We start from the raw sequence: 72,089 nt of genomic DNA on the forward strand, positions 1-72,089 counted from the left end.
AGTCATTTTAATTAACATGAATATACTGTAAGGTCTTGGTACATGGGAGTGGATTTCATCCACAATTTAAAAAAGGGCAAATTATATTTACAGGCTTCAGACACTTTTTAATACAAAAGTGACCTAAAACTCTGTAACTTTCAGGTTTGTTTGAACCTGTAATGAAAAAGGGGCCTGAAACTTCCATTCTGTGATGTAACTGTCTCTAAAGTCGGATGTGATGTTTCACGGATGTGCAGTGTGCCTTTTCTCTTGTCGTGTTCAAAATGACTTGCTGTGTAATTTCCTGAATGCGTGTCCTGTACTGCTCTGTTATTTCATTTAGATTATCTATGTGGTGTACAGATAAAATCAAACTGCATGGTCTAATTTCCAGGTTCGGCACCAGCTGAACCTGAACATACATCAGCCGATCTCGACATGATTTGAGCACACAACCTTTTGATGTGGTATCAGATGCACTACTGTTGCACCACGAGGTCACTCCCCATAAGGGCTTTTAATTCCCGCAAGGAGAAAAATCAGCGTCCCTGAAAAAGATTTTTTTTTTTCATTCTCTCCTGTGAGAAGCGCCGCTCTTCCAACGAGGGTCTCTTCTTCCCAGACCACAGATTATTCTTCCTGTCCGGCTCTCACACAGAGAGCAGACACACTGTCTCCACTAATGTGTTTACTACATCTATAGATCTGACCCCCTTACAGCCCTGATATTCCTGGACAGGATCCCATATTGAGCAGTATTTCTCGCGTTCTGAACTTACAGTGTGTACACAATGTACTTTATACACAAAGTAAGTGTTTTCGTAACTCTTGGATGTTTTGTGAAAATGTTACTGGCATGCCAAAATCGCCCCCTCAACTGAACAGTCCCACCCACCTCAGTTTTGATAAAAGGTTTGGATAAAAAGTTTTTGAACACTTTCACTTACTTAACTTGAGCCGTAAAAAATAGTTGTACTTTGTCAATGGTCAGATAACTACACTAACCCCGAATTCACAGTTACTACATCAGACTGTTTGATGTGCAGGAGGGCTATCCATCCAGGAACAGCACGTTACATAGTGTCTATGTTTTTGGGTGTCAACATTATTATGACCTTATTTGCTCAGGTGGACCAATGCCTTGCAGTAGTTTATCCTCATACTTACAATCGTTATATAACTAGGACTGTAGTTATAGAAGTTTGTACTTTCTGTTGGTTTTACAATGATTTCTTAATGATTCAGAACCTCGTTACCGTTGATGTTGTTGCAAAAATGAACACATATGGTTGATGCTCCAGGAAAAAATAATCACGTGAGTTCTGATGAACGTGGAACTGTTCTTCATCACTAAATACCAGATTGCTTGTCGTTATCTTCTAACATGAAATACTAATCAGTGGCATGCTTGTGAGAATTCACTTGGATGGTTGTAATGGCTCCGTTTAAACCGAAATATCACTGCCCCCCTCAGGATTTCAGACCCCCCCCTCCCTACAGATCATTCCCCTGGCGCCAGTCCTGGGTATAATGATGAACATAGCTGCCTTGCAAGCAGTGAATCCAGGTGTGATTCCCACCTGACCCATCGACAAACCTTTTCCAATGAATCTTTGATCAATTTAAAAAAAGTCTTGAAGCTGGTAGGCTAGGGAAGAAGCACTGTTTGAGTGCACTGAGGAAAATGTGCTACTGTGCTGTGCTGCTCCAGTAGCGCAATTTGTCAGGTTGTGGTGCTTTTATAGTGGAGTTATGCTGAGGTTGTGAGTTCACTTATCACAGGGAATAGTTTCTGTTTTCAGCCGCAGAAACTTGCTGTTTAATTTAAGGCAGTTCTTGTGTTACTTTTTCCGCTCGATGGAGCTGTATTAATGCAGGCACACCTGCTTCCACGTACACGAGGGTAATTTTCCTCTTCCACCTACAATTTCAACATTTACCTTGGGAGATGTCAAACCACAGAGCCTGTGCTGCGTGTCAGTGCCGGCTTATTGGACACCCCGTTGAACATAAAAAGCATATTGAGCTCCTTGGACATAAGCCATTTCTCGTCACTTGCTCAGCGAGCAGGCTCAGCGCACACTGAATGCAGGTGTCTCAGAGCAATTGAGATGTGTCCAAGTGGCTGTAAAAGGGATATATATGATGCCAGTGCTGTGGCTTAGTTCTCCAACGGCAGGTGTAGCGGCACGCCGGTTGGAGTATTCTCGGTCGCATTTAATGGCAACGTCAGCTCAAAGATTTGGTTCAAACCACCAAATGGAGACGGGTGTGCAGACAAGCTGACCCTGCTGATGTGGGATTAACACTAGGATGAGTGAGTGCTGTGGCTTAGGTGGTTAAAGCGCCTGCCTTGTAAACAGATGATCCTGGGTTGAATCCTAGTGGTGCCATTCTTCCTGTCTTGCTGCACAGTTTATCATTATGGACGGCAACATGCTTCTACATTAAATGTAATGGAAGTGTTCATTTAATTTTTGGAACAACTTTTTAAAAAAAAATCCATACAAATTGCAAAAGATAAAATAGTCATCTTTCTTGTCGGTGCAGAGGAATTACTGCCAGCTGGCCAAGAAATGAAACGATTTTTTTGTCTTTAGCCAAAAACCTGTGAATGTAGAAAAAAGGTGACGTGCGTTAGTTTCTATGGCACAATCAGTCATCGTATCCTTCAGTAAAACATAACGTTGGTAAATCAAAAGTCCCCACAGACGCATTTCAAATTAATCTGACCTCAACACCGTCTCCCCTAAATGTGATGGGGTTTCTTTGGATGTCCTTAAGCATCCTGATAGTTGCAGAGATTTCAAACTTTTGGCACAAGTCAAACTCCAAGAAGTTAATAGTTGAGCGCCTAAGTCAATATCACCTGGAATGTGACTATGTAAACTTAAATAGTATTCAAAATATTGCAATTTTGTTGTAGTTTAAAAAGATATTTTAGCTGGGGATTCTCAAATGATGAGGGTAGAAAAGAGAACCATTCGACACCATCAGGAATGCTTAACGTGTGATAAAAGTGTTTTTTTAATCACAAAGTGAAAATAGTGAATTTGTCTTTCATTTAGACGTTCATCAAAAGCTCTTTAAACGATGAAGGAGAGGTTTGTGTTCCGAATTCTCTTCGTGTCTCATTGTCTTGCTTTGATTTTTAAAATGTACACTGTTGACTATTCACTCTTCCTAACACAATTAAAGAGCCGAGTTTAGTTCAGAGGTAAAGCATCTCATGCATCGTATGAAGCTCTGTTTTCTATCACCAGCGTCTCCACTCTGGATTTCTTTTTAAGTGCGATATCTTTTCTGTGATTTCTTTCGTTTGAATACCCTCATGTGTGATGTAAGAGAAAACCGGCTCAGGGACGCCAAATATGTAACGTTGTGGCTCTCTGAAGGCACCAGTTCTGTAGGGTTTGGGCATTTACTGTGACAATTATTAATTGTAGCAGTAAATCACAAAGTTGTTTCTTTTGATGGCTTTAGAACCCAACCATGCGACATAACTCAAACAATGCACACACACAGGTACTAATACACGAGGATACATTTATTAATACATAGAATATGCATATAAACCTAACAGATCTTATCGAGAGGGTTATCAGAATACAAAAGATATATATTCATTCCGTTACGAAGAGTTACACATCAAGAGGACATACGTGCAGTATATCATTCATTTAGACCGTTTCGTAAATGAACTTGGTTATAACTTCTACATTAGATACTCAAAACAAGTACATAACTCTTAGGAATTAAATTGATATCAACTGGTTTGGATAACAATTGAATTCTCGAGCTGTAATGCATTGAAGTTGAATACTCATCCAATTTCTTTGGGGATTCATATCTCCTGCAGGCTCAAAGAAACAGTTGCAGGCTGTTGCTGTCCAATCCGCGCTCTCTGGCTCGGTGCCAGGCTGTGCTGTGCGGCTTGCGACGGTGCGCTGCTGATGCTCACTGACCGGCTAGTTAGTGTTGGCTTTAACTAGCAAAGTTTTCGCACAGGAGAAAAGATGACTGTGGGTCCCAGCAAGTCAGGAAGAGGACCGGTTCGGTCCTGATGAAGAGCTAGTTCTGAATAGTGATTCAGCTGTCCACAGTTCCGACCTGTTCACGAGGCCTGCTGCTGGCGCTAACCTCGGGTGGATCCTCTGGTTATTCTCTGGCAACCTCCGCTCTAGACTCTTAGAACAAAGGAAAGTTCTGGCACTCGGACACACTGGCCGTTCCGTGGTTGTCCGGGCTGAGTCTCAGGATGGTCAGGAGGCGCGCTGCGAGAATGTCCTGCCCTTGGGAGCCTTCTGCTCCTGGGCCGTCCTGCCCTGGAATTCTCCTTTGAATTCCCTTTAGAATAGTCCACAGAATCCTCTCCAGAATCCCTCTGAATCTCGTTTTTACCTGGAGGAACTTCAGCTCGTTGATTGGCTGAAAGTTCCATGGGCATCAGAGTCCCACGTGGGTTATTCAGCCCTACCAGTCCCTGATTGGTTGATCAAGGTGAGATATGAGTCATTTACTCCTGACACCTAGAAATGCAGTCCAGATGTCCATCTGGCACTCCCTAGACAGATAGGCGCCAATGGATGACCATTGATCATGATAGCCAGGCTTAGCTAAGTGCATCCCCCTTTGGGAGCTGTCCTAGGACCTTAAATCACCCTGCACTAATGGTCTCTCTGTGGCTGCACCACAGAGATGAACAGAGAAATGGGGCCTCATTTGGGAAGCTCAGAAACACTTAATTCTGCCTTATTATTAAGCCTCGCCGCTACAGTGAATTTCAGCGTTTTAAAGAGATGTAATTTTTAAAACAGACAAAATGAAAGACTTATTAACTAAATACACATAGAAAACCTGCACCTAATTGAGAAAATTTGGACTGGGGCGATGTATTATTGTAGCGGCGCAAGCTCACAGTGGTGCACTTGAGGAATGCGGTACAAGGGCCAGTGGTGCATTGGATAACGCATCTGATTATGGATCAGGAGACTGTAGGATCGTAATGCTCTTAAACCCAGTACCATAACCGCAGTGTGTTCAGTCCTACACAACCTTTCTATCGACTGAATAAACCTCCTGTTCCATCTCCATCTTCTTCCCACACATTCCGGCTATTTCACCACCGTTACTGTTGGACCACAGTCACAGATACGTAAGGGACACTATTCTGAAGAACCATCTTAAATAAATAACGTTGCAAAAGGTAACAATAAGGGTTTCTTAACGTAACCTTACATCTGGCCATACAATACAATTTCTGTACCCTCAAATAAAAAAAAAATTGTACTGCTTTCTCCTGAGAAGTGTAGTGTCAAATACAAGTGTAGTGTCAAATCACAATAAATAATACATCAAATATACTAAATTAACACCCAGATATGACAGATGTGACAACACACAGCTATGACAGAACACATTGAAGACTTAAGCCCTTTAAATTTTTATTTCCTTAATTTCCATTCTCTTCCCTACCCAGGATAACTGAAAACTAACTGTAATAAAGACTGTATATGCATTACTTGTAATACAGCTATTAATAAAGATATACATGGAACCTAATTATTCATAAATAACACTTGTATTACTAAAAATGTGTTATGATAACATTCATTGTGAATATTTGTGGTGTCTGGAAAGCAATTTTGGTTAAATATAATAATAATTTTCAAGCAAGTGGTGCATAAGCTTGTTAATTAATGAGTACATTATTTCCATTACATTCAAGACAGTTCTAATGTGATCAATTGTTCTGCTTAGTCCGCTACCGAGTTGCTTAAAACCTATGAAGAGGTGGTTTAAGCTAGACTCCTAATGCAGTAACATCTAATGGGCAGCAGCTGTTATTTTAGGTTTGTTGCAATCGAGAACAGGTTTAGTACAGAGCTGCTGACAAATTTCAGCGGAGTTTATTGTATATAAGTTTATTGCAATTGACCCATTGTAGCTACCAATCAGCAGCAAGGAAAAACAAACTTCACTTGTGCCTTTTAAAAAAAGGGAAACAGAGTAGTAGTTTATGTGGTAATTTCAGGTACTGTACAATGTAAGAACTAAAGTTAACTACTCCCATAGTAATGCGTGGGGTCCTATCAATAGAAAAAAAAATGTTGTAACCCAAAAAAACAACAAACACAAAACGAGAATCTTCCAGGAACCTAGGTAAATCCCTGTAGTAGTCTAACAACTATGAAAAAAAAAACCAAACGCAACACCTTCAAAAGAAAAAGAACATTAAAAACAAATCTGGGGAACAACAAAAACACAGAATCTAATGTGAGAGCTTTTTCAAGTCTTCAGTGCTCCTCTCATCTCAGTAGACCTCTCTCATATATTTGTGTACAGGTCAGTTGGAGGTACACAGCTGATGGTAATTTTAGTAGGGAGCTGCGTCAAGGTTTATTCCATGCTGAAAAGAGAAGGAAACATAATGTTTCAGCTGTGGAGCCTTCTTTGATTGTGACTCAAAATAAACCTTTACTTGTTCATTTGATGTTAGTTTATCTCCATCAAATACCTAAGAGTATCTAAACTCGACAGTTGCTTTCAGTAGCTGAAAACACTGCTCTAGGTGAGGCTTGAACTCACAACCCCGGCATAACTCCGCTGTGCACTGTTGTATAAGTACCACGCGCTGATTGATTGCGCCACTGGAGCTGTGCAAGTTGTGATCCTTATACAGACTGACGCTGCAGAAACACAGGGTGAAAACAGTTTCGGTTGTGGATCCATCTCCACATGGGGAACACTAAAATAGCAAGGAAAATACAAGAAAAGAAACTGAAAGAATTGTGCTAACAGCAAATGGGGACGGAGGGAGGTGGTCGAACAAGTAAATAAGCCTGGCAGATTATTTGTAGCGACATTTTTTGAGTCAATCAGCACACTGATTTCTCTTCATGTACCTTAAACTGTGCAGTTTGTATTTTCGTTGTAGATAGGTTTCTTCAGAAGTCCAGTAAATTGACGATAATGGAGAACTAGCTGACACACCCCGTCGTGAAGACCCTCTGTAAGGTGATTACACGTTTCATTTTCAAGTCGCCTCCTTTACACGCAATTGCAGCTCCGACACTGAGAGAAAGCATGAGAAATGGCAGTACAGGCTCGATGGCTTCACATCTCCTATCAATCACATAAAATTGCAGTAAAGCGCTCTAAATATGACTCTGAAGTACTGGGAAAGATGATTATTTTGAGCGTGCCTCCCAGGGTCTGCTACAAGGCTGAAGTTGGCTTCTTATTCGCGTTTTTCGTTCCGCCTTAAATGCTGCTGCTGTGATGTTATGTCGCCTTTCGCCTGTAGATGGCTCTATTCGATCAGTACTAATTCGGCTGGAAAACTGTAGACATCCTCAGTGAAAGGGAATATCCAAATAAATAGCGACTGTCCAAATTATATTTTTGTATGGAATATATTTTAGAAAATCGCAAACCAATTTTAAAAACTCACCATAACATGGACTTGCACTGGGAAAAAGGTGATTGTGCTTTCTGCTTATTGCTACGGCCCTCCCCCCTGATTATAAAAACGTCTCACAATTCTGACACCGAGGTGTGAGAGACAATGTAATAGACTTTCAAAATCCTGAAGTACAAGACATTTTAATGCACCATTTTTCAAATATGACCCTCTGATCTTGGCTTGTCAGAATACATTGCGAAAAAGTATGGCACGAATTGCAATGGCACAAATTGTTGAGAATATCACTGACCATGCCGATATTTGCAGGGGATATGAGTGTTTTGCGCACGTTGAACTACAGCACGTAAGAATTGAGCTTCTTAGTCAATATCACCGGGGAATGTCCAATAATGACGAACATCTGTAGCTTCAAGGAAACTTCGACTCGCACATGGAGTTTTATCTTCGAATGGAGGGTGGGAGAATTCATTTATACTCTCGTTGCTCATTAGCTAAACTATTTTAAAAATATGACGCAGATTTGTTCGAGAAACTTGTAATCGTCTTAAAGAGAGTCTTCTTGAAGACGTGCACCAGGTAGCTCTCCGCTGTTAATTGACAGGACTTTAGAATAAACTGTTCTCATACAAATTACTGTTTGTTCAAACATACAAATTACACATCTTAAGGAACATGAAGAGAAATCTGTGTACTAAATAACATAAAACTGTCGCTGCAAATTATCGCCAAGCTGTTTTACGTGTCCTAACACCTCTTTCTTTCCTATTTTGCAGCGAGCACAATTCTTTCTGTTTCTTCGTCGCTATTTTACTGTCTCTTCCCCCATGTGCAGATGGATCCACAGCCGAAACTTGAGGTCGGTTCCTATTACTCTGTCTGATTGAAAGAGCTGTATTAAGGGCACTCCCATCTCTGCAGGAAAGTTATTGCTGCTCTCAACACAATATACTGCAGACAAATATAGCGATACTGTCACGTGTTCCTGCTGTCAGTCTATTATGTCATGTTCATCCACACCCAGAAACATTACTGCTGTAGCACCAGAGTTATATAGGCGCAGTCCAAAGAGCAAGAATCTCTTAATCTCAGAACTGTGGGTTCAGCCCCCACATTGGGTCCCTCTGTGTCAATTTGATCCCGCCAATCCTCCTAGCATGACCTGATGGCGTAACAGTGATACCCAGTACCCAGCGTAATTCAGCTTTCTTTCCACTTGATTCAGATTTTGATCTGAAATCATCGGCCGAACAAGAGTTTGTCTAAATCGAGGGAGATCTGCTCACAAGCAAGTATTAAACACTTCAGGATTATCTGTTCGAATACCACACTTTGTCAAAACACTGCCGCTTCTTAAGCTAATAAGTAACGGTTTTTGAGCACGCATTGTATTGTTAATGCTTATATTAAAAAAGCATAAATTCACATAATGGAATTTGGACTGAACAAAGTAGTCCAGCCCCTTTACAACATTACATACCCACTGATTAAAGCTTAAAACTACAGCAGCAGGAGTAACAATAATGGCAACAACATGTTTGGAGTTCGGCATTTCATTTATACTGCGGAAACATCGTATCGGAATGAACTGCCCGAGATAAAAGAGCAATTGCGGCTTCAGATCGTTTTTACAGAGCATTGCGTTGTTCTGTTCATGCTGACTACACGCTTTAAATTTGTCATTTACTGCAAGCGTTGCTTTTCCAGGTTTTTCTGAAATTCCTCGCATTTGAGCCAGCACTAAAATATTTCATTCCCGTCGCTGAATACATCGTGGAAACGGTATTTGCAACGGAATGCTGTCACACATGAAATCTTTTTGTTATTCGGTTCTGAAGTTTGAAAATGAAAATAAAACGGGGGTCACTTCATAGGCTTGAAAGAAATCCAAGCAGCATAAAAACCAGCGAACTCTCACAAATTGCATTGTGCTGCACCTTTCTTCTGCTGCTTTTATAAATCTGCCTTAAACATTTGAATGCATACCTTACTGCTGCTAATCACATTCACGTGCTTACGAAGCTTTTTTCTGTCCGTTATGTTTTTCCAAAGCGGTTTCTCCGTTTTCCTTGTACTGTGATTGTCAGCGAGCACAACAAGACTGAAATAGTGTAAAGGCAGGTAAAAAAGACAAGGTAAAACGCCTGACTGTCGGGAGTGGGATTTGAACCCGTGCTTCTATTTGGAGAGCGGAACACAAAGATTGAAAGACACAAAACTGTGAATTTGCTGTTTTAAACCGCTCCACTATCCTGAAGAAATGGGTGCTGACTGTACCAGTTGCATCCGATTTTCTGTAACTTTAGGACGATTGATACGACTGGACGAACACAATTTGTGGCGTTTAGCATGACATGGAAAACGGTACCGGAGCATTCGGGTCCGGAGTACCAGACTCAGAAACAGTTTTTACCCCCGCACTATCAAACTATTAAACTCCCAGCCTCTCTCACTCTCACCTCACCTCTCACCTATGATCTGAACCTCACAGTGCCTTCTTTCTTACCAAAAACCCAAACACATTGAAAATCTACCTCTACCATACATGTCAAAAGTTCACTCCCCATAATTTCTATCCCTTTATTTCATTCTTTTGATGCATGTTTTTGCACATAACCTGTTACCTTTTTGTTGTTTTGCACACTGCCTGTTGTTGTTTTTTGCACATCGGCTGTTGTCTCTGTCTCTGTGTTTTTTTCTTTGTACTACTTATGTCCGAGAGCTAGCTAAATAGCATTTCGTTATAATATATACCTGTATATGAGTATAATGACAATAAACTTGAATTTGAACTTGAACTTGACATAGTCTTGCAGGCAGTATATTATTTTATCGTTTACTCGTTAAAAAAACACGGTCTTCTCGTTCCAAAGTCAGATTTTTAGTGCTTTCGAACGTCACTTCCAACCTGGACTGACAGCTCACCCGATCTGTTTGTGATCAGACCATGGGGGGGGGGGGGGGTTTACCAAGCGCACGTTCCTTCCCAGTGCTGAGGCGATCATTCGGAAGATGGGTGTGAAGAGAGACAAGCTTTGTCGACTAAAAAACAAGGCAGGATATGCAAGAATAGTAATCACTGGCGACAGTTATGTTCTTTTACTATTGAGACTCCTACATTACGAGTTCTTTGAAGACATTGAAACTGAAGGAAAGCGGCGACAAATGAAACAGGCACGGGTGGGGATTGAACCGACGGTCTTCAGTTAACGAGACAGACACCTTACCACTTGGCCACCGCGCCTTCGAGCAAATATGGGAATAATGTTGTTCAAATTATTTTTTTCTGAATCTGGTTTACATCGCCTGGAGGCAGCAACAACAATAAAAGGGATACTTAACAAGGAGATATGCTGTAGCAGTGCGAATCCAACAGATGCTCCTGAAGAGACTGGAGGTTTAAGCCAACTCCTTAGAGCGCTCGGCCGCGTTACTCTCTTCAGCTCTTGTTGTTTGACCTAGTGGTTTTATAACGCGTGGAAACGACCGCAACTTCGTTTTCTGAGATGCTTTCTCTCACGTGGTGAAATCTCGACCTCTTTGGCATCTCTGGCTATAGTTCTTCTGTAGAGCAGGCTTTCACACCTCTGCTTATAGTGCCCTTGAAGTCATTTTATTTTTACAGGAAGACGCATTCCCTAACGATCTCTCCTGTTTTAGAAATGCTTCATAAGGCGTGTTTGATTCAACGGACAAACAGTATACTAATTGTACAATGCAGATTTATGCGGCATTCGTACTGGATTTGAGTGGGATTCTGAAATACTTCTTGCAAAGGTATTCAGACTTTCTTGAACCTATAATAAAAACACAGACCTGAAACTCCCTAGCTTCCAATCTCTGATGTTGCTGTCCTTAAACTCGGACGTGATGTTCTGCAGACGTGTGCATAATGTCCTGTTTTCTTACAGTGTACACATTTTGCTGTTCACGCTCCGCATTCATCTGCTTTGTGCATTGTTAGTCCGCACCTGTAACATGTAATGTCAGCCGTCCCCTGTTCTTCTACAGTATATCTCTAGCATGACTGCGTCCTGCTGCTCGGCTTTTGTTGAGTTTGAGCGAGCGCCCCGTTCAGTGTCACTTTGTCACTGTGGTCAGAAAGCATTCTTGATTCTGCTTGAGCTGCTTCATGAATTCTAGCGACTGTAAGAGCTCTTTCTAAAGTCAGCCCTTCCTCCTGCAGCAATTTATAGTCTCTTATGTGCACATTTTTCCACAAGTTGATCTCTTAACATGTCAGTTTCCAATACTCCAAAGTCACAAGATTTAGCCAGTCCTCTTAGTGCAGTCACAAAAGCATCAACTGAAGTTCTCTGCCTAAATTTATGCCGTTCCAAAACCACATTTCTCTGCGGTGTAAAGTAAGCGTCTAAGGCAGCTACAGTCTGTTCATATGTACCTTTTTCAACAGGGAGGTTGGCGAAAATCCGCTGCACGGGCACCCAGATACAGTGCAGTAATGTAGCACGTCTCACGGCATCCGGAGCTTCTGTAGATCCACTGGCTATTTAAAAAAATCTGTACGACTCCATCCATATCTTGTATTCCGCATACAAATCCGGAGCTCCGAGTTTCAGTAGAAGCGGTAGAAAAAGCTGGGCATAAGCAAAGCTTCTCGGCGCGGCTGCCATATCTTCCATGGCGCAAGCTAAACGAAAAGTCCGAAAATTCAAAAGTTCGTTTCTACCAGCAAGAGAACAAAAATCTGCAGTATTCTGCTCGCTTTGAGTCCGTCAAGCACTCATCTCTCGTCGCCATAAATGTTGTGTATCTTAATAAAGAGACGTTTTTATATTATTTTAACTATTTTGTTAACTACACAGATCACGCCCTTACACCATATATTCCCGCCTTCTACTCTCTCGTTCTGTTGTCTCGCGATTTCTACTCACTATACTACATTTAGTATGACTTCTTGTTGCAGTTGAGCTCAAAGCTGGAGATGATCTCCATATTCTACCGCACTAACTAGTCCGAAACGTAGTACACAGTACACACTTTTTAAGTGAAGTCAGGTTGTTAAAAAATTAAACCAGCGCCCTGTCACAGAAACGTACCCCGGTCTACCGCGCAACAAGCGGGGGTACTCAGCAGTATACTGTAACGCAACGGGGGCTCAGGCGGGCGCCCTTGCCGCATCAGGTCGGCCCCACACCGTCCGGGGCTCGAACCCGGGACTTCCGCGTCTCTCTGCAGCGACCCAGCCCCGTGAGCTAAAGAGAGATCTCTCCACAGCCCAGTAGCTGTAGTCCTGCTATCACAGGGAAGGGCGGTGACGTCACCTGCTCTGGTACGCCGGCTCTTACACAGTACCTGTCGGCCGTAAGCGTTACACTCTCCCCCGCTTAAATCGCCGTCCCCGGCGAAGGGCTATCCCACCCCGCTTCTGACACCAATGTAACGCAACGGGGGCTCAGGCGGGCGCCCTTGCCGCATCAGGTCGGCCCCACACCGTCCGGGGCTCGAACCCGGGACTTCCGCGTCTCTCTGCAGCGACCCAGCCCCGTGAGCTAAAGAGAGATCTCTCCACAGCCCACTAGCTGTAGTCCTGCTATCACAGGGAAGGGCGGTGACGTCACCTGCTCTGGTACGCCGGCTCTTACACAGTACCTGTCGGCCGTAAGCGTTACAATACTAACGAGGAGCGCTTGTCTGCAGCTGAGCGTCAGCTCTGTTTACTGTTAGCAGTCATTGCCTCATTTCCAAACACTTTTTCACCTGCTCTCAGCTTTTAAAGACAGTCATAAACGCTCAAGAAGTAATTCATGTCAGTTTGAAGTCTGTTTCTGTTGTCTCAGCTCTTGATAAAGAAAAGCCGTGCGTGGGAGACTCCCTCTCTGAAGAAGTTTGCCGTCACCCTGCGAGGGAAAAGAGCCATCAATCACCGAGGCAACCACTGAGACAGTTAACATTAAACACGTGAAATGCGAGATGTTGTGATTTTTTTCCTGCTTAAGGCTTCTATCGTTTCTATTCTAACGAGAAAGACCTCTTTATTAGAAGTGAGATTTTAACAAACGTCTCCAGGGGTAACTGCGACCTGAACGCAACGCCTTAGACCACCAGCCATCTTGCCTGTGGTACTTATAATGAAGTATATATTTTATTTCTACTCGTTGATAAGAAAAGTGAAATCATGTAATTAGGGATATGTCTTTTTTTCATGGGGAAAACTAGCCCGAGCAAATGTAAAGTTTAGAGCAGCGCTCAATAAAAATGATCAGAAACCGAAAGCGCTTCTTATACGGATCAATATATTCCGATACCACTGGTTCTGCAGAAGAAATAAGAAAAGCCGAACTCAAAGCACTGTGTTGCCATTACGGCTACTCCATCTGCAGCTGCTTTAAGATTACTCACACTGTGTTGCCATTAAGGCTACCTAGTTAAAAAAAAAAACTTATCGTCACCTTTTTGAACGTGATTGTTAGACACCCGTTAAATCTCAACCGAGGTTTCTTGAGAGATCGTTCAGCGAGCGAGTAATAAAAAACTACTTCGCTTCTAACCTCTGCTGTCGCTGTAAACTCGGACGTGATGTTCTGCAGATGTGCAGTGTGCCTTTCCTCTCGTCGTATTCAAGAGTACTCACTGTGTGAGCTCCTCACTGCGTGTTCTGTATTCTACTGTGATTTAATTTAGATGATTACGTGGAGTAGAGTGACAAGATCTATTGAACATTTTCGGTTTGTGAAATGAAACACTAAATACACTACAGTAAATACAAGTAATGGACATTTAAAATAACCACAGTACAGCTAGAAGAGTGAAAGATAAAAGACTATTTAGAATGAGATTCACAATAGACTTAAGAAAGGCACAACCGCCCGAACAGGGACTTGAACCCTGGGCCCTCAGATTAAAAGTCTGATGCTCTACCGACTGAGCTATCCGGGCTCTGAAAGAAAGGCTACACTGTCGGGATCCTCGCAAGTCACGTGTCTCTTGTGCCGAAGAGCAGTCATACCTGACCCGTCTGGGATGACCACTGACAGACTTTATCCAGAAGCGACGGCACCACTCCCAGTAGAATGAGTGAGAAATACAGCATGACATGGGTAGTTAAGGGGCTCCCACAATCCATCTTTCCTCACATTACTGATTTTTTTCAATAGCATTTTGACCTTTTTTCACATTCAGATTTTTTTCACATTTAATAAAATCTTTCAATCAACAACAGTTGGGGTTAAGGGCCTTGTTCTGGAGCCCCATGGAGTAGGATTCCTCTGCCGACCGTGGGATGTAAACCAGCAACCTTCCAGCCACAGGTGCAGATCCTTAGCCACAGAGCCACCAAATGTGCCAATTCTTTAGAAAGAAGTCCAAAGAATGCAAATTTACTTTTTTAAAATAGCTGTTGTAAATAACATCAGTGGCTATTGAAGAGTACATACAAGCACAGAGACAAGTTAATAAACTTGGAATGACTACTTACAGCTCTGGAAAGACCGAAGATATTGTTTCCGGTTGTTAAGGAACAAGTAATAGGTTTATTCCATGCTGAAAAAAAGAAAACAATGTTTCGGCCGTGGAGCATTCTTCAGGTGTGAGAGAGAAGGCAGTAGGCAAAGGTAATGTAGTGGGAGAACAAAAGCTGGGAGGGAGGAAGGGTGAGAGGCGGGAGCAGGGGACAGAAAGAGAGGCCAATCAAGAGGTGTGAAGTCAGAATAGGTGTTGAGAGGTGTGAAATGAAACTTCCAATGAATGGAGAAAATTTAGTAGAATAGTAGTCTGTCGTTTAGAGAAGGGGGAAGTTGTGATCCTAGCTGCAGGATAAGTTTGGTTTGGTATCGGTAGTCTTTCTAATGTATGAGTTCAGAAAACCATCTTTGAGAACAAAGACGGAGAGATTAGAGTGGTCATGGCCATCAGAGGTTAAATGAGAAACAATGGTTTTTGGAGAGATCTTTAATCTTCACAGCCCTGACATGTTCTCTGAAGCGGTCTCCAAGTCCCCTTCCTGTTTCTCCAATATAGAGAGAAACTGGGCATTTACTGCAAGAGATACAGTAAATAAGGTTGCTGGAGGTACAAGATGCCATCTGGGTGATCCAGAATTGTCCTGAGGGGCCTTGAATGAGTGTGGTGTTGGATGTGTACTTGCAGGCGATACAGCGAGCTCTGTTGCAGGGGAAAGTACCTGGTGTGGAGGGTTGCTGAGGGCGGTCAAGGGAGCTGTGAACAAGAAGGTTGCGCAGATTAGGTGATTGACGATATAAGATGATGGGGCAGTCAGAAAAGAGGGCCCCAATGGAGGGATCATCCTGTAGGATGGAAAAGTTGTCGTTAACAGTCCTGGGGATAGGAAGTGTGTTAGGGAAGCACCAAAGGAATGCGGTTGTTACGGTGGGAGTTCCTGATTGGGTTGATGGTCCAAGGGGTGTTTTTGGCTCGGGCAAGGGCCCTGTCAATAACACTGCTGGGGTATCCTCTGTTGTTGAAAAAGGAGTACATTTTGAGGGTTTGGTTCTGGAAGTCGATGTCGTCGCTGCATATTTGTTGTAGCCGAAGGAACTGTGAAAAAGGGAGAGAATTTTTAGTATGTTTGGGGTGAAATTAGCTATACAAGAGATAGCTGTATGAAACCGTGGGTTTGTAATAAACAGAAGTGGAGAGTCTGGGGTAGTTGATGGAGAAGTTGATGTCCAGAAACGGAAGAGTAGTGGAAGATATGTTAACCATATATTTGAGGGACAGGTGGAAGTTGGTGAAATGGTGCAGGAAGCACTTAAGCTGATCGTTGGAGCATGTGGCGGCACTGACGCAGTCATCAATATATCGCTTGAAGAGGTCAGGGACATAGCCAGTGTAGCAAGCTAAGAAACGTTCTTCTACCCAGCCAACAAAGATATTGGCATAGCTGGGTCCCATTCTGGTGCCCATGGCAACTCCACTCACCTGTTGGTAAAAAAGATTATTGAAGGAGAATGCATTCAGTGTGAGAACCAGTGTTTCTGGTTGTTGTCCTTTAATTGATCTGCCACCAAAACATTAATCCTAAACAGTCAAACAAGTCCATGTGATGAAAACCTTTATGCTCTTTAATGTTTTTTTATGGATTGTGCATCTGCACTAATTTCCCCCCCTCCTACTCATCAGCTTTTGGATGAGAGATTCTGACCACTGTATAAGATCAGAAGCAATAGAAGAAACGGGCTTCTTTTCTGCTTATTAAACACACTCCTAATGCAAACAACACATTACAAGTACAACGCAAAGGTTGCACCAAATGGGATCAAGCAATTTAAAACATATGTTCAGGGTACAGGAAAGTTGTTATAGAGATGAATGGTATTCATGAAACAAATAATGTTGCAAAAAACTTTGCCAAAAGTCACAACCCATTTAACATTCATCAGACAGGTTGAATCAGTTGGATATCTCTTAGGTTTAAAATGCACTCAACGGCTGTATAATGCAAGCTCAAGAGTCAAAAGAACAATAGTGAACTACAGTTCTTACAATAATAAACAGCCATTTGATCTTGTGAATGATCTATCATACACCCTTGAAATGATGTTACAGATTTGGAAGTTTGCACAGCTTGTAGTCTTTCTAACTCCATGAGACACACAGACAGGGAGAGAAGCTGGGGGTCAGAGCGCAGGGTCAGCCACTGTGCTCTTGTGCCAAACAGGTCATACAAAGACCGCCATTCCTTATATCTTTCCCTGAACCTGTGCGTCACTACCTCACCTTCCAGAAGCAAAATATCGAGCTTCCACACACCCTTCTCCACAGTAACAGCTGTTGGAATAGAAATTGTAAATGACAGTAGACAATGGTCAGAGAAAAAAAAAAACAGGGGTTAGGCCTGCGGTCATGCAAGTAAAATCAAGTACCAAAACAAAATGCGTGAGCCTTGGGTCCCATTAGACTTGTGGCATGTGAAACCTGCCCTCCCCTGACTATGAAGTTTGAAGCCATCTTTCAGTTTAAAATCTTTACATAATGTTTGCAATAATATTGATGATTTATCAAATTGGACCTGTCTCTCGCCCGTTATTCTGCCTTCTCTTTCTAAAAGAGAATTAAAATCCCATCCCAATAAATATACTCAGTTCCTGAATTAGGACATATCTGTCATGTGAGCAACTCAGACAATATATATTTAAGCGTTTAAATTAGACATTCATGAAACCCAGATATACCACCAGTGCTCTCCCTGGTTTCATTACAAGGTGCTGTCGTACCTCTACCATCTTATTTTTAATTAGAACAGCTATACCATCAGATTTATTTTCTTTGGACCCACACCAGGTTGATCGGCCCAATGTCCACAGTTCTTCCATATCCTTATAGCAGTTTTTAAAGGGTAACCCACACTCCTGTAACAACACAATATCAGCAGTTACCTTCCTCACAAATGATAATATAGTCCTTGCCCTTAACTTGGAGCGAATGCTTCTCACATTTATGGACACAATATTAAGAGCCATACTTAAAGTAGGACCAGGGGAGACTAAAAGATCTGGCTACAATCATTCAAGTGTATAGACACCTACTATACAGGCCTCCCCCCCCCACTTTTGCTTTAATTGTCTCCTCCTCCACCACCCCCACAATCCATAGGATATTTCTCCACCTGCCATCCTTGAGTCTCTGGTTCTGAAGCTTGGTCAGTAAGATCACATATATTGGAGACATCTAAACCCATGGGAGAACCTACCTGAGGACTTGGAAAATGATCTTCCCTCACTCTGCTCGGAGTTAAATCATTTTCTAAATCCAATGTCTCTTTTAGACTGCACCCACTGTTCTGTACATTTCATTTGAGCACTTTCAGTCTCCACAGGTGGCAGGCTATTGGAAGAGATGCTACCAATCAAATCAGATTCCACCTCACTTTTTGCAACATTATCATTCTCTTCTACCTCAGCCTCATCTCCTTCACTCCATTCTGAACCCTCGCTCTCTTTTTCACCACTTTCTTCAACGTCAACCACATCCAGTTCCTGATCCAGAACCACTGCTCCAGCCCTAAATACCTCTTCAAACTCTTCCTGTTTTTGCATCGGTCTTACCAGTTTTGTTCTATTTGCAAAGGAATTTGGACAGTCTTTAAACACATGACCTTCACACTCACAGAGATTACATTTCCTCACGCTTGTACATTCAGTATATGCATGTCCAGTTTCCTTGCACTTACCACACACCACCTTTGTACAGGCATCCACAAAGTGACCCAGCTCCCCACATCTCCTGCACGGTTTTGGCTGCCCTTGGTAGAACACAAGGCCTCTATTTTCACATAATCCAATCAAAGAAGGAATGTGTTTAAATCCACCATAACCATTTTTTGTCTTCATGCAATGAAACAGGTACTCTCCATGAACAGTTCCAGATGCCATCATCATCCAAGACTTTCTGAAGCTCACCTTTCACTAAACAATACTTAGACAACCATGTCACAACATCTTCCTTCATCACCATCTCATTAAACATGCGAACAATCACAGTCCTATTAATCAATAATAATTGCTTACACTTATATAGCGCTTTTCTGGACACTCCACTCAAAGCACTTTACAGGTAATAGGGACTCCCCTCCACCACCACCAATGTGCAGCATCCACCTGGATGATGCGACAGCAGCAATAGTGCGCCAGAACGCTCACCACACATCAGCTCTCAGTGGGGAGGAGAGCAGAGTAATGTAGCCAATTCATAGAGGGGGATTATTAGGAGGCCATCATTGGTAAGGGCCAATGGGAAATTTGGTCAGGATGCCGGGGTTACACCCCTACTCTTTTCGAGAAACGCCCTGGGATTTTTAATGACCCCAGAGAGTCAGGACCTCGGTTTTACGTCTCATCCGAAGGACGGCGCCTGTTTACAGTATAGTGTCCCCGTCACTATACTGGGGCATTAGGACCCACACAGACCACAGGGTGAGCGCCCCCTGCTGGCACCACTAACACCTCTTCCAGCAGCAACCTTGGTTTTTCCCAGGAGGTCTCCCCTCCAGGTACTGACCAGGCTCACACCACATTAGAAAGATCCATCAGCTTCTGCCATTCAAACATTCTAATCAGGCCCACATCTTTTTTTCTCCTCTATTTTCATCCAAAATTCTTCCAGTAACTTCGCCGATTGAAACTAATGTCAAAACCAATTCCCTTCAGAAAAGTGATTAAGCATTTGACATCTAATGCCTTAATCCTTTCTGTAACACCTTCCTTAAAAAGTCCAACCGTGAAATATCACCCGAGTGAGCCGAACCCTCACCACCCTTATTCACCAAACGTGCGCAAAAGTAACGGCGCATGCCGAATCTACAGGCCGCCATGGCCGTTACAAATGTGTCAAAAGCAAACTAAACCTAAACCGAAACCTCTTCTGTGCACCAAACTCCCCAAAACCCTATTCCCTTAATCTTACACTTATACAAAAACTCCACTCTCGACTTCTGGGTTTAACCCTTTACATCGCCAACGCTGGTTAGAGATTCAGTGTGTCCCAGGCTCAGCGGTTATATAGGACAGGACTCGGTGAGCTGCAGGGGAAACTCGTTGTTCTGCGCTCCCCGTGCGGAATGCGCGTCTCCACCCTCCAGACTCGTCACACCGCCTTCATACTCTACAGCGGGAAAAAAAACTCCCTTTACTGTCTTCATACAGTACATCCCTCTTAAATCCCAGAAACACAGAAACTCCGGGGCGTTTCTGTGAGTCAGTACCGGGTTTCTCTGTTCGAGGTTACAAGCAGAAACAATAAAAGCGCTGAAAGCAGGAAGTTATTTCTGCTCGTAGGCATAAACGTACAAATAAATTTTCTGATTCCTAAAACCTAATAAAATCCATGTACAGTGCCTTGCGAAAGTATTCGGCCCCCTTGAACTTTTCAACCTTTTGCCACATTTCAGGCTTCAAACATAAAGATATAAATTTTTTATTTTATGTGAAGAATCACCAACAAGTGGGACACAATTGTGAAGTGGAACGAAATCTATTGGATTTTTGAAACTTTTTTAACTAATAAAAAAATGAAAAGCGGGGCGTGCAAAATTATTCGGCCCCTTTACTTTCAGTGCAGCAAACTCACTCCAGAAGTTCAGCGAGGATCTCTGAATGATCCAATGTTGTCCTAAATGACTGATGGTGATAAATAGAATCCACCTGTGTGTAATCAAGTCTCTGTATAAATGCACCTGCTCTGTGATAGTCTCAAGGTTCTGTTGAAAGCGCAGAGAGCATCATGAAGACCAAGGAACACACCAGGCAGGTCCGTAATACTGTTGTGGAGAAGTTTAAAGCCGGATTTGGATACAAAAAGATTTCCCAAGCTTCAAACATCCCAAGGAGCACTGTGCAAGCGACCATCTTGAAATGGAAGGAGTATCAGACCACTGCAAATCTACCAAGACCTGGCCGTCCCTCTAAACTTTCAGCTCAGACAAGGAGAAGACTGATCAGAGATGCAGCCAAGAGGCCCATGATCACTCTGGATGAACTGCAGAGAACTACAGCTGAGGTGGGAGAGTCTGTCCATAGGACAACAATCAGTCTTACACTGCACAAATCTGGCCTTTATGGAAGAGTGGCAAGAAGAAAGCCATTTCTCAAAGATATACATAAAAAGTCTCGTCTAAAGTTTGCCACAAGCCACCTGGGAGACACCCCAAACATGTGGAAGAAGGTGCTCTGGTCAGATGAAATCAAAATCGAACTTTTTGGCCACAATGCAAAACGATATGTTTGGCGTAAAAGCAACACAGCTCATCACCCTCAACACACCATCCCCACTGTCAAACATGGTGGTGGCAGCATCATGGTTTGGGCCTGCTTTTCTTCAGCAGGGACAGGGAAGATGGTTACAATTGAGGGGAAGATGGATGCAGCCAAATACAGGACCATTCTGGATGAAAACCTGTTGGAGTCTGCAAAAGACCTGAGACTGGGACGGAGATTTATCTTCCAACAAGACAATGATCCCAAACATACAGCAAAATCTACAAAGGAATGGTTCACAAATAAACGTATCCAGGTGTTTGAATGGCCAAGTCAAAGTCCAGACCTGAATCCAATCGAGAATCTGTGGAAAGAGCTGAAAACTGCTGTTCACAAACGCTCTCCATCCAACCTCACTGAGCTCGAGCTGTTTTGCAAGGAAGAATGGGCAAGAATTTCAGTCTCTCGATGTGCAAAACTGATAGAGACATACCCCAAGCAACTTGCAGCTGTAATCGCAGCAAAAGGTGGCTCTACAAAGTATTAACGCAAGGGGGCCGAATAATTTTGCACGCCCCACTTTTCATTTTTTTATTAGTTAAAAAAGTTTCAAAAATCCAATAGATTTCGTTCCACTTCACAATTGTGTCCCACTTGTTGGTGATTCTTCACATAAAATAAAAAATTTATATCTTTATGTTTGAAGCCTGAAATGTGGCAAAAGGTTGAAAAGTTCAAGGGGGCCGAATACTTTCGCAAGGCACTGTAAGTCTCCTTTTCGTCCCCAATGCATATAACTGAATATAAATCAGTCAAGTTCAGCTACTTTTCTGATGTATATGAATACACTAGTTCTGGTGCAGCTGTTACAACAAAGATACTGAAGAACTTTTTTTTCATACGAGCTCTTGCCGTTTTTTAAATTGAATATTTTTTTCATTTCGGTAAATCACACGAAACACCAGCAACACTCATCGTAAGCATCTGACCAATCACATTCCTGAATTTTAAAACCATTTAGTATTTATTTTTAACTTGTTTTATTTATTTTTTAATTTTACACACCTGTTTTAAGTATTCTTGCCATTTTTAGCATATTGTAAGTGGATTTTTTTCAAACATTTTATTTTTTAAATCATATCAACCCATTGTAACTTCCCATTGATAATTCCTGAGCTTTATAACTGTGTATTATTTATTTTTACCTTGTTTTATTTTTTATTATTTTACAGAGCTTTTTAATATATTGTGAGCATTTTAGTGTCATTTTCAAATAGGACTATCAATGCTCTTGACTTTTAAACCTGTATTTATTCTGACATTATTCTCTCCACCTGCAGATGAGGGAGGTATTTGATTTTAAATTTGTTGATTTTGGGGGATAATGTACATTCATTTCCTTGTATGTATCACCAGTGGGAAACTTTTTTTGGATGAATTGCATTTTTGGATGAATTGCAATCTTTACTTCAAGGCCTTCAGACTGATATAGAAATGACGGGAGATTTAAATGACACATTTGATAAATCAGACAGGAACAGCATAACATCTAAAATGGCAGAACCCTCTAAAGTACTGAAAAATTTCCGGCACATTCATAATAAATAAAATGTATTGAATTTGAAGCATAAAATTTGCTTTTTTTCCCACCTCACCTCACCTAATGCTATTGCATTAACGAGGCTGAAGTTGGCTTCTTATTCGCCAGCTTCTTCGCGTTTTTCGTTCCATCTTAAATGCTGCTGTTGTGATGTCATGCCGCCTTTCGCCTGTAGATGGCTCTCTACAGTCATTTTTAAAAATACTTATCCGGATGTATTACTGTACATATCCTCAGTAAAGGGGAATATGTAAGTAGAGACTGTCCAAATTGCATTTTTGTATGAAACACATTTCAGAAACACAACTCACAATAATACAATCTGGCATGTTATACAACGAGTAAATAAGACAAAGGCAAAACATAAGTTCACTGGCACTTTCTGCATATTTTCCACGACCTTGCCTTCTGGTCATAAAAAGTCTCAAACTCTTGGATTTTGCAAGAAATTTTAATATAGCAGTTTTAAATGGGATATTTAGAACATGGCATATGAGAATATATGGTTAACTGAGGATGAGCAGAGGGTGATCACACTTTCTGCTTATTGCTGTGAACCTACCTCCTGGTTATAAAAATGTCTAAAAATTCTGACACAGATGAGTGAGAGACAATGGAAAAGACTATCAAAATCCTGAACTTCAGGACATTGTACTGTACCGTTTTTTAAATACGACCCTCTGAACATGGCATGAGAGAATACATTGTCAAATGGTAAATGCAATGTTTGTTATATTGCTAGGGCCCTCCCTCCTGATTTTAAAATTGTCTCATATTTCTGACATCAAGGTGTGAGACACAATATAACAGACTGTCACAATCCTGAACTTCAGGACATTTTACTGTACCATTTTAAAAATATGACCCTCTGAACATGGCATGGGAGAAAATGGCATGTGAGAATGCATTGGGAAAAGGTGAATGCAATTTCTGCTGATTACAAAATCGTCTCACAATTCTGACACTGAGGTGTGAGACACAATGTAACAGGCACTCATAATCGTGAAGTACAAGAGATTTTACTGTTACGTTTTTTTTAATAATGACCCTCTGAACACAGCATGTGGGGATTTATAGTCAACAAAATAGCACACATTCTGCCAAATTGCTTTGTCCCTCCTTCCTCGTTACCAAAACATCTTAGTATATCGACACTAAGGTAAATATCGGAGTCAACCGATACTGATCAGGGTCTGCTGCTGCTGAGCCCGCAGCCTTCACCATAAGGTCCAATTCCCCAAGCCTGCTGACCATATATGTCTATCCCTTCTCGTCAAAACTCGTATTTTCACAGGGTACCCTTCAGAAATCGCAGTATAGAATGAAAAAAAAAACCTCCAATAGATCTCGGCCGCTGTTGGTGATTTTCCTTTAAAAACAAATGAATGTCTTGAAATTTTACGGAGTGTATCACTTTCACCGAGACCGAGAAGTCTCCACGACCGGTCTTGTACCGCAATGAAATACAGAGCCCGTAGGGGGCAGTAGGCTTGCAAATATAGCTCACTGTGTATATAATGAAGAAGCAGAGATTAGTTCCTCGTCTGCATGTTGCAGAGCCTTACGCTACTCGTACCAGCAGCTGGGGTTTGATCCCTGCACGGGCGATTAGTTGAAAGACCATTTAGCCGGCTGGCTTTTATGTTTCACACTAAATTGAGATCTCGAAACCAAAATAGTTAGAAATATGGAACACAACCGTTGTTCCCCAAGAAGGAAAGCTGTTTTGTACTGACGTCACTCCTTTTGATTTAACCCAGATTGTGAAGACAACTCCGCCCTATCAAAGAAAAATGTTACTCAAAAGTTGGAAAGCACACTCTTAACCCATCTTATATCTGATTCCCGCGATCCGTTCAAAGCTGCTTAGTGTTTCGCAAGCAAATCATTTCAGGGAAGAAACTCAGTTTAGTGAACTACTTTTGTATTTTCACTCATTGAATTTGATATTTGTACTCTCTTTGCATTCTCAGCAATAATAATTCAAAATTACAGTTCGGATTTATTGGAAAACTTCACAAGCATTGTTAGGTTAGGACTTTAAAATTGTATTTTAATATCTTGGTATATTTACCTTCATTTTAATATAGATATAACCATAAATGTTGTTAAGCATATTGTACTTATGTCGTACTTTTTAAAACATTTTAGCTGAGGACGCACAGCGACTATTATACCTTGTGATACATGCAAGACATCTGTAAACAAAGATGTAATTACAATAAAATTGGCAATTAACAGAAAACCACAATTTGTGTAATATTATTCCTCGATATCGATGATCAGTTGAAGGATTTGAAGAAACTATCAAAGAAACAGCAGCAATAGCAGATGATTGGTTTTGAACCCATCTTTACACCTCAATAATCCATTTGTCCTCAAAAAAAGAAAAGACAGGCATGTTTCGAGTCTCATAATTATCCTCCTCTCGATCCAAAAGAAACGTATACCTTTGATTGCTTCTGTAGTATTTTGGATTTTCTTACAAAGATCTCACGAAGTATTGCCAGGATCTATATTTAGCGTTCGGTAGCGATAACACTGCTGATATTGATTGAGTAAAAATCTATGATGTATTGACAGCTTTATCCGAAGCGAGAAGTCCTTGAACGCCGCTTATGAAGTGTTGGGATCCATACCAAGAAATGCCTTTTGTTTTCTCACCCAAAATACTGCTATTGCATTACACATTACATGAACATTACCAGTTTTGGTAGCTTCTGGGTGCGATTTTCCAAAACTGAAACTAATTACAAAATTATTTAAGATGAACCATGTCCAAAAATTGTAAATCAGGATTAATATAATATCAAATGAAATTACTACAGAAGAAAATGTTTAACTGAAATATGAATAAGACTATGCAAGCCTACAAAATAGAACAATTCAATATTTATAACTTATTTTTTTTATATTTTGAGAAATGGGCTCACAAACTGGAAGACACTAACGTTTCTCTTTGTTAGAGTATGTGAATAACAGTTTAACCCCAAATGTCTGTAATTGTGATTTTGTTAAAATTCCAAAAAAGCATCTATCAATACTAAGAAATTATTAAGAAAGGAAGAAATTGTATTTCATAACCTGTAAGACATGAAGACATTTACAGGTTATATCCTTTGCTTTGTCTTTTAACGCAAGCGTTAAAAAACAGCAGTACTGATGATTTTCATGGACTGATGCACACTTGTTCTGTACAACTCCAGTGATAAAACCTTGTCTGTAAAAATTGTAGAATGTAAAAGGGCGAAACAACGCTCCAACCACAGGAATGGTATCATAAAGGATCATTTTCTTATTTAATACATCCTTTTGAGATGCCTTGTCAACGCACACAGACGTTAGAGCTGAACAAATATTTTGTACACAAGACGGCAGTGCGATATTAGTTTTCCTGTCTTCTTGATGGATTCAGAGGTCCTTGCTCACCACATAACTTTACAGCTAAGGAACAGTAGCTTGGAAAATACCCAACTCAACAAGTGAGCATGTTGGTTGCTCTTGCTCTGAATGCAAGGAGCTGTTTTTTTTTCGCATTAATCATTATTAACCAGAAACAGCTGCACAACTGGTCGCATTTGTGATTATGTCACTTCTCTGCTTCAGCAAGGTCAATAAAAAACTCTGAAAGTAGTAGAGAAAAACTGAATTAAAATCATATTAGCAATTCTGAGCGATATCTGCATACAGGCAATCCAATAAGAACATTGAAATCTTTGAATATCATCTCTCTATATATTGCGCTGCTTTTTACTTGGAGTAAAACTATTGGATTGGAGGAATGCTAACCGCTGGGTTAAAATGTATTGTTGTTATTTGGAGAAATCAATGAACTCGTGATTTTATATGTTTTAAAAGACGGTCATGCACACAGAAAAAAGACAGTGCTGATTATTTTTCTGGAGACGGAGCACTGATGACCTATCCGAGCCAATTGATAAAGCCCACCCAGTGGATACTCTAGCAGAACGTGGAAGAATGTTCACCATTGTAACCAAGGCAACCACAGGAACAACATCAAGAAGCACAATCAATTCCCCATTTAAATCTTTCGTGTAAGGTATGCTATGTGAAAGTATGAAGTAAATCCTCTGATCTCTTTTGAACATGGACAAGGTATTTCTGATGGAGCGCTATGAGCAAAGATTTAATAAACTACTCCTGCCGATAATTCAGCTTGAAGAAGTAAAAGCCTCACAAACAAAAGCAGCTCGCTACCACAGCCAATATTAAATGTACTTGGTGGCACATTACCATGTGCACTGGCTCAAAAGTGATCTCAGCAGATGTTATTCCCTACGTAAAGCTGAAAGCGCTGATGAGCATTTCCATTGAGAAAAAATAAATCTGCCTTGATGTTAAACATAGAGAGCCTGTCTTTTAGACGTTCTCCCTCTAAACACCTTGTGCAGCCTCCCGACAGACTAACAAAAAGCGCATTTTCACCAACTCAATTTATAATACGCCCCTCAAAACTCACAACCAAATAACAATCCATCCGTATATTTGAATTCCAAGATCCATTCAAGGCAACTTGGCTCTTCGCAAGCAAATAATTTCAGGGAAGAATCTCAGTTTAGTCAACTACTGGTGCATTCAGCACACACCTTGCTTTTGCTTGTCAGGGTGGCCGAGTGGTCTAAGGCGCCAGACTCAAGGATGTGTGTCTTTTCAGCTGGCTTGGGTGTTCTGGTCTCCAAATGGAGGCGTGGGTTCAAACCCCACTCCTGACTGCTTCTGTTTTTACCTCTCTTGAATTGTTCCAGTGCTAGCTGACAGTGAATGACTGAAATATAAAAGCAGCAGAAGAAAGCAAGCAACTCAGTGCAATTTGTGAGTATTCTGCACTGTTAAAATGCACAGGTTTTCATACTTTTTGGAATTTGTAGCTCAAGAAGTGACTCCTGTTTCATTTTCTATTCACCAACTCGATTTGCATTCCGCCCCTCACACCTCACAACAGAATAACAAACGGCTTCATGTGCCACACCATTCCCCTGTAGATTCGGTTTGCACTATGAATTAGGCGACCCCAAATGAAATATTTTAGTGTTGGCTCAAATGTGAGGAATTTCATGAACCCTCAAAAAGGAACGCTTTCAGAGAATGCCAGCAATTCAAAGCGTGTAGGCAGCAATTCTGCAATTTATTTTATCGGGGCTGGTGCTTTCCGAGTCGATGGCTCCGCATTAGAAATGAGAAGTGCTGAACTCTAAACATGTTCTTGCCATTACTGCTACTCCTGCTCCTACTCCTTCGTCCTCGAAAAAAGAAAAGACAGGCATGTTTTGAGTCTCAAAATGATCTTCTGGATCCACAAGAAACATGTAAATTTGATTGATTCCGCAGTATTTTGGATGTACTGTACTTATAACTTCCATCGAAGAGAGATTTCATCAGTTGCATGAAATTGAAACTTTCGACTTTTTGTCTGGTATTGAAAATATGTTAAAAAAAAACATAAACAATTTTCTAATGAACAACTCATGAAGTATTGCCAGGATCTATATTTAGCGTTTGGTAGTGATAACACTGCTGATATTGACTGAGTAGAAATCTATGTTGTATTGACAGCTTTATCTGAAGCAAGAAATCCTAGAACGCCATCTATGAAGTTTTAGGATTCATACCAAAAGATGCCTTTTGTTTCCCACCCCAACTGCTGCTATTGCATTACACATTATGTGAACATTACCAGTTTTGGTAGCTTTGGGGCATGATTTTCCTAAACTGAAACTTATTACAAAATTATTTAAGATGAACCATGTCCAAAAATTGTAAATCAGGACTAATTTTAATATCAAATGAAATTACTACAGAAGAAAAGGTTTGATTTATATAACTTATTTTTTTTATTTTTTTAAATGGGCTCACACATTCAGATTCGTTCTCAGTGGTTCTTGCTCACCAAATAACTTAAAAGCTGAAGAAGAATGCTACGAAAAATACTAATCAAAATACAAAATAATAATCATTATTAACCAGAAACAGCAAAAAAACTGGTCACATTTGTGATTATGTCGCTTCTCTGCTTCAGCAAGGTCAATAAAGGACTCTCTGAAAGTAGTAAAACACTAAAGAACTGCAAAACTGAATTCAGAATCATATTAGGAATTCTGAGTGATGCCTGCTTACATGCAATCCAATACGGATGTTGTCTTTAAATAAGAATTCTCTATGTTTCCCTGCCTTTTCCCTGGAGTGAAACTATTGGATTGAAGGAATTCTTATCACAGGTTTACAAGGTGTCGTTGATATTTGGAGAAATCTATGAACTCGTGATTTTTATATACTTTAAATAACGGCCATACGCACAGAATAAAATGACAGTACTGATGATTTTTTCCTGAGACGAAGCACAGATTATCTTTCCAACACAGCTGATAAAGGCAAGCCAATAGATACTCTAGCAGAACATAAAAAAACAGAATCAATTCCCCACTTAGATCTGACATCTGAGGTATGCAATCAGGACTCTGTATTAGCTACTATTGATCCATGCAGGACACAGCACAATTTGAGCCACCACTTAGACCTGGTGCCCTCTTGTCTTGGATGAGATTGGCACAGCGATTGATTACTGGGGATCATCTTCTTCATCCCTGAACTACCTCACTCACACCGAGATCCCTGGCTGTAGTCCCCTTTACCTAAAGTGGGGTCTCCCTCACTGTCATCCACACTGTATCCAGAAGGTGCCGCATCAGAGAGGAGTCTCCCTGTGAACAGAAGAGCAGGTCAGTAATCTCGCTGTCATTCTGACACATACTGGCTTGTCAGAGACTATTTCTCTTCCAGGTAGTGTTTATTTCTAATGACAAAGGCTAATGCAGGCTGGTACAGAGTGTACTACCAAGTCTTATTTATGATAACTCACCTGACACTGTGTCTGGGCTCTGGGGCACAGTTACAGCATCATCATAGTACTCTGGAGCCTCTTCTTTCACAGAAGTCATCAGCTCTCCTGAAGCACACAGAGACAGTTTTACTGTTACACATCAGATTTAAAATACAGGGGATCAGGCAACCTGATTATATAATACATTTCAAACCCATTCCATTTTTTTAAATTGAGATGGTGACTGACAACAGTGCAGCCTGTATCAGAACAGAGAAGGCAATGCTTTGTATCCTTGTGAAATATTTGAAGAGGAGCTGGACACTGGCAGCAGAATAAACAGACTCAGTGTGATGTGGTCTGCAGTACATAGAGGAGAGAGACTCAGAGTTTCTGGGATTGGTACAAGGTTTCTCTTTGGGACTGGACTGAAATAACCCACCTGACAAGGCATCTGGACTCTGAGGTATAGTTACAGCATCGTCATAGTACTCTGGGGCCTCTTCTTTCACAGAGGACATCAGCTCTCCTAAAGCACACAGAGCAGAGCTTCACTGTCACTGTCACACATCAGAACACTGATTCACTCGGCGTCAACATGACAGAACAGCAATCACTTGAAAACAATGTTCCACACTCCGTAAGCAAGAACTTCAGTGTTTGCAGTCACCCGATATGCCGATAGTCAAAGGAGCGCAAAACACGAAGCGTCAAAAGACAAGATGAGTTGATGGAAAGAGGGTTGAATTGATGAGCACAAAAGTTCAGCTCGTACAATAGGCAACGAAGGTCCCAGCGTCGTCATCGCACTTGAAAGGACTGCCTTGCAGACCAAGGGCAGTGGGCGGTGCCTGGCAAGAGGGGCAGAGGCGTTAAGACATGATGCCGAGAAGCATGAAGCGCGGGGGATTAGCTCAAATGGTAGAGCGCTCGCTTCGCATGCGAGAGATAGCGGGATCGATTCCCGCATCCTCCAGGTCTGAGTTTGGAGCTCTGGGAGCCCGGTGCTCTAATTTAGCCTCTGCGACTTCTGATAGGTGCTCCTCCGTTGTGGAGAGAATGTCCTTCAGTTGTCAAGCGTTGAAGGGCCACACCTCCTTCCCAACCTCAGTCTGCACTGAGTGCGTCTCCAGCATTTTCTCGTCCAGTTTGTCAGCTTAGCAAGTGAGAAGTATATCCGAGTGAAAACAGTGCTGATAATACTCTCACAAATTGTTAGAAGACGTGCTTTTGATCATCGATTGCTTAACAATCACATTTGTTCGACTTGAGCCATCAAGCTCGTAGTTTTCCTTCAAATCTTGAAAGCTCTCAGTGAGAACATCATAGGCTGCAGGACGCCCCGTAACTTGAGTACTTCAACAGAAAGAAGAGCAGACAGCTCCACAAATATGCGAGGCGCAGAGAGCGCAAGGCGAGCCGCACACGTTTCGGTGGCTGAGAGAGGGCAGTTTTTGCTTTTGCATTTCCCAAGTAAGGACGCATGACAACAAGCGATCGCGGTGCTCATCTACGACATAGTGGTGATGAGTTTTCAGTACGTGTTCTTTTGAACGAGCAATGAGGTTGCCGCCTTGGAGAGCTGACTGCACGCTCTCATTGTGCCACGTGATGAGAATTCGCCAGGCTCGTTCAGTCATTAGTCACATTCCATCGTTTGCCATAAGCAGACGCTGCGAAGTGATGTGGATATCAGTTCCCAGTCTTGTGGAAGAGGAGGAAAAGAGCACACGAGGGCTCGTCCGGGAGTTGAACCCGGGACCTCTCGCACCCTAAGCGAGAATCATACCACTAGACCAACGAGCCACGGCAACATTGGCTATTTCAATCTGTCAGTGAGCTTGAGGATGGGGGAGAGGCGTCATTCGCTCGTCCAGTCAGACCTTCATCAATAAGTCAAGAAAGCCGCAATTACACGGCTGCCTTGCAGACGAAGGGCAGTGAACTTTGCCTGGTAAGAGGGGAACAAGTGGCACTAGGTGACGCCGAGGCATAAGCCCCAGCAAGCGGGTTTGGCTTGTATGGTACAGCGCTTGCCTTGCATGTGGGAAGTAGCAGCATCAATTCCTGCGTTCTCTAGGTGTGTGCTTAGAGCTTGATGTGCTGAAAGGTGTCTTTTAGCCTGTGGTCATGCCTTTCATGGAGAGCATCGTGCAGCTGTCAAGCATTTCGCAGCCACGCCCCCTTTTCATCTTCTCTCTGGCTTAAGCGTCTCCGCCACTCTCTCTTGACATTTCATGTCAGCATGTCAGAAGTCCGAGTGACATTTTTAATGGCTGAGTGAGGGCACGATGCTGAAGCAGAGAGGCCACTTCAGCCAGAGAGACTTGTGCTAGGTGAGATCTGAAAGACGGACTCGCAACAGAAACAGACCAAAAAAGTATCGGTGAGATCAAAAGGCAAATGCAACATCCAGCAGAGGGCGTCGCAAGATTAGTGTATAGGTGACTGAAATTCACGTGAGGCAAACTTTCCGACACATGCACTGCAGCCGGCCTCATTGGCGTAGTAGGTAGTGTGTCAATCTCATAATCTGAAGGTCGTGAGTTTGTTCCTCACATGGGGCAGGGTTGCTTCCTCTCTTGCTCTTTTCAGACTCTTGTGCCAACTGTTCACTCATAACCACGTCTGGAATGCGTGACCTTTACACGGGCGAGAAGCAACGCCGCATCCCTTTCCTAAAGAACATTCACATTCAGAAATAAGTCAAGAAATTTGCCATTACTTTCGCTCGCGCTGCTGTCGGCCTGCCCATGTTGCCAAAGAAAGATTCACTCGGCGTCAGCATGACAGAACAGCGATCACTTGAAAACAATGTTCCACACTCCGTAAGCAAGAACTTCAGTGTTTGCAGTCACCCGATATGCCGATAGTCAAAGGAGCGCAAAACACGAAGCGTCAAAAGACAAGATGAGTTGATGGAAAGAGCGTTGAATTGATGAGCACAAAAGTTCAGCTCGTACAATAGGCAACGAAGGTCCCAGCGTCGTCATCACACTTGAAAGGACTGCCTTGCAGACTAAGTGCAGTGGGAGGTTGGTGTTTTGAGACGGAGGCATTGGGATGGTGGGCTGAGATCTATTCTTCTTAAGGAATTCTTCATCGTGAAAGATCGGTCCACAGGTCATCCAAAGAACTCAGGGAATCATGTGCTACTGAAGGGAGTGAAGTGCTGAAACACATGACATGCCCCCTTGATCTCACATGCACAATTCTGCTGCAACATGCACAGCTACCGTCCACACCAGGCAGTGGGGCTTCAGCAGAATTTGCTACACCACCTGCAATTACATATCCAGCTGCACACATATACATGGCCCCTCTGTCCTTTTCAGGATCTCAAAAAAAGCAAAAAGCATAGCGTGGTTTTCCTGCCACCTGATTGACCTCATCTCCCTCAGAATATGCCCCGCCACATTCATTGCTGAAGCAGGACGTAGGCTAACGGACATGTCAGAACAGTGAGGTTCAACGATCTCTCCAAAATATTGTGGTTGTAGTGGAAGAGATATGTTTTAAATTGTACCTTGGTATTTCAAACTCTCTCTAGAATGTTTTCCATTTCTATTTTATTTTGACAGGAACTGTTAAAAGGCTAATGACACTAGATGAAAAGAGAAGAAAGAAAACACAACGTTTCAGCCGTGGAGCCTTCTTCAGGTGTGAGGGCTCCACGGCTGAAATGTTGTGTTTTCTTTCTTTTCTTTTAAGCATGGAATAGACCTATTACTTGTTCCTTTGCAGCCTACACATGGTGACGCAGCTCCCCACCTGAACTGCTAATGATACTAGATGCCTGGTAGTTTGTGGTACTTGGTTATTGTCTTATGTTTGCTCAAACTGCATATGTGTTGTAGCGGCGAGGCTTATTAATAAGAAAGAATTAAGTGTTCTGAGCCTTCCCAAATGAGGCCCCATCTCTGTTCATCTCTGTGGTGCAGCCACAGAGAAACTATTCATGCAGGCTGATTTAAGGTTTCCTTTGATAAGGGACAGCTCCCAAAGGGGGATGCACTTAGCTAAGCCTGGCTATCATGATCAATGGTCATCCATTGGCGCCTATCTGTCTAGGGAGTGCCAGATGGACTGCATTCCTAGGTGTCAGGAGTAAATGACTCATATCTCACCTTGATCAACCAATCAGGGACTGGTAGGGCCAAGTAACCCACGTGGGACTCTGATGCCCATGGAACGTTCAGCCAATCAACGAGCTGGAGTTCCTCCAGGTAAAAACAGGCAACACAGAGAGCCTGTAGTAAGATTCAGGAGAATTCTGTGGACTTTTCTAAAGGGAATTCAAAGGAGAATTCCAGGGCAGGACGGCCCAGGAGCAGAAGGCTCCCAAGGGCAGGACATTCTCACAGCGCACCTCCTGACCATCTTGAGACTCAGCCCGGACAACCACGGAACGGCCAGTGTGTCCGAGTGCCAGAACTTTCCTTTGTTCTAAGAGTCTAGAGCGGAGGTTGCCAGAGAGTAACCAGAGGATCCACCCGAGGTTAGCACCAGCAGCAGGCCTCGTGAACAGGTCGGAACTGTGGACAGCTGAATCACTATTCAGAACTAGCGCTTCATCAGGAACGAACCGGTCTTTTTCCTGACTTGCTGGGACCCACAGTCATCTTTTCTCCTGTGCGCAAACTTTTCTAGTTAAAGCCAACACTAACCAGCCGGTCAGTGAGCATCAGCACCACACCGTCACAAGCCGCACAGCACAGCCTGGCACCGAGCCAGAGAGCGCGGATTGGACAGCAACAGCCTGCAACTGTTTCTTTGAGTCTGCAGGAGATCTGAATCCCCAGAGATTGGATGAGTATTCAACTTCACTGCATTACAGCTAGAGAATTCAATTGTTATCCCAACCAGTTGATATCACTTTAATTCCTAAGAGTTATGTACTTGTTTTGAGAATCTAATATAGAAGTTATAACCAAGTTCATTTACGAAACGGTCTAAATGAATGATATATTGAACGTATGTCCTTTTGATATGTGTAACACTTTGTATCTGACTGAATATATACCTTTTGTATTCTGATAACCCTCTCGATAAGATCTGTTAGGTTTATATGCATATTCTATGTATTAATAAATGTATCCTCGTGTATTAGTACCTGTGTGTGTGCGTTGTTCGAGTTATGTCGCATGGTTGGATTCTAAAGCCATCAAAAGAATCAATTTTGTGATTTACTGCTACAATTAATAATTGTCCCAGTAAATGCCCAAACCCTACAGAACTGGTGCCTTCAGAGAGCACACTACAGTGTGATTGCATATTTTTGTGTATTTTCATATGTCAATATTTAATTCACTCACATTCCTTTATGCTTGGAAGGAAGGCAGATTGGATTTGGCACAGGACGCCTGCTCATATATGTTGATCTTTGTTGGGCTGGAAAAACAATGATAAAAAGTGAATGAAAAAAGATCTCTCCAACATTTCCCTTCTCTTGGCCATGGTTACACTGCCCTTTCTTTCCATCTTTTGTCCTTCTACAAAGATTCCAGGGCTCTTTATCCACCATAATATCAGAAGCCAAAAATAACCATCTAATGTGTAAACAGCATTTGTAATGTTGGTAGCTGGAAGAGGTTAAGTATGTTTGCAAGACCTAGTTGATTACACCACAGACTTACCTTGTTTTTTTTCTCTTTTAAAGGCTGTGCTGGACTGTACCACTATCATAGAAGATTTTTTTCAAGACACATCGCAGTTCCATAGTAGAGTTTATCAACAGTAGAATTCCATAGGACATTATTTATCAACATCTAACATTACCCAGTGTGAGACTCTGCCAGTAAACCTCAGAGCATTGAGTTCTCCACTAGTGAAGATGGCTTTCTGAAGTCATGAAATCCACTGCTGGGATGCCTGAGAGACAGTGATTGAATCCTGGCTGGAATTAGGCTCTCTGTTAGTGTTGATCTGTGGGAATTATGTGGTAAAAAGGGAAAACTCCTTTACTTTAGTCACTTTGAAAGTTCAAATGTACAGATCTTCAGAAACCCCAGTCTGAAGGGTGAAGCAGGTTCTGCTCAAGGAGTTGCCTGCGTTTTGCTCCATTCAATCCAAGCAGATAGTCCAACATTTGCCTTTTCTTGGCCATGATTACACTGCCCTTTCTTTCATCTTTGTACTTCTACAAAGATTTCAGGACTCTTAATCCACCATAATATCAGAAGCCAAAATTAACCTTCTAACATGTACAAATCATTTGCAGTGAAAGGAGGTGGAAGGGTTTAAGAATGTTTGTAAGACCTGGTTGATTACCACACATAGACATACTTTGTTGTCAGTTTTTTTTTTTTCTCTTTGAAAGGCTATAGGAGGGGTTTGATGGACTGTACCACTATCATAGAAGATATTTTTCTTCTAAGGACACTTATGTAGCGGCAAGGCGTATTTAAAATACAGGAATTAAGTTTGCTGCTCCCTTGCCAGTCCCTCTCTCCCTCATCTCAGTGCAGCTGGATACAGAGAGGCCATTCCATCTGGTTCACATTTAAGGTGTTTTGCTAGCTGATAGAGTTTCCTGATAAGGAACAGCTCCCAAGGCTGAGATTCACCAGCCACCCTAATAAATGGTCATCTCTGGCGCCTTACTGTCTGGGAGATTCCATGGGAGAGGCTCATCCCAAGGTTTACAACCCTAAGGTCAGAGGTCACTGTTACTCATCCTCCACCTCAATCAGCCAATCAGGAACTGGTAGGGCAGGGTAACCCCACGTGGGTCTCGAATGCCCGCGGAACTTTAAGCCACTGAACTACCGTAGTTCCTCCAGATAAAACAGGCAGCACAATGCCCAGAAGGTGCCCCTAACAAAAAGATCTGCCCAAGGTTAGCCCAGCTGACAGCCTCGTGAACCACCGGTACTCCACCGCCAAAGCTCGCCTGATCAACGAGTGAACTACGGTCGGAACTGTCGACAGCTGAATCTCAGGATTCAGGGCTAGCGCTACATCGGGAACGAACTGGTCTTCTTCCCATCTAAAGAGTGTGACTGGCTTGGACCCGCAGTCACTTTCCATATGCACAAGCTCTGCTAGTTTCAGCCAACACTAACTAGCCGGTCTTCAAAGAGCATCAGCAGCGCATCGCAGCAGGAATCTCTCCCTCCTCTCCTTCTCGCCAGCCGCACCGGCCACTGCCTGGCACCGAGCCAGAGAGTGCCGATTGCACACAGCAACAGCCTGCCACTACTTCTTTGTGTCCGCGGGAGATCTGAATCCACACAGATCGGATGAGTATTCAACATTCTGCATTACAGTTCGAGAATTCAATTGTTACCTCAACCACAATTGATATCAATCTAATACCTATGAGTGATGTACTTGCTTTTGAGTATCTAGTGTAGAAGTTGTAATCCCAGTTCATTTACGAAACAGTCTAAATGAATGGTATACTGAATGTATGTCCCTCTTGGTTTGGAACTCTTCATGATTTAATATATACCTTTTGTATTCTGCTAACCCACACTCTTAAGATCTGTTATGTTTATATGCACATTTTATGTATTAATAAGTGTATTAGTATCTGTGTGTGTGCGTTAATGAGTTAACTCACAAGGTCGGTTTTCTAATAGCCATCAAAGAATCATTTTGTGACTTACTGCTACAATTAATAATTGTCCCAGTAAATACACAAAACCCCTACACATTCATGGAAACCAATATTTACCTGCTAATCCAGAATGCAGCAGAGAACAGTTGGACAGAAGGTTAGTATTTGTCGATACTGCATCACAGAAGTCAGTCTCTTCCCCCTCATTATGCAGGCTGACTTGTTGAACGATGAACTGTCCTCCAGTGACTGTCAGCTGCAATCACTGACTCAGACATGGTGTTGATCCATTGATGGCACTTTGGCTGATTTGGTTAACATGCTTTCCTCTTAAAACAGGAGATGCTGAGTTCAAATCCCAGCAGTGCTTGTCTTACAAAATGAATCACTATGGATGATTACGTACAGCTTGATTCTGTTTAACGCAAGTTTTCATTTTCTTTCTGGAACAACTTGCTTTTCATGAAATTCATACAGCTTGTGAAAGATGAAATACAAATCTTGCCTTGTATATCGCAGGCTGGTAAGAAAAAAGCATTATTTTCTTTTTTTAAGCTTGCAAATGGAGAAAAGGGACACATGTGAGTCTCTGTTAATTGAAAGGTTAGTGGTTTGAGCCCACCCAGAAATGCACTTCTCATTATTGCAATGTAAACCTCATCTCTACTTATTCGGATTTCTTAGCAAAACCTTAACCCACTTGATATTTGCAAGACATGTGAATGTTTTTGTTAAACAATTAAGTATGTAAGTCAATATCACTGGGAATGGCCAATAATGACCAACATTCAAGGACATCATATTCAGCCAAGGACTGAACGGCTGGCAGAAGAATTCATTTATGCTCTTGATGCATCCTTAGTTAGAATATTTAAAATTACGACACAGATTTGTTGGAGAACTTGACAAGCAAAAAAGACAGTTGGACAGCATGATTATGTTAGGACTGTACATTTGTATTTTAATACTTTTGTATATTTATCTTAATTTTAATATACATGTAACCATAAGTGCTGTTCTATGTAAATAAATTTTGTTGTATTTTATCATATTTTAGCTGAGGGCACAAGGGGGTATATTATACCTTTCGAAACTTCCAAGACAACTACAGTATAACAGAGGCTCATACTTTAATATAATTTGCTTTAAAAGAAAACCACAATTTGTACGATATCATCCCTCAATATCGACGTTCAAATGAAGGATTTAAAGAAGCAACAGCGATAGGAGAGTACATTGATTTTGGACCAATGTTTGCATCTGAACAATCCTTCCTCCTGGAAAGAAGAAAAAACAGGTATGTTTTGAGTCTCATGATGATGCTCTTCTGGATAAAAAAAACAGTGCAAATTTGTTTCGGATGTATTTTAGATAAAATTATAACTGTCATCGAAGAGAACTTTGATCAGTTGAATGCAGTTGAAACTTTTGACATTTTATATGATGACAGGACGTACATTTAGGACTCAGTACCGATAACGCTGCTGCTATTGATGGAGTAGAAATAAGTGTATTGGCAATTTTATCTGAGGCAAGAAGTACTAGAACACCTCCTATAAAAATGTTAGGATTCAGAGCAAGAAATATTTTTCCACTTCACCCAATGGTATTGCATTAACGAGGCTGAAGCTGGCTTCTTATTCGCCAGCTTCTTCTTCTGCCTTAAATGCTGCTGCTGTGATGTTATGCCGCCTTTCGCCTGTAGATGGCTCTTTACAGTAATTTTTAAAAGTACTAATCGGGATGGATTACTGTATTTATCCTCAGTAAATGGGAATATGTAAGTAGTGACTATCCAAATAACATTTTTGTGTGAAACACATTTCAGAAAATTGTAAACCAATTTTCAAAACTCACAGTAACACAAACACAATAAGTAAATAAGACAAAACAGAAGTTCACAGGCACTTTCTGCATATTTACCACGACCTTGCCTTCTGACCATAAAAAGTCTTAAAATCTTGCATTTTACAAGAACTTTTTAATATAAATGGGACGTCTAGAACATGGCATATGAGAATATATGGTTAACCGAGGATGAGCAACGGGTGATGGCACTTTCTGCTTCTTGCTATAAACCTACCCCCTGGTTATAAAAACATCTAAAAATTCTGACACTGAGGTGTGAGAGACAATGGAACAGACTATCAAAATCCTGAACTTTAGGAAATTTTACTGTGCCATTTTTTTAAATATGACCCTGTGAACATGGCATGTCCCTCCTTCCTCATTATCAAAACATCTCAATGTTCCGACACTATGTACATTGGTAATTACAACACTTCACTGTTGCATTTCTGAGTTGTGACATTGTGAACATGGCATGTTAAAGTATATAGACAATCTAGATCAGAACAGGCTTAATGCAATTCATAGTGATTTATCATTTTCTTACTTTCTAAATGAAAAAAAAAATTCAGTGATTATGACACTTCGGTATGACATAAAATATGCTTCAATGACAGAATAAATAATCATGGAAAAAATACCCACAGTAGACATTCATATTTGTGATTATAGGAAATTTAAATATCAGGTGAGTAGCTGCGTCAGCATGCGTAGGCTGCAAAGGAACAAGTAAAGGGTTATTCCATGCTGAAAAGAGAAGAAAGGAAACACAACGTGTTGGCCGTGGAGCCTTCTTCAGGTGTGAGAAAGACAAGGCAGTATGCAAAGATCATTTTCTTTTTATCTTTGCTGACTGCAGTTTATCTTTGATGACAACATCAAAGACATTAAGGAATTCTTACGGCTAACAGCTCCACATCAACTTCCTTCTATAACTAACCTCATCAGATCTCTCAACTCCCAACTCTTCCAGTTTCTCACTTCAGAGAAGGATAAAAAACTCAATCATCCTCTACAGAGAAAAACCATCAACACCCCTACCACCTCCACCAATCCTAACCTTGTTGTTACTATACCCTCTGACCTTTCCCTTTCACCCCTTTGCATCCTCAGCTAACATATTTTAATATTACAACACAATTACAACAGATTGTACAGTATTTACAGTTTAAAATTAGGGTAAATATGTCAAAATATCAAAATCCAGATGCACAGTGCTAACAAAACAATGCTTGTCAAGCTCTCAAACAAATCTGCGTTGTATTTTTAAAATATTTCAGCAGAGGATGTGAGGGGAGTATAAATGACGATTAGACGATCATTTTCCTTGGGTGAATATGGTTTTCTGGGGAGTTGCGATGTTGGGCATTATTGGACATTTTTGACACGTGTTGAACAGTCGCATCTCCTACAAATATTAAAATGGCTATGGTTTAGCTGAGAAATCCAATCGACCTATGCAAAAACAATGTTTACATCGCAAAAAAAAAACACGTCCCTGGGTGGACTTGAACCACCAACCTTACGGTTCATAGCCGAACGCGCTAACCGATTGCACCACAGAGACTGACTGGTGGAGTCTTTTCTCGAATCAAAAAAAAATCTCTTACCGTTCTTTTTGCCAGCCGGTAATATTTCTTCTGCACTGATAACCAAGAACTGAATTTCATGTTTCGCAAGCTGTGTGAATTTCATCAAAAAACAAGTTTTCCAGAAAGGAAATGAACACATGCATTTAACGAAATCAAGCCCTTTGTGAGTGCCCAAAATGGTAAGATCTATACTACAAGATAGGAAGAAATACACGGCTGGGATTTGAACATAGGTTCTTTTGTTTAATAGAAAGGTGCTTTAACCAACGAAGCTATGGTGACAAGATAGCCATCACCTTTAACAGCTACTTGGACACACCGCTCTGAGACATCTGCGTTCAGAAAGCGCTGAAACTGCTCTCAGAGAAAATTGCCTCTTTTACATACAGTAGCAGCCCCGACACTGAGAAACGAAAAGAAATGGCTTTTATTGGGCATTTTTCATGTCCAATGCGTTTGACATCTCCCAAGGGCGACAGAGTTCTTTTGCGACACTATTTCTTCTTCTTTTTTCTTGCTGTACGTTTTGATAAAAAACGAAAAATCGTGCAAGGGAAAAATGTATTTTTTTCATAGAGAAAATGTGCACCAGGAAATGTTGTGTTGAGAAGAAGTGATTTAACATGATACGTGACCTAATTTATCGGAGCAAATGCTCACCCAGCAAGGTCTGGAGAAGTTGGAGAGTCTGGGGGATGTGATAATTATACGGTGTTGTGGAAGAAAACAGTCTTTCTTTGAATTCTCAATCAATCGGAATTTCGGAATCGGAATCGAAATTTTAGACGTGGCGGTGGATTACTAGTAGCGACGCTGAGCACACTATGAGGGAATTCAGGTTATGTGAAATGCCAGCGGTTTAATAAATAACGCATCTGATTTCGGATCGTAAGATTGTAGGTTCGACTTCTACCTGGCTCGTTTAAATTTTATTCGAGCTCCTCAGTAATATCTTTTATGTAATGAACCGCACCTGAAAGCAAACATTGGGTCTGTTTCCTTTGTTTTCCAGCATGAAATAGCAAATCGTTACAAAAAGTACCTGCTATTGTCCAATAGCGGGTTTTTTTTCAAATTACATTTTCAGGCTTCAGACACTTTTTAATAAAACAAAAGTGTCCGGAAACTCCCTAACTTTCAGGTTTGCTTGAACCTGTATTAAAAGAAGTTATTTTAAACTTCCGGGATTCCATTCTCTGATGTAGCTGTCTCTAAAGACAGAGGTGACGTTTCGCAGATTTGAACTGTGCCTTCTCTCTTGTGTTCAAGGGTATTCGCTGTGTGAGACCCTAACTGCGTGTCCTGTAGGGTTCTATTGTGTTTAGATTATCTATGTGGTGTACAGATAGAACTCAACTACATGGTGTGAATTCCGTGTTCAGGACCAACAGAACCTGATAAACTAATAGCAGACCTCGACGCGATTTGAACACGCAGCCTTCTAATGGGGAGTCAGACATGCTACCTTTGCGCCACAGATATCAGCAATTTTGAAATCCCCAAAGGAGACAAATCAGCTTCACAAAAAATTCTCCTGTGAAGCGCGCCGCTCTTCCGAAGAGAGTCTCTTCTTCCCAGACCACATTTTATTCTTCCTGCGCAGCTCTTGTGCAGGTGTTGTTCTCGATAACAGATCCAGGAACACTGACTGTTTTTCTATTTTTTTTAAATCAAATACCCCATGGTGCAACGGTAGCACGTCTGACTCTAAATCCCGAAGTTATTTTTCAAAGTATATCGGAGTCAACTGACACTGATCAGGTTCTGCTGCTGCTGAACCCGCAGTCTTCACCTTAAAGTTCAATTCCCCAAGCCTTCTGACCTTATATGTCCATCCCTTCTCGTCAAATTTCGTATTTTCACAGGGTACCCTACAGAAATCGCAGTATAGAATGAAAAACTCCAGTAGATCTCGGCCGCTGTTGGTGATTTTCCTTTAAAAACAAATTAACCTCCGGAAATTTTACGGAGTGTATAACTTTCACCGAGACTGAGAAGTGTTAAGCTGTACATGGGTTTTTGTGGCTCGGTTGTTAACCAAAAGGGTGGTGGTTTGAGCCCTCTCAGGGACACTATGAGCCTTTTAATGTACACACCAGTCTCACTTCATCTCCACAGCCGGTCTTGTACCACAATTAAATACGGAGCCCGCAGCGGGTAGTAGGCTCGCAAATATAGCTCACTGTGTATAAAATGAAGAAGCACAGGTTAGTTTCTTACCTGCATGTTGCAGAGCCTTACGCAACTTGTACCATTAGCTGAGGTTTGAGCCCTGCACGGGCTATTAGTTGAAAGACCATTGTAAATGACGTGTAAGAGATTTATCCAGCTGGCTTTTATGTTTCACACTAAATTGAGATCTTGAAACCAAAAGAGTTAGAAATATGGAACACAACCGTTGTTCCCCAAGAAGGAAAGCTGTTTTGTACTGACGTCACTCCTTTTTATGTAACCCAGATTGTGAAGACAACTCTGCCCTATCAAAGGAAAATGTTACACAAAAGTTGGAAAGCACACTCTGAACCCATCTGTATATTTGATTCCCGCGATCTGTTCAAAGCTGCTTAGTGCTTCGCAAGCAAATCAAATCATTTCAGGGAAGAAACTCAGTTTAGTGAACTACTTTTGTATTTTCACTCATTGAATTTGATCTTTGTATTCTCTTTGCATTCTCAGCAATAATATTTCAAAATTACAGTTCAGATTTATTGGAAAACTTCACAAGCATTATTAGGTTAGGACTGTACAATTGTTTTTTAATATCTTGGTATATTTACCTTCATTTTAATATAGATATAACCATAAATGTTGTTAAGCATATTGTACTTTTGTCGTACTTTTTAAAACATTTTAGCTGAGGACACACGGCGACTATTATACCTTGTGATACATGGAAGACATCTGTAAACGAAGATGTAACAATAAAATTGGCAATTAACAGAAAACCACAATTTGTATAATATTATTCCTCGATATCAATGATCAATTGAAGGATTTGAAGAAACTATCAAAGAAACAGCAGCAATAGCAGATGACTTTGGTTTTGAACCCAACTTTACACCTCAATAATCCATTTGTCCTCGAAAAAAGAAAAGACAGGCATATTTTGAGTCTCATAATTATCCTCTTCTCGATCCAAAAGAAACGTTGATTGCTTCTGTCCTTTTTTGGATTTTCTTACGAAGATCTCACGAAGTATTGCCAGGATCTATATTTAGTGTTCGGTAGCGATAACACTGCTGATATTGATTGAGTAAAAATCTATGATGTATTGACAGCTTTATCTGAAGCGAGAAATCCTCGAACGCCGCTTATGAAGTGTTGGGATTCATACCAAGAAATGCCTTTTGTTTTCCCACCCAAAATGCTACTATTACATTACACATTATGCAAACATAACCAGTTTTAGTAGCTTCTGGGCGCGATTTTCCAAAACTGAAACTAATTACAAATTATTTAAGATGAACCATGTCCAAAAATTGTAAATCAGGATTAATATAATATCAAATGAAATTACTACAGAAGAAAATGTTTAACTGAAATATGAATGACTATGCAAGCCTACAAAATAGAACAATTCAATATTTATAACTTATTTTTTTATTTTTTGAGAAATGGGCTCACAAACCGGAAGACACTAACGTTTCTCTTCGTTAGAGTATGTGAATAACAGTTTAACCCCAAATGTCTGTAATTGTGATTCTGTTAAAATTCAAAAAACCATCTATCAATAGTAAGAAATTATTAAGAAAGGAAGCAATTGTGTTATTTCATAAACTGTAAGACATGAAGACATTTACAGGTTATATCCTTTGCTTTGTCTTTTAACGCAAGCATTCAGGATCCAAGCCCATGTTCGGACGGTTGTGTTTCTCTTGTAATCATCAAATGGCATTGTTTTGTCCGTCAGTTCCTTCTCGAGTTGTACCATGGATATTTTATGCCATCAATACTTTTCATGCTCTTTTGCATTTTCCTTCACATCCGGAAAAAAACACTCAAGGCGTTCTTGTCACTGTGCTACACAGTACAGGACACACAATGAGGAATTCGCGCAGCTTTCAGCTCAGTGCGGAATCCAGATGGAGGACTCGCTCGGTGAATGATCTCTCAGGAAAACCCGGGTGAGATTCAACATCCCGGGTGAGGTTTTTCTGCAACAGCCATGACAAGTGTGAAGACGTTCTCTGGATTTCCTGAATGTGACTTTAAATTAGTTCACATTCTTTGGTAGTTAACAGAACTAAATGCTTTGGAGGTACATTTAAAACTGCAGAGAACACTGTAGCACTTCGAGTTTAATTGTGTAAACCTGGCTCTCTATGAGCACGAGCAAAGAGTTCTCACTCAACAGAAGACAGCAATGTGAGCACAGTAACATAAAGCACTTGGAGATGCCCGGGATTGAACCCAGGACCTCATACATGCAAAGCATATGCTCTACCACTGAGCTACATCCCCCACATAAAAGGCTGTGGAAGTGACTTAGAGATGTGCAGGTGCTCACAGAACACAATCCATCTTTTGCATCTTTTAAGTGCTCTTGATTAAACTATGCATAGAAAAACAGCAGTACTGATGATTTTCATGGACTGATGCACACTTGTTCTGTACAACTCCAGTGATAAAACCTTGTCTGTAAATATTGTAGAACGTAAAAGGGTGAAACAATGCTCCAACTACAGGAATGGTAACAGAAAGGATCATTTTCTTATTTAATACATCCTTTTGAGATGCCTTGTCAACGCACACAGACGTTAGAGCTGAACAAATATTTTGTACACAAGACGGCAGTGCGATATTAGAATTCCTGTCTTCTTGATGGATTCAGACTCCTTCTCAGAGGTCCATGCTCGCCAAATAAGTTTACAGCTCTAGCGGCAATGCTTGTTAATAAGACAGAATTAAGCGTTGCTGTGCTTTCCTAAATGAGGCCCCATCTCACTCTCCCTCTCTGTGGTGCAGCCACAGAGAAAGTATTCATGCAGGCTGATTAAAGATGTTTTCTTTTGATAAGGGACAGTTCCCAAACGGAGATGCACTTAGCTAAGCCTGGCTATCATGATCAATGGTCATCCATTGGCACCTATCTGTCTAGGGAGTGCCGAATGGACATCTGGACTGCATTCCTAAGTGTCAGGAGTAAGTGACTCATATCTCACCTTCATCAACCAATCAGGGATTGCCAGGGCGTGGTAACACCACGTGGGTCTCCAATGCCCGCCAAACTCTCAACCAATCAGCACACATCTGTGTCTTGGTCAAAAAGGGAGCAAAAGAGTAGCTCGGAAAATACCCAACTCAACAAGCAAGCGCGTTGGTTGCTCTTGCTCTTAATGCAAGGAGCTGTTTTTTTTCCGCATTAATCATTATTAACCAGAAACAGCTGCACAACTGGTCGCATTTGTGGTTATGTCACTTCTCTGCTTCAGCAAGGTCAATAAAAGACTCTGAAAGTAGTAGAGAAAAACTGAATTAAAATCATATTAGCAATTCTGAGCGATATCTGCATACAGGCAATCCAATAAGAATGTTGAAATCTTTGAATATCATCTCTCTATATATTGCGCTGCTTTTTACTTGGAGTAAAACTATTGGATTGGAGGAATGCTAACCGCTGGGTTAAAATGTATTGTTGTTATTTGGAGAAATCAATGAACTCGTGATTTCATAATCACGTTTTAAAAGACGGTCATGTGCACAGAAAAAAGACAGTGCTGATTATTTTTCTGGAGACGGAGCACTGATGACCTATCCGAGCCAATTGATAAAGCTCACCCAGTGGATACTCTAGCAGAACATGGAAGAAAGTTCACCATTGTAACCAAGGCAACCACAGGAACAACATCAAGAAGCACAATCAATTCCCCATTTAAATCTTTCGTGTAAGGTATGCTATGTGAAAGCATGAAGTAAATCCCCTGATCTCTTTTGAACATGGACAAGGTATTTCTGATGGAGCGCTATGAGCAAAGATTTAATAAGCTAGTCCTGCCGATGATTCAGCTTAAAGAAGTAAAAGCTTCACAAACAAAAGCAGCTCGCTACCACAGCCAATATTAAATATAATTGGTGGCACTTTACCATGTGCACTGGCTCAAAAGTGATCTCGGCAGACGTTGTTCCCTACGTAAAGCTGAAAGCGCCAAAGAGCATTTCCATTGAGAAAAAAAAAATCTGCCTTGATGTTAAACATAGAGGGCCGGTCTTTTAGAAGTTCTCCCTCTAAACACCTTCTGCAGCCTCCCGACAGACTAACATAAAGCGCCTTTTCACCAACTCAATTTATAATACACCCCTCAAAACTCACAACCGAATAACAATCCATCCGTATATTTGATTTCCAAGATCCATTCAAGGCAACTTGGCTCTTCGCAAGCAAATAATTTCAGGGAAGAATCTCAGTTTAGTCAACTACTGGTGCATTCAGCACACCACTTGCTTTTGCTTGTCAGGGTGGCCGAGTGGTCTAAGGCGCCAGACTCAAAGATGTGTGTTTTTTCAGCTGGCTTGGGTGTTCTGGTCTCCAAATGGAGGCGTGGGTTCAAATCCTGACCGCTTCTGTTTTTACCTCTCTTGAATTGTTCCAGTGCTAGCTGACAGTGAATGACTGAAATATAAAAGCAGCAGAAGAAAGCAAGCAACTCAGTGCAATTTGTGAGTATTCTGCACTGTTAAAATGCACAGGTTTTCATACTTTTTGGAATTTGTAGCTCAAGAAGTGACTCCTGTTTCATTTTCTATTCACCAACTCGATTTGCATTCCGCCCCTCACACCTCACAACAGAATAACAAACGGCTTCATGTGCCACAGCATTCCCCTGTAGATTCGGTTTGCACTATGAATTAGGTGACCCCGAATGAAATATTTTAGTGTTGGCTCAAATGTGAGGAATTTCATGAACCCTCAAAAAGGAACGCTTTCAGAGAATGCCAGCAATTCAAAGCGTGTAAGCAGCAATTCTGCAATTTATTTTATCGGGGCTGGTGCTTTCCGAGTCGATGGCTCCGCATTAGAAATGAGAAGTGCTGAACTCTAAACATGTTCTTGCCATTACTGCTACTCCTGCTGCTACTCCTTCGTCCTCGAAAAAAGAAAAGACAGGCATGTTTTGAGTCTCAAAATGATCTTCTGGATCCACAAGAAACATGTAAATTTGATTGATTCCGCAGTATTTTGGATGTACTGTACTTATAACTTCCATCGAAGAGAGATTTCATCAGTTGCATGAAATTGAAACTTTCGACTTTTTGTCTGGTATTGAAAATATGTTAAAAAAAACATAAACAATTTTCTAATGAACAACTCATGAAGTATTGCCAGGATCTATATTTAGCGTTTGGTAGTGATAACACTGCTGATATTGACTGAGTAGAAATCTATGTTGTATTGACAGCTTTATCTGAAGCAAGAAATCCTAGAACGCCCTCTATGAAGTTTTAGGATTCATACCAAAAGATGCCTTTTGTTTCCCACCCCAACTGCTGCTATTGCATTACACATTATGTGAACATTACCAGTTTTGGTAGCTTCTGGGCATGATTTTCCTAAACTGAAACTTATTACAAAATTATTTAAGATGAACCATGTCCAAAAATTGTAAATCAGGACTAATTTTAATATCAAATGAAATTACTACAGAAGAAAAGGTTTGATTTATATAACTTATTTTTTTTATTTTTTGAAATGGGCTCACACATTCAGACTCGTTCTCAGTGGTTCTTGCTCACCAAATAACTTAAAAGCTGAGGAAGAATGCTACGAAAAATACTAATCAAAATACAAAATAATAATCATTATTAACCAGAAACAGCAAAAAAACTGGTCACATTTGTGATTATGTCGCTTCTCTGCTTCAGCAAGGTCAATAAAGGACTCTCTGAAAGTAGTAAAACACTAAAGAACTGCAAAACTGAATTCAGAATCATATTAGGAATTCTGAGTGATGCCTGCTTACATGCAATCCAATACGGATGTTGTCTTTAAATAAGAATTCTCTATGTTTCCCTGCCTTTTCCCTGGAGTGAAACTATTGGATTGAAGGAATTCTTATCACAGGTTTACAAGGTGTCGTTGATATTTGGAGAAATCTATGAACTCGTGATTTTTATATACTTTAAATAACAGCCATACGCACAGAATAAAATGACGGTACTGATGATTTTTTTCTGAGACGAAGCACAGATTATCTTTCCAACACAGCTGATAAAGGCAAGCCAATAGATACTCTAGCAGAACATAAAAAAAACAGAATCAATTCCCCACTTAGATCTGACATGTGAGGTATGCTTTGTGATCGCTTGAAGTAAAACCCACGATCTCTTTTGAACTTGGACAAGTTATTTCTGATAGAGCACTATGCAGAAAGACTTTATCAGCTCTACCTCTGAGGACGACTCGACTTGAAGACGCAGAACGATAAAAGGAACACAACCGACATCATAATTGAGGGCACACTGTGATTTTCACTGAATCAAAAGTGATCTTGGTAGACAAACTTCCCTGCTGAAGGTGGAAACGAGAATTTGTGTTGAAAAGACGAAACATTTTTTTTCCCTGCTTTGATGTTAAGCTGATAAAATAGCTTTTGCTCCATTTATCAAAAAAACACATGTCCCCCCATTGGATTCCTAAACAGTAGGAAGGTGGTTCTAACACAAAAACACCAGACAGCAATGGGATTGGATTCCACACCTCCGAAAAGACTGAAGCCTTAAGCCAGAGCCTTAAACCACTGAGCCACATTACCTGCCTGGATAAAACAGGGTGGCTTTTGCTCTTGTCGCCCGACTTAGTGGCGTTATGACCGTGGAACCAACTGCACCTGCTTTTTCTGAGATGCTTCCCCTCTCATGGCAAGATCTCGACTTCTTTAACACCTCTGGATATAGTTCTTCTGTGAAACAGGCTTCACACCTCTGCGTACAGCGCCCTTGATGTCATTTTATTTTTACAGCAGCCGCATCCGGAAAGTTGTGTCTTTTATTTTTTATTTGAACAACAAAACTACATACAATACAAAAAAGAGCACATATAACGTATCAAGAAAATCGTCAGCGGTACATGCTATAATACAATTACACTTTATGAAAAACGATTACACAAGGTAAATAAAGATAAGGTCCACACAGCTTGTTCTTACATTTCGAAAGAGTCCGTAAATACCCCTTTATGTCTATTTTGAACTGTTCAAACGTAGGACTCTTCCCAGACCATTTCACTCTATACCACATTCCTAAACGAGGATGCATCTCCTGTTTTAGAACTATTTTGGCCGTGTGGCTTATACAACACACCCACAGTATTCTAATGGTGGACTGCAGATCTGTGCTATAGTTCAGTCGAATTCGAAGGATCCAGCAATCGTACTGGATTTGAATGGGATTCTGAAATGTCTCTTGCAAAAGTATTTGGGTTTGCTTGAACCTTTGATAAAAAAAAGTGATCTGATCTGAAACTACCCAGCTTACAATCTCTGAGGTAGTTGTCACTAAACTCGGACGTGATGTGGCACACATGTGCCGTGTGCCTTTACTTTTGTAAAAAACTGGTATCGGGAAAAGTTTCTTAATATTTCTTTTGATTAGCATGCAAGAAAATGTGATCATTACCTATGGAATTTCCCGCCAGCCTGGAGCTTGAATTCACAACCTTGAGATTCAGTGTTCAAGAGTCACAGAAGAGGTCGGCCTGGTCTTCAGTCTGCCAACAATAAGCTCCGGCAGTGCTCCTCTGTAAAGCAGATTGTTCAGATCGGTTATGTGGGACGGCACTTCGATATTAAGATCGTTTGCAGCACACGCATGGTTTCCCCCCTTCACGCAAAAAACATAGACGAAGGAAGCTCTCTTGTCTTGGGCTGCTGACTCCCGGATTTAAAGCGCTCTGGGTGCCAGCTAAGTCTCTAACAAGCACACTATAAAGACAGGAATTACACTTTGCTCACGTCACGCATGGAATGGCGAGGCTACTTGTTCCAATATTATCTAGTCACACCTCATATGGTGCCGATTCCTGGTTTTCATTAAAGAAAGAGCACTGCAAACACCGTAAACAGTGCAAAACGTGTGATGAAAGAAGTCTTTTCCCCCCTTTGTCTAAAGCAGAACACAGCGGAGTCATGCCGAGGGTTGTGAGATCAAGATTTCAGTGGAGCACTGTCGTCTACGTCTTTAGCTACATGAGTAGAACATCCTCTTGTACACGGAAAGCAGATTGAGATCCTCTGACATGAAAAGTGCCAGATAAAAGCCATTTCTCATCCTTTCTCTTAGTGGTGGAGCTATCGCATGTACAGATGCAGCCATTCAAAATGAGCGGTAAAAACCCGCAGTGCAGTAACCAACCCGCAGGGCACCGTAGGGCACCGCGGTAAGTGATTGGCTGGCCAAAATGACCGACAGGGGCACTCGTGGTGCATTGGTTGGTAGTGAAAAGATTTAATCATTCAATGTCTTTACTGTGCACATTTCAATCCACTTAGTTTTGAATATTTATATGGAATTTTACCACTAAAGGGAAATTTTAGTAGCTGAGCATAAAAAGAAGAGGAGCATAACGCATCTGAAGGTCATAAACGATATTAATTTTGGAACATAAACATACAGTATATAGCTGGTCTTGGTACTTTAAAGAAAAAAATACACACCAGTATTCCATTTCTCCCTAAACATTTTAAGCTTTGAAGTCTTTAACTAACGTGATACCAGAGTCAACAAGCATACTTTTAGAATTTGATTAAAAGGGAATATAATATGGAATCGCGTATCTAAAGAATTTAATAACGGTATGATTATATCCGTGTACTGCGACAGGGCTGTGTAGGGCTGTTTTGCCTGCCTGTTCATGCGACCTGTCTTGTAGCCTACTGGTCTAGGTGTGTGACTACCAACTGGCAGGTTGTGTGTTCGAAGCCAGCTGGTTCTGGACTTTTCATTTAACAAACATTTCTTCGAAAAAATAGAATAGCGATATTATGGACAATCAATTGACTTTTATATTTCAAAATATCGCAACATGATCGATATTTGCGATATTTTGAACATATCTTCCCTTCTGACAGCGGTTCCTGCTTCTAGTGTGTGTGTGTGCAACAGAGTAAATTTTTATAGAGAAATGGAGGCTGGACAGTATGTGTTACAATATAAACATTTATATTGATTTAAATCGTGTTCTGATTTAAATCGCAAACGCGTGTTTAATTATGTGTTTTTTAATCATAATCAGGCTAATGCATTTCTACATTTTCTGTATGAACCAGCTTAGAGGTTCATACAGAAAGACAGCTTGTGTTTAAATTGAGTGTAAGGTAATTTATGCTTCTAAAGTCATGGTCAGCATTTATTATTGTACTGTGCTGTAAACTTTTTCTGTGCCTAGTCACATTATTTTATTGCATTTTTATTGCGTTATTAAATCCGGTGGCGCTGTGTGTTAGTTTCCTGACTCCCATGTTACATGGTCTGTGATTGAATCCCATAGAACTATGACTTTATTTTTTAACAAACATTTCTTTGAAAAAATGAAACGTTTCCCTTGGTCAGAGATTAAATAAAACCTCACTCGCACCAAACAAATTTATATTTCTAAATATCACAAAATACGTTCATTGTCTTCCAATCAAGTCGAGTTGACATTGGAAGCCTGCCACACCCGGACTGTTAAACCAACGCATTAGCACGTCAAAGCCCATCGAGGGTATTGAGCCAGTATTGGCTTTAGTATTCCCCCCTCTCCCCTCAGTTCAATTCAAGGTGTTTTATTTGCATGACAGATGGGTACAAGCAGTGTTGGGTATGTATATTGTAACGCTTACGGCAGACAGGCACTGTGTAAGAGCCGGCGCACCAGAGCAGCGTACCGAGGGAGCGTCTGCATTTCTAACTTAGTTTTTAAAATTAGTCAAGCAATATGAAGCATCTCCTTTTACTTAGTGCCTGAGCATAAAAAGAATAGGAGCATACTGCAACGCATGTGAAGTCCATAAACGATATTAATTTTGGAACTTAAACATACAGTATATGGCTGGTCTCGGTACTTTAAAGAAAACATACACACCAGTATTCCATTTCTCCCTAAACATTTTAAGCATCGAAGTCTTTAACTAACGCGATACCGGAGTCAACAAGCATACTTTTAGAATTTGATTAAAAGGGAATATAATATGGAATCGCGTATCTCAAGAAATTAATAACGATATAATTATATTCATGTTGCAAAAGAACTGCAACGGACATAAAAACTCCCTTGCTTTTAACAGAGCGTTCCATAATTTCTAACTATGAAAATGCCAGGTGAAAGGATTTGTAAACATATTTTGTTAAAGCAAGTCAGTTTTTTCTGCAACACATAAAAGACATTTTTCCAAGAAAGTTTAGCCTTTGTCACTAATGAAACCACTAAATAAAGACATAAATATAGAAATCTTAAGATTTGTTTTATTTAATGTTGGTAGCAGGATGAACTGTCAGAGTGTATATTTTGTCGCAGAGTTGCTGCAAGATGTTAACAGTGAAAAAGGTATTTAGAAATGAGTTATTTCAAGATGAAAATTTTCAGAATAATTGCAAATCTAGCAGGATAGAGAAAGCACAGAAAACTGGCAGTTAGATTGATCAGATTAGTATGAAAAGTCATTTAGCAAAGGGAATTAGAAGAGTGACAAACTAGTATACTTTAGATCTTTTTTTCTGAACCAGGGACAATCTGATCATGTTTCCCTATAACAATAATAAAAAACTTTATTTGATATATCACCATTAAAGGTGGCATCTCAAAGCAATACAGTAGATGTAAAAACAGATAAAAGGACCACAGATTACAAAGTAAATGCATATAAGAAAGACAAGCAGTTAGAGGTGCTACCAAAATTAGAAAATGAAGCAGATACAGACACTAAGTCTTCTGAAAAGAAAGGTTCTGAGGTTAGATTTAAACTGGCCCTGGTGTGTGTGTGTTTGTGTCTGTCTGTCCTGTGATGGACTGGCGCTATGTCCAGGGTGTATTCTGCCTTGTGTCTGTCGCTTACTGGGATAGGCTCCAAATCCTCTGTACTGGATAAAGAGATTAGAAATGGATGGAAGTAAAGGCACTGTGTGGATGGAACTATACACAGTGTTAGAAACCCACTATGAAATGGCAGCATCTCACTGAGAATAAAACATTTTATACTGCTGGCTTAAGGAAACAGCCTTTCCACCTCTCTTGCACATCAGTATCCATACCTAGTTATTTAAACAAATTGCCTCTAATTATAAACATCTTAATATGCTGGCTCTGTGGATCCGCATCAGCTATGTTTGCCCATTCCTTCAATTCATGTGCATCCAACACACAGTTCAACGCTAGCAACTACACAAAATCTAAAATATGAGCTCTACTTGCCACTTACAGTACCAACAGTACCAGCTAACTTTAGTAGTGACATTTTCATGGATCTTTTTAACAATAAAATTTACAACATCAGACTTCAGACACAATTAAACAGGCCTCAAAAAAGTCTGGTACAAACATTTTCAGCATGGAATAAACCGTTACTTTAATGGTATAAACCTTAAATGGATTCATATTCTCAATAAGATTTGGTGCTCAGTAACATGACTTAGAAAATGACAGAAGACATACGTATCATGCTTATCCTTCTATTTTTCATAATCGTAAACTCCTTAAGGCAGTTACATTTTCTCTGTTCTGACCTGGAGTTACAGAGAAATTTAAATTCTAATAAGAGATTTGTAATGAGGAAAGTCATACCAATCACTCATACAGTACCAGGATTTGCAATTACAATACAAATACTTTCTTTCTGTATGTGTTTATTTTGCAGTTTGAGTCTATGGCATTCCTTTGGGGGTCCATACTCCAAGGCATGACTTTTTTATGTATAAACATCAGTATTTACTGCTATTAATTACTGTACGATTTATAGTTGAAATCTGAGCCTAGATATAAAGTTAGATATAAAGTTAAAATCTCGACAAAGCAATGTAGGAAATACAGAGAAAATAAATCCTTTCTGACATCTAAAATCAGTTTCGATCAAGGTCTCTAAAACGAACAAGAAAAAGAAGATTTTCGGAGGGCAATTACGCTGTGTTTATATAGAATAAGTGATTTATGAGCAATCTAATTTCTTGTTCGTTTAAAACAGTGAAATGTCAGCTGCAAAAGATCACACCAGAAACAGCACTCTCTCTGCCTGTCATAGACGTTCAGGAAAGGCTGAATGAAGTCATGTCAAGTACAATAATTCGGAGATCAACAATAACAGTTGTAGGACAGTATATAAGGAGGATAAGGATTTTGAAGTTGACTCGAAATCTGATAGGTAACCAGTGCAAGGACTTGAAAACAGGTGTAATGCATCCCTGATAGGATTCTTGCTGTCATATTCTGAACATATTGAAGATTGCTCAGTGTGGATTTAATTTCCCCAGTGAACAGGATGTGCATTTATTAATTCTAGAAAAAAAGCCTTTCTTGATTTCTCTAGTTCTTAGTTTCTCTAGTTCCCTTTAAAATAAACTATTATTCCACAATGCAGAGTATTACATGCCCAGTATTTACACATGATATTTGTGATTTAAAGAAATTAACACAAGCAGCTTTTGGAGATTTAAGTGTTGACTGAGTTATTGCAGGATAAAAGACTAGAGATGTTGGCAAGAAGAAGATAGTTTGGGGAAAGCTGAGGAATACACTTATAACAAGAACACTTCCTAATGGGGTTAGGCATACTTTTGATGAAGATGATGAAGTTAACAGACTATATGTTTACATAGATACTGAAATAAGGATTGTATTTTAGATTATGTGTAGTTGCTGGCATTGAACTGTGTGTTGGATGCACATGAATTGAAGGAATGGGCAAACATAGCTGATGCGGATCCACAGAGCCAGCATATTAAGATGTTTATAATTAGAGGCAATTTGTTTAAATAACTAGGTATGGATACTGATGTGCAAGAGAGGTGGAAAGGCTGTTTCCTTAAGCCAGCAGTATAAAATGTTTTATTCTCAGTGAGATGCTGCCATTTCATAGTGGGTTTCTAACACTGTGTATAGTTCCATCCACACAGTGCCTTTACTTCCATTTCTAATCTCTTTATCCAGTACAGAGGATTTGGAGCCTATCTCAGTAAGCAACGGACACAAGGCAGAATACACCCTGGACATAGCGCCAGTCCATCACAGGACAGACATACACAAACACACACACACCAGGGCCAGTTTTCCCATAAACCAATTAACTTACCAGTATGTTTTGGAGTGCGAGAGGGAGTCATATCACACATATGGAGAAAAACCATGTAACCCAGAGAGAACATGTAAACCCCACACACACAGGATGGCAGGAATTGAACCTAGGACCCCAGTGCTGCAAGATAGCAATGCTAACCACTTTGCCACCATTATAAATGGATAGATATCTTAGTTATCATTCTAGTTCACAGGTTTGGATGCATAATTTAATTTTGAAAGCCACTGAGACATCAGGTACTACTGTTGTATTTATGAAAAAGAAACAAAACAAAAAACATACTAACAACTGTGCCATCCTACTCCTTAGTTAATACATTTTATTATTCATAAACAGTTAACATTGTTAGCAAAATATTTTGAATTATATTTAACCCTATTTTTTCTTTAGTTTTGTATTTAACTTATTATATGATAGTCAGACTTAATGTATATTTGAACAATGAAAATATATTTTTACAAGATTTTACATTAAGCACTTAAAATTAATATGGTTAATAATAGTAAACTGTAACATGCTGTAACAAGATCGGTTAAACTGCGAAGAAAATGCTTTCAGAGAAAATGTTTCAGGTGTGAAGAACATAGATCTCCAATGCAATTTCAATCAAACCTGTTCCCACACACCCTGCCCCCACTACCATTAGAATATACACAAAGCACTCACATCTTTCGAGCTAATGATCAGGTGACCCAAGAGAGAGCGAGAGAAACACCAAGGGGTGCGGAACCAGGGAACCATTTACATGGAAAACGGGCGATCTCCCCAGACTGTCCGCCCGTTTCACTGTTACCTGGATACCTCTTTATTTAGAACTCACTAACACTGATTTTTAGTTTAGAAGGATTCAAGTAGGGTTTTAGATGAAAGGCAGCGACCTTAATCAAGCCCAAATCACAATTGAACCCATTCAGAGCCTACATTACATTTTAGCGTTTCATTCTGAGCAGAAGACCCTCACACCTGAAGAAGGGGGAGGTGTTTTTCGCTGGAAATCTCGCCTGCTTCTACTTTACAACCGGAGTGCTGGCTGTGACGAATTAAACCGGTATTACAGGTTTCAATCACAGACCATGTGACATGGGAGTCAGGAAACTAACACACAGCGCCACCGGATTTGATAACGCTATAAAAACGCTATAAAATAATGTGACTTGGCACAGAACAAGTTTACAGCACAGTACAATAATAAATGCTGACCATGACTTTAGAAGCATAAATTGCCTTACACTCAATTTAAACACAAGCTGTCTTTAGCCCTCTAAGCTGGTTCATACAGAAATGTAGAGATCCAGGCTCAGAACACACAGCTTCATTAGTGAATACATATGCAGGACAACTAGAGAAGATGTTTTACAGAGGATGGATTTTTAGAAACATCCCATCAGTGACATCACTGAAGTCAACTCCTAGGTACTGTAACTGTCGTGTGGATAGTTTCACAAGAATCAGACAAAGGTTTAAGCATCGCTTGTTCTAGATAAAACTGCAAAAAAAAAACAACAACCCATAATGTACTTCTTTGCGGCTCTGTTTGCCCAAATCATATATTCACAACGTGAAATCTAGAAAATAATATTACGTAACCAAAATCCGCAATATGGAAACAGAACCTGTGTAATTGTTGATAGATGATGTACTCGTAACATTTTTTCAAGACGAGCTACAACATTTAAAAAATGACTTGTATGTACTTGATATCTCTAATCAATCCACGGGTCCCAGCACAAAACGAAACTAAAACGCATACCGTTTCGCGCTTCTTATTAGTTGCTCAAAAGTAATTTGACCGTATGAAATGCATAATATAAACCTAGAAACATATACGTGAGCAGTACTTAAGCACTGTAGTATCGGTGTTAAGACATATCTCTCAAATACTGTAAATCAAGTTAAAAATATCTCAAGACAGATTCTGGTCATAATGAAACCATGTTTCGTGTATGTTTTCTTTAAAGTACCGAGACCAGCCATATACTGTATGTTTATGTTCCAAAATTAATATCGTTTATGGCCTTCACACGCGTTGCAGTATGCTCCTATTCTTTTTATGCTCAGCTACTAAGATTTCCCTTCAGTGGTAAAATTAGATATGAATATTCAATACTTAAACGGGCACAGTTAAGACATTAAATATACATATACATACTGTATACAGTACAGTTTGCATACGGTAATATGATTATGTTCCTAAATCAATCTCTTTTATGAGCATGTGTAAGGCATGGTGAATCGATTCTCAAAAATTACTGTACTTTGCATGATTGGAAAAAAATGTGTGATTGCGAAATGCTGTGGTGTTACTTTTACAAAGACGGTCAATGAAAAAAAGAATGTGGACCAGGGCAATACTTTGAGTTTACAGCTTGTCCAAGGTCATTTATTATTAATACTATTATTAATATCTTCGTTAAAGACTTTGATGGCTACAGCTCAAACATGAGAGGTTGAGCTTTATTAGCTCCACCTTGCGGAAATTCCGGATACTATTATTTTGCTAGCGGTATTTACCGGTAACTTGCGGTAGACTGCGTACAGCATACCTGAAAATAATGCGGTATCGCCTGCGCATTTTGAATGGCTGCATCTGTAAATGAGGCAACTTGCAAGGCGAGCAGGCTCGGTGCACACCGAACGCAGATGTCTCAGAGCAGTTGAGACGTGTCCAAGTGGCTGTCAAAGGACGGCCCTTCGCCGGCGCCGTGGCTTAGTTGGCTAAAGCGCCTGTCTAGTAAACAGGAGATCCTGGGTCCGATTCCCAGCGGTGCCTTTCTTCCTGTCTTACTGTACAGAATTTATCCTTATGGGCAAATCCCATGCCTTTTAATTCAGGTGAATGCAAGTGTTCGTTTCCTTTCTGGAACAACTTGTTTTGAAAGAAATCTATACAGCTTGCGAAAGATGAAACACAAATCTTGCTTATCAGTGAAGAAGAGGTACTCCCAGCAGGCCAGCTAATACCAGCAGTGTTTTTTTTTCACCCTAACCCAGAGAATGGAGAAAAGCGAGGCGCCTGTGGCTCTGCAGTGTAATCAGTTCGCGAGTTCGGCGGTTAGCTGAAAGAGTGGTAAATGCAGCTTGCCCCAGCCCGTTCTTATTCTTTTAAAGAGGATAAAAAATTAACTTCGCCGCCATTACTACCAGCTTTAAAAGACTGCCATGGGCACGGAAAAAAACACACTACAGATGACTTTTCTGGAACCGAAGCAGAGATTCCTTTACGAACCAACTGATAAAGTTCAGCCAGTGAATACTGTTAACAGAATGTGAAAGCACGATCAACTTTGTAACTGCAACCACAGGAAAAACAGCAAGAAGCAGGCTCCATTCCCCATTTAGATCTGTCGTGCGAGGCATGCTTCTTGAACGCATGAAGTAAATGCCACGATCGCTTTTGAACTTGGACAAAGTACTTCCAAAGGAGCGCTATGCGCAAAGATTTAACAAGCTCAACCCCCGCCAACGATTCGGTGTGAAGAAGCAGAACATTCAATTTTCACAGACAGAAGCGGCACACCAGCACAGCCAACATTAAAACGGAGGGCACACTACGATTTGCATTGACACAAAAGTGATCTGGGCAGACGTCGTTCCCTGCATAACGCAAAAAGTGGCAAAGCGCTTTTGGGGTGAGAGGACGCAAGAGGGTTTTGGTTTTGTGCCTTGATGTCAAGCTGAGAAAGTATCTTTAAACACTTTGCTTAGTTTCTCGAGAGACTGCCAAAAGGCAGTTCCCTCCCTTTCGTCTGAAGTCAGCTGAAAAGGGGTCGCAACAGAAGCACCTGGCAGCAGTGGGATTCGAACCCACGCCCCCAAAGAGACTGGAGCCTTAATCCAGCGCCTTAGACCGCTCGGCCACGCTACCCGCTGTGCGATGTCTCTTTGTCTCATTACTTGCTCGGAGGAGGTCGGGTGGGTTTTGCTCTTGTCACCCGACTTAGTGGCGTTATGACCGTTGAACCGACTGCACCTGCTTTTTCTGAGATGCTTCCCCTCTCATGGTGAGATCTCGACTTCTTTAACACCTCTGGATAAAGATCTTCTGTGGAGCAGGTTTCAGACCTCTGCGTACAGCACCCTTGATGTCATTTTATTTTTACAGCAGCCGCATCCGGAAAGTTGTGTCTTTTACGTTTTATTTGAACAACAAAACTACATACAATACAAACAAGAGCACATATAACGTATGAAGAAAATCATCAGGGGAACATGCTATAATACAATTACACTTTATGAAAAACGATTACACAAGGTAAATAAAGATAAGGTCCGCACAGCTTGTTCTTACATTTCGAAAGAGTCCGTAAATACCCCTTTACGTCTATTTTGAACTGTTCAAACGTAGGACTCTTCCCAGACCATTTCACTTTATACCACATTCCTAAACGAGGATGCATCTCCTGTTTTAGAACTATTTTGGCCATGTGGCTTATACAACACACCCACAGTATTCAAATGGTGGACTGCAGATCTGTGCTATAGTTCAGTCGAATTCAAAGGATCCAGCAATCGTACTGGATTTGACTGGGATTCTGAAATGTCTCTTGCAAAAGTATTCGGGTTTGCTTGAACCTTTGATAAAAAAAGTGATCTGATCTGAAACTACCCAGCTTACAATCTCTGAGGTAGTTGTCACTAAACTCGGACGTGATGTGGCACACATGTGCCGTGTGCCTTTACTTTTGTAAAAAACTGGTATCGGGAAAAGTTTCTTAATATTTCTTTTGATTAGCATGCAAGAAAATGTGATCATTACCTATGGAATTTCCCGCCAGCGTGGAGCTTGAATTCACAACCTTGAGATTCAGTGTTCAAGAGTCACAGAAGAGGTCGGCCTGGTCTTCAGTTTGCCAACGATAAGCTCCGGCAGTGCTCCTCTGTAAAGCAGATTGTTCGGATCGGTTATGTGGGACGGCACTTCGATACTAAGATCGTTTGCAGCACACGCATTGTTTCCCCCCTTCACGCAAAAAACATAGACGAAGGAAGCTCTCTTCTCTTGGGCTGCTGACTCCCTGATTTAAAGCGCTCTGGGTGCCAGCTAAGTCTCTAACAAGCACACTATAAAGACAGGAATTACACTTTGCTCACGTCACGCATGGAATGGCGAGGCTACTTGTTCCAATATTATCTAGTCACACCTCATATGGTGCCGATTCCTGGATTTCATTTAAGAAAGAGCACTGCAAACACCGTAAACAGTGCAAAACGTGTGATGAAAGAAGTCTTTTCCCCCCTTTGTCTAAAGCAGAACACAGCGGAGTCATGCCGAGGGTTGTGAGATCAAGATTTCAGTGGAGCACTGTCGTCTACGTCTTTAGCTACATGAGTTGGACATCCTCTTGTACACGGAAAGCAGATTGAGATCCTCTGACATGAAAAGTGCCAGATAAAAGCCATTTCTCATCCTTTCTCTTAGTGGTGGAGCTATCGCATGTAAATGAAGCAACTTGCAAGGCGAGCAGGCTCGGTGCACACCGAACGCAGATGTCTCAGAGCAGTTGAGACGTGTCCAAGTGGCCGTCAAAGGACGGCCCTTTGCCGGCGCCGTGGCTTAGTTGGCTAAAGCGCCTGTCTAGTAAACAGGAGATCCTGGGTCCGATTCCCAGCGGTGCCTTTCTTCCTGTCTTACTGTACAGAATTTATCCTTACGGGCAAATCCCATGCCTTTTAATTGAGGTGAATGCAAGTGTTCGTTTCCTTTCTGGAACAACTTGTTTTGAAAGAAATCTATACAGCTTGCGAAAGATGAAACACAAATCTTGCTTATCAGTGAAGAAGAGGTACTCCCAGCAGGCCAGCTAATACCAGCAGTGTTTTTTTTTCACCCTAACCCAGAGAATGGAGAAAAGCGAGGCGCCTGTGGCTCTGCAGTGTAATCAGTTCGCGAGTTCGGCGTTTAGCTGAAAGAGTGGTAAATGCAGCTCGCCCCAGCCCGTCCTTATTCTTTTAAAGAGGATAAAAAATTAACTTCGCCACCATTACTACCAGCTCTAAAAGACTGCCATGGGCACGGAAAAAAACACACTACAGATGACTTTTCTGGAACCGAAGCAGAGATTCCTTTTCGAACCAACTGATAAAGCTCAGCCAGTGAATACTGTTAACAGAATGTGAAAGCACGATCAACTTTGTAACTGCAACCACAGGAAAAACAGCAAGAAGCAGGCTCCATTCCCCATTTAAATCTGTCGTGCGAGGCATGCTTCTTGAACGCATGAAGTAAATGCCACGATCGCTTTTGAACTTGGACAAAGTACTTCCAAAGGAGCGCTATGCGCAAAGATTTAACAAGCTCAACCCCCGCCAACGATTCGGTGTGAAGAAGCAGAACATTCAATTTTCACAGACAGAAGCGGCACGCCAGCACAGCCAACATTAAAACGGAGGGCACACTACGATTTGCATTGACACAAAAGTGATCTGGGCAGACGTTGTTCCCTGCATAACACAAAAAGTGGCAAAGCGCTTTTGGGGTGAGAGGACGCAAGAACGTTTTTGTTTTGTGCCTTGATGTCAAGCTGAGAAAGTATCTTTAAACACGAGAAAAGCTTAGTTTCTCGAGAGACTGCCAAAAAGCAGTTCCCTCCCTTTCATCTGAAGTCAGCTGAAAGGGGGTCCTGACAGAAGCACCTGGCAGCGGTGGGATTCGAACCCACGCCTCCGAAGAGACTGGAACCTTAATCCAGCGCCTTTGACCGCTCGGCCACGCTACCCGCTGTGCGCTGTCTCTTTGTCTCATTACTTGCTCGGAGGAGGTCGGGTGGGTTTTGCTCTTGTCACCCGACTTAGTGGCGTTATGACCGTGGAACCGACTGCACCTGCTTTTTCTGAGATGCTTCCCCTCTCATGGTGAGATCTCGACTTCTTTAACACCTCTGGATAAAGATCTTCTGTGGAGCAGGTTTCAGACCTCTGCGTACAGCACCCTTGATGTCATTTTATTTTTACAGCAGCCGCATCCGGAAAGTTGAGTCTTTTACGTTTTATTTGAACAACAAAACTACATACAATACAAACAAGAGCACATATAACGTATCAAGAAAATCGTCAGGGGCACATGCTATAATACAATTACACTTTATGAAAAACGATTACACAAGGTAAATAAAGATAAGGTCCGCACAGCTTGTTCTTACATTTCGAAAGAGTCCGTAAATACCCCTTTACGTCTATTTTGAACTGTTCAAACGTAGGGCTCTTCCCAGACCATTTCACTTTATACCACATTCCTAAACAAGGATGCATCTCCTGTTTTAGAACTATTTTGGGTGGTATAGCTTATACAACACAGCTACAGTATTCTAATCGTGGACTGCAGATCTGTGCTATAGTTCAGTCGAATTCGAAGGATCCAGCAATCGTACTGGATTTGACTGCGATTCTGAAATGTCTCTTGCAAAGGTATTCGGGTTTGCTTGAACCTTTAAAAAAAAGTGATCTGAAACTACCCAGCTTACAATCTCTGAGGTAGTTGTCACTAAACTCGGACGTGATGTGCCGTGTGCCTTTACTTTTGTAAAAAACTGGTATTGGGAAAATTAAAGTCGAAACCCAAAACAGTTACATAATTAAGAGTAAATGCCTCCTAATAGCTAGCAAACGCTCCTAGTTAGTAAAGTTTTTTGTGTTCCTGCCTGTCACGCGGGAATCTGGGGTTTGATTACCGACGGGGAGACAGCTAGTTTTTTATGATCAGATTCCAATATTAATGCTGTGTGTGAGAGTTTACGTAACTTTCCTTTTCTCACATTTTCTGACGACTATTCCGAAGGAGCGCCCTGTCAACTCCTAATACTTTTAAAAAAAATCTACCTGCATGTTTGATTATTTTTGTTTTATTTAGAAAAAGTTCAATATTGATCATAACTAAAGAAAATAATGATCAGAAACAAAAACAAAATGTTGAAGATGCGACTCAATCTTGAATCAGAGCTGGGTGACACGGGCTTCTGTTCTGATATGGTTGTACGAGAAACAGGAGGAATCTTTTCTCTCCTATGGAGCATGAGCTGAATCAGGAATGAGACATTTCGTGTGTTTGTGCATATGTCAACGCATGACCTACATCGTAAAACTAAAACTAAATTAAAAACTAACATTAAGTTTTCAGAGACATTCATTTATATACAAACAAGAGATAGACAAAGCAATAATTCTACATTAACTTGTCCTGCACTGATCAGACTAATTGAAATGGTCTGATTCAGAGCCTGTGCAGCTCGTGCTAATACAACATTTTCCTTTGATTTCCTTTGAGTGACGTCAGTGTAAAACAGCTTTCCTTCTTGGGGAACAACGGTTGTGTTCCATATTTCTAATTATTTTGGTTTCAAGATAGCAATTTAGGATGAAACATAAAAGCCAGCTGGATAAAGCCGTTACACGTCATTTACAATGGTCTTTCAACTAATAGCCCGTGCAGGGATCAAACCCTCAGCTGTTGGTACGAGTTGCGTAAGGCTCTGCAACATGCAGATGAGAAACTAACCTCTGCTTCTTCATTATATACACAGTGAGCTATATATGCGGGCTTACTGCCCCTTACGGGCTCTGTATTTGATTGCAGTACAAGACCGGCCGTGGAGAAATGAAGTGAAGAGGGTGTGTTCATTAAAAGGCTCATAGCATCCCTGGATGGTCTCAAACCACCACCCTTTTGGTTAACAACCGAACCACAAAGACTCATGTACAGCTTAACACTTCTCGGTCTCAGTGTAAGTGATACACTCCGTAAAATTTCTGGAGAATCATTTGTTTTTAAAGGAAAATCGCCAACAGATCAATTGGAGTTTTTTCATTCTATACTGCAATTTCTGAAGGGTACCCTGTGAAAATACGAATTTTGACGAGAAGGGATGGACATATAAGGTCAGTAGGCTTGGGGAATTGGACCTTATGGTGAAGGCTGCGGGCTCGGCATCAGCAGAACCTGATCAATATCGGTTGACTCCGATATACTTTGACAACTTAACTTCTGGATTTAGAGACATTTACCTTAGTGTCGATATACTAAGATGTTTTGGTAACGAGGAAGGAGGGACAAAGCAAATTGGCAGAATGTGTGCTATTTTGTTGACTACAAGTCCTCACATGCCAGAGGGTCAATATTAAAAAAAACGTAACAGTATAATCTCTTGTACTTCACAATTTAATAGTGTCTGTTACATTGTGTCTCACACCTCAGTGTCAGAATTGTGAGACGAGTTTGTAATCAGGAGGGAGGGCCATAGCAATTCAGCAGAAATTGCATTCACCTTTTCCCAATGCATTCTTACATGCCATTTTCTCACATGCCATGCTCAGAGGGTCATATTTTTAAAATGGTATCATAAAATGTCCTGAAGTTCAGGATTTTGACAGTCTGTTATATTGTGTCTCACACCTTGATGTCAGAAATATGAGACGATTTTAAAATCAGGAGGGAGGGCCCTAGCAATATAGCAAACATTGCATTTACCATTTGACAATGTATTCTCTCATGCCATGTTCAGAGGGTCGTATTTAAAAAACGGTACAGTACAATGTCCTGAAGTTCAGGATTTTGATAGTCTTTTCCATTGTCTCTCACACATCTGTGTCAGAATTTTTAGACATTTTTATAACCAGGAGGTAGGTTCGATCACCCTCTGCTCATCCTCAGTTAACCATATAGTCTCATATGCCATGTTCTAAATGTCCCATTTAAAACTGCTATATTAAAATTTCTTGTAAAATGCAAGAGTTTGAGACTTTTTATGATCAGAAGGCAAGGTCGTGGAAAATATGCAGAAAGTGCCAGTGAATTTACGTTTTGCCTTTGTCTTATTTACTCCTGGTATAACATGCCAGTTTGTTTTATTGTGAGTTGTGTTTCTGAAATGTGTTTCATACAAAAATGCAATTTGGACAGTCTCTACTTACATATTCCCCTTTACTGAGGAAATGTACAGTAATACATCCGGATAAGTATTTTTAAAAATGACTGTAGAGAGCCATCTACAGGCGAAAGACGACATAACATCACAGCAGCAGCATTTAAGATGGAACGAAAAACGCAAAGCAGCAGCTGGCGAATAAGAAGCCAACTTCAGCCTCGTTAATGCAATAGCATTAGGTGAGGTGGAAAAATATTTCTTGCTCTGAATCTTAACATTTTTATAGGAGGTGTTCTAGGACTTCTTGCCTCAGAAAAAAAAACTGCCAGTACATCAGTTATTTCTACTCCATCAATAGCAGCAGTGTTATCAGTACTGAGCCCTAAATGTACTGTAGGTCCTATCATCATATAAAAAGTCGAAAGTATCGACTGCATTCAACTGATAAAATGTATCTTCTATGAGAGTTATATCTTTATCCAAAATACATCAGAAACAAATTTGCACGTTTTTTGGGGGGGATCCTGAAGACTGAGACTCAAATTTTATGCTTTAAATTAAATAAATTGTATTTATTATGAATGTGCCGGAAATTTTTCAGTACTTTAGAGGGTTCTGCCATTTTAGATGTTATGCTGTTCCTGTCTGATTTATCAAATGTGTCATTTAAATCTCCAGTCATTTCTATATCAGTCTGAAGGCCTTGCAGTAAAGATTGCAATTCATCCAAAAATGCCAATTTTCCCACTGGTGATACATACAAGGAAATGAATGTATATTTTCCCCCCAAATCAACAAATTTAAGATCAAATACCTCCCTCATCTGCAGGTGGAGATAATAATGTCAGAATAAATACAGGTTTAAAAGTCAGGAGCATTGATAGTCCTATTTTAAAATGACACTAAAATGCTCACAATATATTAAAAAGCTCTGTAAAATGCAAAAATAATAAAAAAAATATTAAAACAAGGTAAAAAGAAATAATACACAGTTATAAAGCTCAGGAATTATCAATGTGAAGTTACAATGGGTTGATTGTGTTTCATGTGATTTAAAAAATAAAATGTTTGCACAAAATCCACTTACAATATGCTAAAAATGGCAAGAATACTTAACCTTTTACTACCAGTGACATATTTAGCCAATGTCCACCTGGAATTTCCTCCCCCTTAAACATTTGTTATATCTCTGCAGCAGAACATAGCAGGAGCCTGGTTCAGGTCTTAAATTGAAGCTAACCCCCTTGGCTTTGAGTGTGAATAGTCAAATTTCTTATATTTCTTAATGTGTCCACTCAGCAGACAAACATATGAAAATAAAACAAAAAAAACAGCTGGCGAACATTTTTTTTGGTCTTCAGAGGTCAGAGTTTTCAACTATATGCATGTCAAGGGCCTGGGAATGATTTGAAAACCTTGTTCTAGGTGGCTACTAGCTTGGATAAAAATTTGGGACAAATGGATCAATTAGAAAAAATTCTACATCATGTTTTGTGAAGACTGGACCTGGAATGAAATTTCACGCCTATAATAAAAAATCATAAAAATATTGAAAATAATAAGAATAAAAACCATTGCAATTGCTATAAAAACCTTAAGACACTGCTAGAGAGCCTTTACCTGCTGTTATGCAATGAAAAAAAACCTCAGAGTTGCCTTCTGGTGTGAAAAAAAGGAGCACTGATAAGAAACTGATAAAAAACTGATTGATTATCCCTTCTGAGTCAATGATTGACAGCTAAAAATGCAGCCTGAAGCTTCTAGAGGAAGTCTCACCCCCTAAGGGCTCTGAATGGCTGAAAATACAAAGAATGACAGCGGTTTTTACCAATCAAATCGCCTTATTTCTGGCGCTCGTTCTTCAAACATTTATTACGTAATCAGTAACGTTTACTAGTCTCTAGCTCTTGAGATAAATTAGTCTGGGTTATTTTGGATATATATAATGCTCCAGAATAAGGTAAAAACATGGGATATATATATATATTTGCTGGTTTTTGCTTTTGCGGTTTTGTTGGTAAAAATGTATGATATTGACATGCTGGGCTGGCCAGGTGATCGGGTGTTTTTATTGGGATTCTGCTAGTTCATTAATTTATTGGTTTATTGCATAATAGTGTCATGTCTGTGGAAACAAACTTTATGATTTTGTTGTGGTGATATTTGAGAATACGTGCATGTGAGAAAATTTGTGGAGCGGTTTCAAACAAACGTTGTTTATCTCGCCTTTATCTTAAAAATAATAAGTGTCATCTGGGGAGACAGGAGTGGTCCTCGGTGACCGCGATCCGGACTGTTAACAGGTGTGTAATTTAAAAAAAAACAAGTTAAAAATAAATGCTAAATGGGTTTAACATTTAGGAATGTAATTGGTCAGATGCTTACGATAAGTGATGCTGGTGTTTCGTGTGATTTAGCGAATTCAAAAAAATATTAATTTTAAAAACGGCAAGAGCTCGTATGAAAAAAAAGTTCGTAAGTATCTTTGTTACAACAGCCGCGCCAGAACTATTCAGATACTGTACATCAGAAAAGTACCTGAACTTGACTGGTTTATATTCAGTTATGTGCATTGGGAACGAAAGGGAGACTTAGATGGATTTTATTAGGGTTTTAGGAATCAGAAAATTTATTTTTACACGTTTATGCCTACGAGCAGAAATAACTTCCTGCTTTCAGCGCTTTTTTTGTTTCTGCTTGTAACCTCGAACAGAGAAACCCAGTACTGACTCACAGAAACACCCCGGAGTTTCTGTGTTTCTGGGATTTAAGAGGGATGTATGCAGCGGTGTTACTAGTCTGGAAGGAGGAGACGCGCATTCCGCACGGGGAGCGTAGAGCAATGAGACGCACCTGCTGCGCGCTGAGTCCTGTCCTATATAACCGCTGAGCACGGACACACAAGAGTCTCCAGCCAGTGTTGGAGATTTATGATTTCAATGTTTTTTTTTCCTTTTGAGCAGAAGCTGGGTTTCTTCCTCTAGTTAAAGTTATCGGAGTTGTGGTTACTGTGCTAGACCGTCGGGAATAGCGCTTTTATTTATTTTTTTATTAAACAGTCTGCTGTATACTGTACGTGAAATAAAGATAAGAGTGCTTTCTTGATACTTCACAAGAGTATACATAATTCACGAGCTGTATTAAAAAAAAATGAACTGGAAGAAAAGCAATAGGGCTGGAGTTTATAGACTGTGATGCAAATACGAGAGTAGGAGAGGAGGGGACTAGTTCAGGAGCACAACCGGCCCTCTCCTGCCCATTCTCCCACCAGGGTCTGTTGTAACCCAGTGTGAAATTCAGCTCCTTGCAGTTCAGCTTTTGATCACTCAGCTGCTTTGCCCTGGGAATATGGGGCAAATAAAGGAGATAGCAACCAGACTAGAGGGAGAGTTTTTATTCCTAAGGGATGACTTGTTTAACAACAGCAGACAACTTAAAGAAAAAAAAAACCTGTGTTCTGCTGCTCCAGGTTGGTTCCACTGGGAACAAGTGTGGCCAGGAGCTCATGAACAGTAATTAGGGGTTGTTTCCACAAGGGGGGCTGGAGTAAGTTAGATGTCAAGGGCAATAAAACTCATTAGACCTAATTGACCAGTTAAAGTGAGTTGTTCTGCTTTCTGCACAGAAACCAGTGCTCTCTTCTCAATGTGTGGGTGAGTCTGTCAGTGATATAACAGCTAGGCAGGACTGCCACTGTGGTCTATTTCATCACCTGTGCCCCCGTCTTCCAAAGACAACAGTCCAATCTAGCATAGAGTGTCCCGGACTGATAGTGACTGACAAATAGTGACCCCTTAATGGAGGAAACTTTAGCTTTTGTAGGTAATTATACCACTTGACAATGTTACAGGTGTTGGGGGGGGGAACCCCTAGTGATCCCACAGTCTCACATAGACAATGGCCAGTCTACACAAACCTCCAGTAAAACACAGCCCTGACCCCTGTTATGTCACCCAGGTCTACACTGTGAGACAATGATTATTTAGGAAAATTGTAAGGAATGCATTCCAAAGCAGTCAATGGAAGTATGGAATTAAAATAGTCAAGTCTTGTAAAATAGAGTATATTATCTATTTATTATACCTTTACATTGTGACAAAAACAAATTTCAAGTCCATTATGAGCACACACAGCATATTAAAGATGGGTCTCTGCGCTGTAAAGGAATCTCAGTAACTTTAGCTAATAAACCTGAAATGTCATTTCTTTTACTGCTTGTTCTTTAAGGTACTAACTCATTGACATTATGTAGATTAAAATAAGACTATTCACAAAGAAAAAGCATTTATCACAAATGTATCATGCCAAATAAACTCTAGTAATCAAGAGCAATTAAGAAAAGGAAACAAAACCATCTTTTGAGGATGCCAGATAGAAATGTAAACACACACTCACACGTGGGGCCAATCTTACCAGAAATCAATTAACCCACCAATGATCTTGGACTGATGTCTGAAAACCAGAGCAAACAGATCAATATTAAGGTACTAAAGCTATTAGTAGAACAGATCTAGCTTCTCAACATAATACTTATGTCTGAACTTCCTTGAATAGTGACACTTCAATTTTTCATATTCAATATTTTTCACAAAATCAACAGCTGAGAACAGACCGCCATATACCTTTATCCAGTGGTTTTCAGAGCAGAGACATCCGTGTGGGCAAGAGTTCTTTCTCTGAGGTCCACTGCACGTCAGCTAGCCACGTTCTGGCTGGGTCGTGTGTACTCCTGGGAAGATCGCCTGTAATGAATATTGGGGACTTTGTACAAATTAATAATGTGAGCATATTAATATGATTTGTGTTGAAGCCAAACATAGACAATCACTGTTAAAACTTGAATTCAACCTCCAGTGTCTGCTTTTGAAATGCTGATCATCACCCGTCTTCTGGCTTCTAGATGCACGTGTTAATGGATATTTCTTGTCTTCTTTTTTTCCCCCCATATGCTCTTCTCTGTATCATTAAGTACTTCTGGGTCATTTCATGTACCTCGTGGCATCTTGGCTGGTGGTGAATGGCAGGCAGCTGCTCTAAAAATAACATGCCTATTAATATGATGTTGAAGACAAAACCAAAACAATACAACTTTGTTTTGCACTTTACAATTTATCACAAGCTTGTCATATTTACAGTCATCAACTGATTTAGGCTGCTGTTCCTGTGAAAAATGTCCTTTGTTTAACAAAGATTCAATTTACAATCTTTAGGTTTTAAATATAAACCACTGGCAATATGGTAATCACTTTTACAACTTTTAAGAAGTTGCAAGATAGCTCTACAACTATGTTGTCCTTAACCTATTCAGAAACTACCACTAATATTGTAAGAAATTGTTCTCTAGACTCTAGATCTTGTGGGCTCAGTTCTCGATGAATTGGAAAGGTGTCGTTCATGAAGTGCAGTACTCTGTCGATCTCTCTCTTACCAAGAGACTACCCATCTAACGCTGCAGGAAACTCCAGTGCCTGGTCTGGGAATGCTGTGCTATTCAGATTCTGTCAATAAATTTCAAGAATGGTTCACCTTTTTGTTTATACTGTGGCATTTCTTTGCAGTAACAATTGAGTGGTATAGTTATCTGCCTTCTATACTCTTCTGAAAATCATGTATCTTTTTAGCAGTCCCATATCCCTTCCTTATATCCTTGCTGATGAGAATGAGAAATGCTATTTTCAAGACATTAACACGAATATAATTTTTACATTAATTCCAAGGTACAAGAAAATGAATATCTTCAAAATATGCACTTTAATATACTTAGTTTCTTTTTTGGAAATGGTCAGTGAACCAACCACTCCAGAGCTTGTCCTTCACCTTGAAATTATTTCCTGGAAATGCTGTAATCACAGAGGAGCTCTTCTCCCCTCAACAATGTCCCTTTTTGTCATAGACAGAATTATGACAGGCTGTTCGTTGATTATAAATGACTTTCTTACAGCCCTTACATTGTCTTTTCTCTTTGATGGATTTATCCATCTTCCGATTTGCCTCTTTATCCGGGAGGCAGGCTCAGTGTTTTTCACGAGCATCAATGCACAGTTTTTGTGCAGGTTCATCTGAAAAGAAAAGACATCTCATGTCTCCCTCTGTCATCTGTGAGCTTCAGCAGTTGTCTTTGTGATGACCTTGCCGTTGTAATCACACACCACCTCTCCCTTCTGGAAACACCTGGAAGTCACAAACTTCTTCCCCTTCACAGGATCGTCAGTGATGCTCAGGCCTTCCCAGATTTGATACTTTATCAACTTTTTAATTTGCATGCCATTTGGTGGCAGTCCTGTGTTGGGCTTCCACTTCTCAAGCACTTCAGACACTGTTGATACATTGGCTGACCAGTCCATCTTCTCCATCTCCTTTCACAGCTGCTGACCTGGGCAGTACAGCGCAGTTTAGTGAAGTAAAGATGAAACGGCTGATAAAACACAAATAAAATGCAATTAAGGTACATTCCA

The 72,089-nt window shown here is 40.7% G+C and overlaps 10 non-coding genes across 10 annotated transcripts; 4 read left to right on the forward strand and 6 right to left on the reverse strand.

Annotated features, from left to right (window-relative positions):
- Positions 1–14,232: 14,232 nt before the first annotated feature.
- On the reverse strand, positions 14,233–14,305 carry trnak-uuu (transfer RNA lysine (anticodon UUU)). Its single transcript has one exon. It is a non-coding gene; the product is annotated as a tRNA-Lys (tRNA).
- A 12,993-nt stretch (positions 14,306–27,298) lies between these two features.
- trnal-caa (transfer RNA leucine (anticodon CAA)) lies at positions 27,299–27,411 on the forward strand. The gene is made up of 2 exons: positions 27,299–27,336; positions 27,366–27,411. It is a non-coding gene; the product is annotated as a tRNA-Leu (tRNA).
- Positions 27,412–30,419: 3,008 nt separating this feature from the next.
- Positions 30,420–30,492, forward strand: trnaa-cgc (transfer RNA alanine (anticodon CGC)). The gene has a single exon. It is a non-coding gene; the product is annotated as a tRNA-Ala (tRNA).
- Positions 30,493–31,250: 758 nt separating this feature from the next.
- Positions 31,251–31,322, reverse strand: trnap-agg (transfer RNA proline (anticodon AGG)). The gene has a single exon. It is a non-coding gene; the product is annotated as a tRNA-Pro (tRNA).
- Positions 31,323–40,418: 9,096 nt separating this feature from the next.
- trnah-aug (transfer RNA histidin (anticodon AUG)) lies at positions 40,419–40,492 on the reverse strand. Its single transcript has one exon. It is a non-coding gene; the product is annotated as a tRNA-His (tRNA).
- Positions 40,493–44,906: 4,414 nt separating this feature from the next.
- trnaa-ugc (transfer RNA alanine (anticodon UGC)) lies at positions 44,907–44,978 on the reverse strand. The gene has a single exon. It is a non-coding gene; the product is annotated as a tRNA-Ala (tRNA).
- A 13,495-nt stretch (positions 44,979–58,473) lies between these two features.
- trnat-agu (transfer RNA threonine (anticodon AGU)) lies at positions 58,474–58,547 on the forward strand. The gene has a single exon. It is a non-coding gene; the product is annotated as a tRNA-Thr (tRNA).
- Positions 58,548–59,560: 1,013 nt separating this feature from the next.
- trnal-aag (transfer RNA leucine (anticodon AAG)) lies at positions 59,561–59,642 on the reverse strand. Its single transcript has one exon. It is a non-coding gene; the product is annotated as a tRNA-Leu (tRNA).
- Positions 59,643–61,320: 1,678 nt separating this feature from the next.
- On the forward strand, positions 61,321–61,394 carry trnat-agu (transfer RNA threonine (anticodon AGU)). The gene has a single exon. It is a non-coding gene; the product is annotated as a tRNA-Thr (tRNA).
- Positions 61,395–62,411: 1,017 nt separating this feature from the next.
- trnal-aag (transfer RNA leucine (anticodon AAG)) lies at positions 62,412–62,493 on the reverse strand. Its single transcript has one exon. It is a non-coding gene; the product is annotated as a tRNA-Leu (tRNA).
- Between the last annotated feature and the right edge of the window lie 9,596 nt (positions 62,494–72,089).

Source organism: Atractosteus spatula (assembly GCF_055471065.1).
Source record: "Atractosteus spatula isolate fAtrSpa1 chromosome 10 unlocalized genomic scaffold, fAtrSpa1.hap1 SUPER_10_unloc_5, whole genome shotgun sequence".
Taxonomy (NCBI): Eukaryota; Metazoa; Chordata; class Actinopteri; order Semionotiformes; family Lepisosteidae; genus Atractosteus; species Atractosteus spatula.